At 37.3% G+C, this 68,002-nt stretch overlaps 3 protein-coding genes and 1 long non-coding RNA gene across 16 annotated transcripts; 2 read left to right on the top strand and 2 right to left on the bottom strand.

Moving 5' to 3' along the window:
* Positions 1 to 3,463: 3,463 nt before the first annotated feature.
* On the bottom strand, positions 3,464 to 14,137 carry LOC131012298 (serine/threonine-protein kinase EDR1-like). Of its 5 annotated transcripts, none has more exons than XM_057940229.1 (17): positions 13,812 to 14,137; positions 11,738 to 12,131; positions 11,304 to 11,507; positions 10,391 to 10,582; positions 9,971 to 10,230; positions 9,650 to 9,766; positions 9,438 to 9,527; positions 8,956 to 9,051; positions 8,475 to 8,561; positions 7,974 to 8,067; positions 7,022 to 7,313; positions 6,550 to 6,673; positions 6,436 to 6,455; positions 5,020 to 5,176; positions 4,116 to 4,404; positions 3,957 to 4,029; positions 3,464 to 3,889 (listed from the first exon to the last, which is right to left on the bottom strand). In XM_057940229.1, the coding sequence occupies exons 2-17, from the start codon at positions 11,990 to 11,992 to the stop codon at positions 3,807 to 3,809; spliced, it is 2,433 nt and encodes an 810-aa protein (XP_057796212.1). In that variant the 5' UTR covers positions 11,993 to 12,131; positions 13,812 to 14,137; the 3' UTR covers positions 3,464 to 3,806. The 5 variants fall into 5 exon arrangements, with proteins under 5 accessions (XP_057796212.1, XP_057796216.1, XP_057796213.1 ...); XM_057940233.1 differs by having other exon boundaries at positions 7,022 to 7,244; XM_057940230.1 differs by having other exon boundaries at positions 13,405 to 14,129.
* Positions 14,138 to 42,458: 28,321 nt separating this feature from the next.
* Positions 42,459 to 46,343, top strand: LOC131012296 (uncharacterized). 7 transcript variants are annotated; one of them, XM_057940223.1, is made up of 6 exons: positions 42,487 to 42,642; positions 42,795 to 42,901; positions 43,760 to 43,937; positions 44,045 to 45,137; positions 45,218 to 45,961; positions 46,046 to 46,343. In XM_057940223.1, exons 4-6 carry the CDS (start codon positions 44,058 to 44,060, stop codon positions 46,073 to 46,075), a joined length of 1,854 nt encoding a protein of 617 aa, XP_057796206.1. In that variant the 5' UTR covers positions 42,487 to 42,642; positions 42,795 to 42,901; positions 43,760 to 43,937; positions 44,045 to 44,057; the 3' UTR covers positions 46,076 to 46,343. The 7 variants fall into 7 exon arrangements, with proteins under 7 accessions (XP_057796208.1, XP_057796203.1, XP_057796206.1 ...); XM_057940222.1 differs by having other exon boundaries at positions 44,030 to 45,137; XM_057940225.1 differs by lacking the exon at positions 43,760 to 43,937 and having other exon boundaries at positions 42,459 to 42,642.
* Positions 46,344 to 46,654: 311 nt separating this feature from the next.
* LOC131012297 (receptor homology region, transmembrane domain- and RING domain-containing protein 1) lies at positions 46,655 to 49,151 on the bottom strand. Of its 2 annotated transcripts, none has more exons than XM_057940228.1 (4): positions 48,941 to 49,151; positions 48,611 to 48,841; positions 47,207 to 47,593; positions 46,655 to 47,110 (listed from the first exon to the last, which is right to left on the bottom strand). In XM_057940228.1, exons 1-4 carry the CDS (start codon positions 49,053 to 49,055, stop codon positions 47,007 to 47,009), a joined length of 837 nt encoding a protein of 278 aa, XP_057796211.1. In that variant the 5' UTR covers positions 49,056 to 49,151; the 3' UTR covers positions 46,655 to 47,006. The 2 variants fall into 2 exon arrangements, with proteins under 2 accessions (XP_057796211.1, XP_057796210.1); XM_057940227.1 differs by having other exon boundaries at positions 46,655 to 47,122; positions 48,941 to 49,115.
* An 8,627-nt stretch (positions 49,152 to 57,778) lies between these two features.
* On the top strand, positions 57,779 to 60,199 carry LOC131012295 (uncharacterized). Of its 2 annotated transcripts, XR_009097271.1 has the most exons (3): positions 57,907 to 58,522; positions 59,444 to 59,715; positions 60,050 to 60,199. It is a non-coding gene; the product is annotated as an uncharacterized LOC131012295 (long non-coding RNA). The 2 variants fall into 2 exon arrangements; XR_009097270.1 differs by lacking the exon at positions 60,050 to 60,199 and having other exon boundaries at positions 57,779 to 58,522; positions 59,444 to 59,908.
* The last annotated feature ends 7,803 nt before the right edge of the window (positions 60,200 to 68,002 follow it).

Genomic DNA, 68,002 nt, shown 5'->3' with positions numbered 1-68,002 from the left:
ACACGCAAACTATGATACCTGTTGACTTGAAAAGAGTTTTGACCGAACAGGGTTGACGACTGATACTGAAAACTCTTCAGTAATGAGTTATCAGTTAAGTCACTGGAACTTAACTGATGCACGTAAGGGCTTCAGTCGAGTTTGCTAAAACGGAGATGATATAAGTCTTCCTGACTATCAGATGATAGATCAGTCAGACTGATATCACACGCAACGAAAATAAACTTATTTCGTAATAGCCTCGGTTGAGCACGTTGTTAGTCTTAGGTTTCTCTTTGCGGTTATTCAGTATTGAGTTTATCAACAGTAAGAACACAGAAAGATTGAAAGCTGTAAATATCACAGAGAGTTTTACGTGGTTCGGAAAACCGTTTCCTACATCTACGGTCGGTTGATCAGACCAACAATTCACTCCGCAAGTGCTAAACTGGTGCACTGCAAACCAAACTGTGTGCTTACCGGGTGCACACAATCGTTTCACTGAAGAGACCTTACTTCAGTACCCACGCTTCACTCGCGTCGGATTTCTCACTCCTAGCACGACCTTGCACTAGGATCTCACGGAGTCAGAGTACCTTCCTGAACTCCTTTTCACTCAAACACTCGGTTTCTTTCTCACGAAAAGAGGTTTGAAAAACTTGCCAACTAGACTTCAAAGAACAAGTTCTTTGGAGCAAGTTTTGACCTGGGCTTCTGGGTAAACAGATATATGCCTAAGGTCTAAGAGAATGTGTGTAATCAGTAGGGATTGATTTTGGCTTTGGAATTCTCTTCTTCGATTCAAGCTTTGGGGAGTTTAAGATTTAGGCTGAGTAGCAATTTCGGCAGAGCTTCAGCTTAGGTCGTTGAATCGGTGAAGATTGAAGTTGATCCTCGAGCGCTATTTATTGGAGAGGTCTTGAATAGATCCGTTGGCGGAGAACGTCTTCAAGATTTCTTCTGTTGGAGAGCATTTCGAATTTGGGCTGAGGCTTCAATCTTCGAGGTTCCTTGTTTGGTGGAAACGGCTATCTTGAAAGACAGGAGATGTGACGTCTCTGATAAAGTAGCCACCAAATAGGAATGACCTCTGCAGAGAGGGATGATCCTGAGATCTCTGCATTTAATGCGGCTATACTGTATAAGCACGTGACTTTCTTTGAACGTTGGAAGTTCAGTCCGGGGAAGAATGTTTAACTGATACTTGACTTTAGTATCAGTCTGCTGAGTCCTCGAAGCACGCATTAAGTAATCAGTTCTGAACTGATTCTTCAACTGATACTTCAGTTGGTATCTTCAGTCTTCAGTCCTTCAGTCTTCAGTCTTCAGAACTGCTAACTAAACTAGAAACGAACTCTAACACTTGAGTTCAAAACTGTCCTAGTCTATTACAAATTAAACCTAAGGATTTTGGTATCATCAAAATAAAACCTGATATTCCATGGGGTTCCCAACATGCTGGGTCAGGGGTTGCTTTCATTTCAAGGGAGGGATATGTTATGCTTTTGAGGCTGAGCTTCTCGCCATTATCGTAGCTATTCAAATTGCACATGCTCGTGGTTGGCTTCACTTGTGGGTTGAGTCCGACTCGATCTATATTGTCCGACTTTTGGAATGTAGGTCATCTTTAGTTCCTTGGCGCTTTATCACTTCTTGGAATAAAATTCTCATTCTTCTTCAGGATTTTCGTCTCCATGTCACTCATATATATCGTGAAGGTAATAAGGCGGCGAACATTATGGCAAATAACCACATGTCTGAAGGTTGTAGCCTTATGAGATTGATGCTATTAAGTAAGCGGTACGCATGGACATGTCCACTCACTGCCATCTTCGCATGATGGTCTATGTTTGGTTTGCATGGATCTGGTTAGTAACAGGTTCGGCTGCCACTCTTCGGATGGCTCCATTTTTTCCTACTTTATTTGTGGTGTTGGGTTTAGGAGCGTTCCCCGGTGCTTTTTTCAGTTTTATGGTGCACTAGAGGCTGGGCAACAACGGGTCGGGCTCCGATGGTGGCTCCGCGGCTAGGGAAGCTTTTGCCTCATCGAGGTTGGCGGTGTTGATGGCACTTTCGCAACCGGAGTTGCATTTTTATTGGTCGGATCTACTGGCGTTTGTGGCTCTGTCACCATTTTTGTTTTGCTATTTTCCGCGAGGCTTCTACTATTTCTTGGCCGAGCCTTTGGAGTTGGAGGGTTCTTCCTCTTTTGTGGCAGCGTGAATACGCGGCTGCGGATTTCCTTTGTTAGCTGTGTTGCTCCTGTTTGGCTCGATATCACCGTGGTCTTTGGTGAACGTTTTGTACACGTAATTCTACCATGGCTTCGGGCGGCACTGTAGTATGGCTACTTGGGAGGTGATGGTTAGTCTGAAGCTTCCAATGATCGTTGTTGGATTTGTTTCTGGGATAATAGTATTTACTGGATGATGGCTAGTCCGAAGCTCAGTATTGCTCTTATCCCCTCCGCCTCTGCTTTATTTTCTTATATTGTTCTCAGTTTACTTTTATTTTCTATTTGTAGATGGGCACTCTTTTTCATTCCTAAGGTTTTTCCCACTTGATTTTCTTTATGGAGGTTTTAATGAGGCATTTAGTCTGCTTCATCTGTGCTTTCAAGGGTTTTAATTTAGGCTTTTTCTCCTTTTTTTTCTTTTATTTATAAAATCGCAATTTAATAAGAATGCCTCAGAGATTCAGGTTTAATGGCCATAATTATTTCTACTTTTGGACTAGGTCGTTATTCGTGGAACAGACGAAAATAGAAAATATGTTATTTTTAATGAACGCAGAGAGTATTTGATAGTCTCAAAATAGATTTTTAAAAAATCCAATACTTCCATGAAATTTTAGATTCAAAATAATTCTCATCTTATATTAAAATAAATAAATCTAACATATAGATTAAATTACTAAATTATTTTTTATTGGAGATAGGTCTAATATTTAAGAACTGGACGTCGAGTACAAAAAAATAATGGAGTAATAAATTAATGTAGAATAATAAATAATTGGTAAGTAAATGTACGATGGTATAAGATTGAGAGAGAGAAGCTTGTCAGACAAACGGGTCCGTCCAATTAGTCACAGTGAAATCAAAATACAGCAAGAGGTAATGATCATCCTGACAAGTCCCGCTAGTCGAGTGAAGGAATTATTTCTCAAGAGTAAATAATGTGAGTGTGGAGGCAAAAAGATTGAACGCGGGAGTAGAGTGTGAAGAAAACGTGTCGCATTTATACGACGAGCATTTGATGAGTAAGGTTTTTTTTAACTTGGTTTTCCAGCTCCAATTTTCTACGAGCATATCCCCCATAACTATGCCGACGAACATGGACTTTTCACAACTTGATTATAAAGGCGCTTATTAATATAAAAATGGCCTCACCTGTATAATTGGGTGTATCCTTGAGCTGCTCAATTTAATTAATTAGGCTCATACGACCTTCAAATTTTTAAATATATATATATAGAGAGAGAGAGAGAGACTAAATTACTATATTGTCCTTAGAATTTAAAATAAAGATATACCAAAATTTTGTAGAAATAAACACTTCAATAATAGTAACAGATTTTGGGGCAACGCGAGTGGAAAAATTGACAATTCTTGTGTCTGCATCTGACTGCTTGGATTAGGGCCAACGCGAGTAGAAAAATTCATGATTCGATTGCGTAGACACAATGATCATGTTTCCATTAGAAAACCCAAGGCGAAACGCAAAGGCATTCTCATGAAAAAATCACAACAAAGTTAAAAAATTTGAGCCGGCGAATATGGAAAACCTCAGTAATGAAGGTTTCTCTTTCTGTACAAGAAGCGCGTTGAGTTAGCAAAGTGCTAACTCGCAATCGAGTAAGCGGTTGAGAATTTCCTCGCAACTCGGTCGCTCATGGGGTTCCGCCCAACAATCTGCAGTTAATGGAAATTGTAAGGCAAATGGTAACATGTTTAAAACGTCTCAACTGCATATCAATACCTGCAATCAAACTGCCCAGTGGCCCTTCGGGTATCTCCAAACGAGCTCCCTTGTTTGCAACGGTGTACACAACCTAAACAAGATAGGAATTAAGGAAGATGAATAAGCTGTAAACATTGAATTATAAATATAATAAGGAAACAGGATAGTTGGGCCTACCCGCTCAGGTGGAGTCCCCTCCCAGGGTTTATTTAGAGTGCAGAGCTCCCACATTATAACACCGAGGCTAAAAATGTCACATTTCTCTGAGAAGGGTTCGTTTCGAATGAGCTCAGGAGCCATCCATTCTGGTGTGCCGGCTGATGAGGAGTCCTTCACAGGTACATCAATATAGATTCTTGATAGTCCAAAGTCGCAGATCTTAACTGTCCAATGCTTGTTCACAAGGCAATTTGCACTTTTGATATCACGGTGGATAATCTTCATGCGGTGTAAGCACATCAGCCCTCTTGATAGCCAACACAGCAGGAGAAAAGTTAATCATTCCAGGAAAAGGAAGTGGTGCAAAACACAAATTTCTGAACAAACTAGCAACTTAATTGTTTCTCGGAAATTTGTCATGAGAATCACAGCATGCGCACTGCATGCATTGCATCGAGTGTAACATGAGGCTAGTAGAGTTAGTTAGACATTAGAGATGAGTGAATAGAAAGATGACATGTTCGCACAGAGTTGTTATAAGGTAGTGGATATTGAGCTAAACCCAGTATAATAGCTGAGAATGCAGTTGTAAGATGTTTGTGAAATCATATCTCAAGTTTGCAATACAAATCTTTCACTCACTTTCATTTGGCCACTGACAAAGTTGATATTATCAAAATTTCATCACTTCCATCAAATTAAAAAGTATTTAAGTAAAACATTTATCCAATTGAATTTTAAGAAATTAATTATTACTATCTCCTGTCTCCACTAGGAGTGTAAGATATAATGCTCATCAGTTGATTATAAGTAGTTGATTTTTAGTTTACAAATTCAAATAATAATACCAGTTACAATTTTGATTAATGAAAAAAAATTATGGCGTGAAGAAAAACTGAATCAGAAAAAAAGGTTTACTTACCTGCATATGTCGCGTAGCATCTTGATTCTCCTCCGCCAGCTAAGTTTCTTCTTCTGACCACTTAGATGAATCAAATAATACAATGACCCCATTTCCATGTACTCAGTAACCATTGATAACCGTGGAGGTCTCGTGCAGGCACCAAGAAATAGGATTACTGCAGGAAAAGCATGAAGTCAATGTTAGATCTCAATATATATAGCTACTCGTATTTCTCATTACTTATCCACATACTGATTTTGAATATTTGCTATATTCACATCAAGAGATCAATTCCCCTACCTTTCTCCCACAGCTGAACTTTTAAAATAATACATCACCATAGAGCACACTTTATATGTATGATATATGTTCCAATTCCAATATGAAAAAGTAAGAGGCTTGATCTTCCAATAAATTCTTCCTCAGTGGAAAACCACCGATGACTTAACAAAAATGAACTCATGAAAGTAAGATTTCAGGTTTGATACTAACTTGCAAAGGAATCTCAACACTTTAGTTAAACATGGATATGTCTGCTAGGGTATGTCTGCTAGGGGTGTGCATTCGGTTTTCTACTAAAACCAAAACCAAACCAAAATAACCCGAAAAAAACAAAAAACCGAAAGAAAAAAAAAATTGAAAAAAGAAAAGAAAAATAAAGGTGAAATTAAATTGTACTTCCTATGTCCCACTTATAATGACACGGGCATGGAGATTAAGAATAAAGTGTTAAGAGTGTAAAGTGGGTAGGGATCACTTATTTAATGTGTGTAGAATGGATAATGACCACATACTACTTTTAGAAAGTGTCATTATAAATGAGACAAACTAAAAAGGAAAGTGTACCATTATAAGTGGGACGGAGGGAGTATTTTTTATCATTATTCATACTTCATTTCAACGCGTATATAACAATTTAACAATTATGATCTTTATAAGTATTGAATCATTCATCACAATCAACCAAAATAAATATTAGAAATTTAATTTTAAAATTTTATATATATATTACACGGGATTGTGAAAATGATCTGAGACATTAAGGTTAGAAATTTAATATTAAAATTGTAATAGATGTATACATAAATATATATATATATATATTCATATATTTATATAAATATAATTTGTTTTCGGTTGTGTTTGGTTTTAAGAAAACTAAACCGAACTGAAAAACCATTCTTTCAAAAAAAAAAAAAACAAACCAAAAAACCAAATCATATTTTAATATTTCTGTATGGATCGGTTTCGGTTTCGGATATCTTGCTCAGCCCTAGATATGATTCTAATAAGTACTAACTTTTCACATGTAATACAGAAAATGTACTAACCATGTTTTCTCAATAGTCATGTCTAAAATTTGTGATGCATGTAGCTAGATGACATGAGTAAGCAAAAGTTCAGAAATTAATAAAAGCAGGTTAAGGAAAGTACCATTTGGGTGCCGAAGGCGACTGCAAGGAAAGAAAAAAAAAAGAGAGAGAAAAATTCGACATTAGAATGACATAACAGAAGAAAACCAGCCACTAGAGCTAAAAATGGCTGCACCTGAGAATGGATATCTCGTTGCAAAAATCCTCCATGTTTTCAGCAGTGAGATCTTGCTCTAAAAACACTTTGATAGCAACTTCAGTTCCATTCCAAACTCCACGAAAAACTTCCCCAAAGAACCCTGACCACATATAAGTACAAAATAAGGCATGTAAACATGGAACACTAGTTGTAAGCTATAATTGAGTTAGAGACGCCAACCGCAGTAACAAACGGAGTATAATAACTCACAAACATAGAAGAGCAGTTACAATATGGCCAAAATTTCTCCATTTTAATTTCAATATTATTCACATCTCACAAGGGACATTATTTATTTCATTTTCAAAAAATAGGACAACACTAGGCATCTTTCCATAAATTCCATTTCTCAAAATCCAGGAATGCCTTGACCACCTTGGCGCTTCACTCACTTCTCTCACTTACATATCTTTAGCTTTATCAATATAATTAAAGTAAAAGAGCTAACCAATCCCAACGCGAGTGCCAACAGTTAACTCTGAAAAGTCAATATTCCACTCATCATATGGCAGCAGAGGTTTATTCTGGAACATTGGTGAGTCCAGAATTCTGTTCCATGTTGAAACCATTTCCTCATTTACCCTGGGAATCCCACTGTGTTCTGGGGTCTGACTTCTAAACTCATGTGGAGATGAAGGTAATGACATTGCTTTCTGGGAACTGTGCTGCCTCTGAGGGGCATAAATAGTTGAATTGTCACCAGACAGTTTGGTACAATCATCAAGTTGAGTATCATTAACCTGAATACAGTACAAGCATTGCTAATTGTAGGTGAACCAAATAAACATAATAATTGGAAAATGAAGTGAAAAACCAACATATAATCTGAAACAATAAGAATAACTTTGCTTTTGATGATCTTTGACATTTTTAAGGAAACCAATAAATGCAGATTGCAGGATGCCTACCACTGGGACCAAATAAACTTATTGGCCATAACATATTAACATGTATAAAATTGTCCTTGGACAATAAAATGTAAAGGGCATAGTAACTATTTATTCATAGGAGCCGTTCTTGAATGATACTGAGTTTCCAAATGAGGTTAATCAACAATGATAAAGAGATAGATCAAGGTATTAAAAAGACTTGGAGAAAGGTACAGGAAGAAATAAGTGCAGCTAATAACTCCTATTTTCTTGATGATTCACTAAACTAAGTTCAAACTAGAAAAGTTCTGCAGAAATGTATAGAGAGATATAATAGATGCAGTCAACAATGAGAAAAAGTAGCAGGGCAGCAGCTAAAGATACCCATGGTGTATAAATGCATAAGAGCATAACAAAATCAAAAGCCTACTTTCGGAACATAATACATGTTAAAAACTTAAAACTAGTAGAAACTAGTGCAGAGAAGGAAACGGAAAGCAACGATGTTACCAAAGGTTAAAGGAAACATACGTCTTCTGGTTGACCTGAATTAGATGAGCCACTTTCGCCTTGTTCTCTTAAAAGACGATTCTGCTTTAGTGATTCATTCATTGCTCTCACAGCCCTTACATATAAACAAGAGTTAAGAAAGCTGAACCATTGCAAGTAAACAATTCCAAGAGCAGCAATCATGATACACCATATTTGAACGTGCTTTATAAGATCTACAAAAACAGCTGTAAGTTGATATTGACATGCAAATGTTGGATGGAAGTTACTCAAAGGCAACTGCACTAGTTATACGCTATTAATAACAAAAAAAATGCATCATAAAGGCGGGCAGGGGGCTTATTTAACAACTGAATGCTTCTCCTTTTCTTTTAAATATTTAGATCATAACTTTAAGAAGCCAATTTTTAAATCAAATTCCACTAAGAAAATACCATCCACTAGGGGCAAGTCAAAAACCAAATAATGAACTTGTGTGCTAAAATTATGCCAAATCTTAGCTGCAAGAAAGATGATATTAACCTTACGATGTCATCACCAATCTCTGGAGTCATGCTAATGCTTCTTCTTCTTAGCCGACGTGTTTCTGATGATGATGCCCCCTCTGACCTGCAGCAAACATTGATTTAGAGAACACAAGAAACCCAGACAAAAACTAGTAACACATAATCATGTTCAGATAATGAAAGAAGGTTCTACCAAGATTCTGTTTGATCTCAAATAACATCCGCGCAGAAAGGTTCAATGCATAACAATGGCATTTATTTATTTACTCTCAGGCTCTCAGCGTAAATTATTATTTATTTTTTTATGAATTCACAAAGGAAAAATCTAATGAAGTTGGGGATTTCCACATTAAAATGAACAATATTTTGGTAGCAAAAACGATTCATTTCCATATCAAAAACCAGAGTTGTCTTTAGCTAACTCGCTCTGGAGTTTGAGAAACAAACTGAAAGATTGAAATATGTACAAAGAAAAAACAGAAGGAACACTAATGTACCTGGATGTAGCATCATCAACAGAATACTCTCTGAAAGATTTGTTATCTCCACTAAGCATGGAACGACCACGTGCACGAAGTGAAGGGTGCTCTGGGCTGGAAAACTTTAGACATTAGGAAGCGCAAGAACAGTTCCAGGGAATGAGCATAAAGAAAGAAAGACAGAATTTGTCAATATGGCAACTTCTTAATTGGCTTTCAAGTAGTTACACTTTCCTGATTATGTTTATGGCTTTATCTACAGAAAAAACGGAAATGCTGCAATACAGACAATGCTCCAGTTTGATATTCACTTATAATAAATGTGATAGCCCATGTGATGGTAAGTGGTAACGATACCACTTCCACATGGAAAAACTGGATCTTATCTAGTTATAAATCACCTAAAATTGACAGGAGAGGGAGACACACGCACACTTAAAAGAGAAAAATTTTGTGCTCAACATAATTTATCAAACAGGAGGCCAGGGTTTAAAGTAAACCTTGAACTTGCAGTCCTTTGTTCAGCAATGACCTTTCTCCTGCTCCTTCGCCAAAATGTAGCGGCTATGTTAGGTTCACTGCGCGACAAGCTGAGACAATAACATGAACCCAGTAATAATAGTTATCCTGATTCGTGAAGGAAAATTAATATGAAAACAAAGTATGTTTCACGTCATCACGTGACAGAAAAAGGTTATGCCATATTCAGCACCTCAGTTTTCTATCAACTGAATTTGACCGCAGCATCATATTTCTTAATGAAGGTCCAGCTGCATTTGAATAAGCTTCCAGTCTTCGTTGATATAGCAAGCCGTCATCTTTCTCAGCACTGCATAGAATTCAAATTACTAAGTGTTCTTTTTCTTGACGAAAAGACTTAAACAACTATGTTTGAATTTACAAGAAAAATATATCATTTTGTAAGAGCAGATGAACATTCATCACCCCTCGTCAAAGAAAATACAAAATTCTGAAAAGTTTCATTACACATAGAATAGTTAGGTTAGCAAGTAAAAAGGTATTAGATGTTAACCTTTCAGGATCAATTCGCTCCGAAACTCCATACAGGGGGCTGTTTGGTTCCATTGGTGAATCACAAGAATCATTTTCTGCAGAATCGCTCTCCCCAGCAGCAGATATGTGAGACATAAAGATAGCCTTGGTTGACCGAGGTATCAGTTGGCCAGGAAACCGCATCAAATCAACCAGCAATTCTACAGAATTCAATACGACTGACACAGACATATGTTTGTGGGAGTCCACACACTCAGAAGTTCCTTCCGTAGGTAAACCCTGACAGGACAAACCCACATGGCACGAGATTAATTTTAGCATAAAACATAAAGAACTTTACAGAATTAATCCAGTAAGTCCCAGTCAAAGGTAATGCAACAAGAATGTTTTATCAAAATAAATAAGACAAGTAAAATATTCAGGTTAAAATGAAGCTTACCACCACCAGCCTCATCTCCAGTCCTACAGCATCGGCAAGAACTTTGAATAATATTGCTCGAGGTCTGCACGAAGCGTGCCGTATTTGACCCAGCAGTTGCACACCTCGACTTTCAGATAGATGTGAGGATTCTTCCTGAGCAGCTTTCTTAGGGCTTATTTCTGAATTTGGCCGCTTGTAGAAATCAGATACCTATAAAGGAAGTCTGAATGTCAGAACCACAAACCAAGATTGTCCAGAGAGACAGATGAACATTCACATGAAGTGGAAATTAGGAATCAACTGAACACAAACCATATAAAGCATGCAAAATATAACCCAGTCTATTTTCAAGAAAATTAGATAACACACTTCAAGGCCTACAGAAGTGAACTGTGTGCATCGTACAAGCAAGCACCAACAAATAATATACTCCCTCCCTACATAAGGTTGTAGGATAAAAGTGTGTAAAGATGTGTGGGGCCACATTGTTTATAGTGTAAAATCATTTCTAAAAATGGAAACAGGCCAATATTAATGGGACACCCCAGAAAGGAAAACAAGCCAACAATAATGGCACGAAGGGAGTAATACATACAAAATTCTGTATCATCTCCTCAAGATATAGATTGCAAAAGTTACATCAGGGACAGAATGTTGACAAACTTCAAATGGAGTAAAACGTTATCTCTGTCACGGTGTCATAGTTAAGTATAAGAAAGAAAAAGTATGATAGATACTGACACTTCGGGAAAGAACATGGTGCTAGACTAACTGGATTGAAGGTAAACCCTTTAATAGAAGTTCGTATATTTGGAAAAACTTATTATAACCATAACGTGAGTTAAAGAGGGAAGAGAAGACCATAAAGTAAAAAACTTGACAAAGTTGTAGAAGTGAAGATAATATTTTAATTTGACCAAAAAGTACCCACCAATCCAGCAATCTTCTTTATTACAGCTGCAGCATTTGAGTTAAGACCCTTAACCAGAGCTACAATCAATTGTTTTAGCATAGAAAGCTTCTTATCCTTCTCGGCATCTACAAGAATAACATCAGCCCTCAAACCCTCATGCTCCAAAGCATTAAGCTCCTCCAATGTAGGTATATCTTCATATAGTTCCTTGAGCTTTTTATCCTGACAGTGACAACATTGTTTGAACTTATCACTTAATATATATATATATATATATATATATATATATATATATAAAAATAAGACCTCTATCCCATCTGCATACTCAAAAGGTTAATTAGGACCTACTGATGGTGAATTAAACAGTATACTAATAACAGTTGAAAACCTCATTTTAGTCAGAAGTCAAAAAACATAAAACAGAAAATATTAGTTGAGGTTTTAAAGCTCACTGGAACAACAGAGTAGAAACCATTTGGAATTGGTTCAGAAAGCACTCCTGTGCTCCACAGGATTTGTGATGCTCTTTTATATGATAATCTGTCATACTTCTCTTTATTATTGTATTCTTTGGTCCTTAGATTCTCATTTCTAGATTCCAAGGATATAGATCCAAAACTCTCAGCAAAATCCGAAGGCCACCATGAACCACTTGGAGAATTCTGCTCTAAAGGTTGATTATCATCTCGCATATCCTCCATGTCCATAGTTTTTCAACTGCAATATCATCTCGGTACCACTTTTACCCCATAGAAACACAACTGCTTTGCGCAGTTACAGTAAAGACTGCAACTCATTGATTTATCAACTTCCTTTGCAAGTCCTACATTTTTAAGGCCATTCAACCTGAAAACAGATTGGAGTCATGACGAATTCCCTGAGATCAACATAAAAGGGATAAAAAGACCGAAGAAAGAAATCCATCAATGATCAAAACATCAACAAATTACACATACGAAATTAGGAAAGAATGTACGAAATAACCTAAAAAGAAAAATGAACAACCCAGAGTTATACTGAACTACTAAATGTACCCAAGAATAACTAGAAATTATAGATCAGAACACACAATAAAAAACAGATTAGATCCTCTTAAATATAATCTAGTCATATCATATACCATCTCTGCTAAGCACATCCACTTTAAAGAAACCTCATAAAAGACCATCTCTGCTAAGCACATCCACTTTAAAGAAACCTCATAAAAGACCATCTCTGGCAAATAATTGTATCTGCATAGAGGCGAAAATAACATAGGCAATACTGAGAAATATTATAATGCTTCAGTTTGATTGAAGCTAGTCTAGGTTTGGTAGTCTCAAGACAAGCCAATACTTGTACTTGATTTTTTGGCAAAAGATCTTGTGGTGAAAGCAAATAGTGATCCCAAGTACAGGAAGCTCCATAATATCTCTAATGTCATCAGACATTTAATACGGCTGCCGATGATGTAATGTAGTCATCCAAAAGAAAGTGAAAATTGCATAAGCACATTTCCATAGAAGCATATTACACCTATGATTTTTGCACCTTTGTAACTAATTCACTGAAGAATAAGCAAGAGATGAATGAATTATTATCATAATCTGTCTTATATCTAGTTTAAACTGTGTGCTTGAACAAAAATCACAAAACCACCAACAGACCACCGTGAAACTAAAACTTTATCATGTCTAATGAGAAGATTCCTTAATAAATTATGAGAACATCAACAGCTCATGCGAAACACTCTTTATCATAGCACCTGAAATTGTTCATAAGTAATTCATGAATTTTATAGTGTGGCCTAACTCACCTTAGGAAGGTGAAAGTGTTTAAGTTTAGCAAGAATACATTTCCAAGAGACTAGCAGAATTCATAAGGATCTTTAACTTATTGAGAGTGAGGGGATATATTAGTTTTACTCAATTCATCAGAGACACAGTTTCCTTCTTGTTCTCCAAATATACTCACAAGGCTACTGGCATTCACGTCTCTGACGCATCTATCAAGCTCATTATCAACGACCTACTGGCATTTCACGTTTAAACAGAAACATAATATATGCCGTCAATCACATTCAAAAAGCACATTCAGGACACTAAAACCGCCAATGCCTCAGTACATTGCTATTGCTCACCATCCAATTCATCTCCTATCAATCAAATTTCAAAGTGCAACAATCAAAACGAACAAATGCAACAACCAGGCATCGCAAAACTTGTAGGCCTCATCAGATTGTCGGACCAGGTACCATTTCAAAACTCAAGCCGCAAATGACAACACAATTTCTTTCTAGTCGAGCTTCTAGATCCTCAATCACACGCTCACCGCAGCTCCAATTCCAAAGCCAAAAAAAACACAATCGCTAACACCTCCTTCCTCCCCCGGCATTAAAAAATGCTTCGATCAGTCCACTTCAGTTCAAACCACACACAAATCCACCGACAACAACTCCAGAAATTCAAATAATAGGCAGACAAAAACTTCCAAATCCAAACAGAACACACGCCAACCACACGCGGAGCACGTGATCGAACAACTCACCGCCAGCAGATCTTAGCAACAGAAGCTCAGCACACATTTGAATCCACCAACTGTTCCGCGCGTGCCTACTTCCAAAAATTAAGGAAGGCGACAAAAATAAATAGAAATTTTCGAAATGAACCAACAATCAAATTTTGAATCGGAATCAATGAGCTGCAAAAACTAACACAGGTAAATTAATAGCTGCAGTGCTATGAACTTATATATTGTTGGGAGGCGGGCGTTTTATTGTACCCGAATAAAATCCGTACTGGTCTATTCGGGTCGGGTTTGGTATTCGGGTTTTCTTTTAGGAGGAAAAAGAGGAATTAATTGCCTGTATTATAGATTCATGGGAAAGTGATGGTGGCTGCCTTTTTATTCCCTTTTTGGGCCTGTGTGTTCATAAATTGAACTAAATGTACAACCTGTAATGCGCGAGGCACAATCTCTTAAGCTGTCTTTTTCACAGGCTGTTTTCTCTTTTATTTTAGCGTAGATGTTTGTTTGACCCAAAGTTCAATCTTGGTGTGACATGCTAATCAGACGGTAAACTTCTTGTTCAAAGTAAAAAAAAAAATCCATAAATTTACGCATTTGATGATGTCACATTCCATCCTCAAAAAATAGTCATGAAATTGAGTGGTAGGAATTTTTAATAAAAGTAATCTGATATATTGAGAATGGATAAATGGTATTATAAAAAAAATTGATATATTAATTATTAAGCGTAATATCTTCTATTCATAAATAGAATATGACTATTTTTTATGAATATCCTATAAAAAAATATGACTATTTTTTTAAGACGGAAGGATAATATTAAAATATGAATCTTCAATCATAAATATGACTATTTTTTCATTGTTTTTCCATAGTGGCTGATCTAGAACATATTTAGCTGATTATGAGTCAACTGGAATGATTTAGCTCAATTGATCGAAATGTAAGCTGATTGGTAATCCAAGTATGTCCATCTAAATGAGTGTCCACTGTCCAGTTAGCAATCGTATTGACTACTCGTAAGCTAATTAATTGGACTGATAACGTATGTGCAGAATGTGGTGGTTAAGTTACTCGCTTAGTTAAAATCTTCAAGTTAACTTTTCAGCTTAGTCTAATTTTAGTTTGATCAGCAACTTCGTTGATATTAAGTATGGCAAATAATTGTTTTCAGCTGATGCTGATTATATGTTGTGCTGATGGTTGATTGCAATTTAATAACAGTTAATGTAATACGAAAAAGTAAGCACAAAAAGTAAAATATATATCAAGTTTTATGTGGTTCGAAGAAACTCTCCTACGTCTAAAGTTCTAATTTATAAGAGAATCCACTGATTTGGGATTCTTTGTTTTAGAGCTGCAAGTCAACTAACCAGATAGTTTCCTTAGACTGATCCACGGGTTACGTAATCGTAACTGCTGAAGTAATTTCCTTGATTGCGTTTGAATACAATATTCAGTTTTCAGACTACTAACTCATAGCTTACTTGTTGACTTTCTTCTAACTAGGGGTGTGCAGGCATTGAATCATCACACCGCAAAAACCGACCGAACCGATAGATATTGGTGCGGTTCGGTTTTAAATTCATTGGTGTGATTTTCGGCTCGGTTTGAAAATTAGAGAATTGATTAAATTTTGATTCGATTTTGGTTCATCCAAACTCTGTCGGTTGGACACCGAACCGAACCTATATATATATATATATATATATATATATATATATATATATTAAATATTGATAAATTTATAATCTAAGAATTTGATTTTTTTTTTTAATGTATGTAATCTCTCCGTCCACAAAAAATCTATCACATGATGAATGACACGAATTTTAATAAAATATTAGTGGGGTTGTTAGGGGAGTAAAAGTTTCGTTTTAAATGTGAGTGGAGGTGTGTGAATCCTACTATTACAAACTGAAAAATGCAATTCTTTTGTGAACGGGCCAAAAAAAATTATAACAAATTTTTCGTAGATGGAGGAGAGTATTAAAGTTGTATATAAGTTGAATGGCCAAAACATATAAATTTTGCTATAAATTCTGGAATATTTATAATTTTTTTTGGAAATGGGATATTTATGATGTTATTATACATTCTACATGGTTACGAATATCCATTAGTATTTTTTTTTAATTGAACAATGCTTATATTTGAAACAAAAGAAAAAGAACAAAAAAAACATTGATTAATTATTCTTATGGTGATGTCCTTAAACCTCAAATCAATTGTTAATTAGTTATTTTGTAAACTTGCGAAAACACCGATTACTTTACTAATAAATATATAAATAAGTTTATAACTCTCTTCGAATCATGTAGAAAAATTAAATATGTAACTAATTTATAAGTACAATTTTATGTAATGTATAATTTGTTAACGGATAGTTAATTTAAACCAATGAGAAACAAAATACTAAAATAATTCAACGAAAAAATCAAACTAATAATAGATGAAAACATGTATTATAAAAAAAAATATAGAACCCTTATTTTTATGCAATATTTGCCACATAACTAAATTGACATTTCCTTATTATTCTAAAGACGATTATTTAAAGGTTAATGTGTAGATTCACCCCTGAAGTAGAGGTTCCTATAGCGTTTATCCCCTCATTCTCGATTTTGGTGCAAACACCCCCCTCCTTCCATAGTCCAAGAAAATGGTACAATTAAACCCAGACCTCTAACGCCGTTAAGCGTCCGTTAAACGTCTAGGTTAAATTGCATGCTCTACTTCAGGGGTGTATCTGTACCTTAACTCTTTTTTTGTTTCAATTTTGGCAACCTACCTTCGGCATCAGCTCAGCCGCCTCCGTACTCATCAGCTCCGACTTGCACCTTGTCAACTCGCACGCGCTCAATCTCTTGGTCGTCGACTGCCCACCGCCGACATGCAGCAGCGCCACCAGCTTTTTCACCGTCTCGTACAACAACATCTCCTCCAACACTTTAACCCTTGTTGGGTCCTGGAGGGTCACTGAACTGGTGTATGAGGGGGGAATACACCAGTAGGCTATTTTTACAAAAATCTTTTGAATGATTGAAGGTCAGTTGACTAATACTGAAGAATTTGAAAGAGGTTAACAGTCAAAGATGGTTTTCAGTTAACAAAGGGTTGTAGACTGATATTGGACTAACTTCAGTATTTTGATTTCAGTTAGGCTCAAAGCTTTAAGTGATAATCCACGTAAGGCTTCAGTCTAGATTTTGAAGACAGAGAAGTGTTATGAATCTTACTGATTATCCAAATATTTATCAGTTAGACTAATAACACAAACAGCGAAAAATAAACTTAAGAAATAGCCTTCGTGATTAACAAGTTGTCAGATTAAGGTTTCACTTTACAATTTATCAGTTTCAGTTTAATAAGAGGTTTGAACACAGATAAGAAAGATAAACAGGAAGCGAAAGACAACAAGGGATTTTTACGTGGTTCGGAACAAGTTCCTATGTCCACGGTCAGTTAAACACACTAACAATCACTCTGGGCTAGTGCTTGCGGGTGCACAGCAAACCTTCAACTGAAACAAAGTTTAAGTGCCAAAACACTAGATTGGACTTCTCGTCTCCTTCTCAGCTCGTAGTTGCAAGGACTACACTTGTCTTGCTTGCGGGGCCTAAGAACTCTTGAGTTCAGACCACTGTCTCGAACTCTCTCTCTCAAACTCTCTTTTCGCTCAATTGAAAAGGGGTTTGAAATACCAACTAGATTACAGAGAACAGGCTCCCGGTAATCGAGAACTTAAGCTTCAAATATTACAAAGGATTTGCTTAAGAAACTAAGGGAATGTAAGAAATCAGTGAACTGATTTAGGCTTCGAGTATTCTCTTATTCGATTCAAACTTTGAAGGCAGTGAAAAGTCTGAGTTGCTATTTTGGAAGAGGTTTAGCTTGAGCGTTTGAATCGGTGAAGATTGCAGATGTTCCTTGAGCTCTATTTATAGGTGAAGTCTTAAATAGATCCATTGGCAAGATGGTCTTCAATAATTCGTCCGTTGTGAGAAATATTTGAAATTGACTGAGGCTTCAATCTTTGAGGTTCCTAATTTGGTGAGGAACGGCGTCTCTAGGTGCAGCAGCATGGTGCCTTTGACAAGTTAGCACAAAAAAGGAATGCTCTGCAGAAAAGGACGATCTTCAATATTTCTGCATTTAATGCGGCTGTACTTTGAGTGTACGTGACTTCCTTTTAACTTAAAATCTCCAGTACGAGGAAGAATGTCAACTGATACATGACTTGAGTATCAGTCCGCTAATTCCACGTGGCCAACATTAGTTAATCAATCATAACTGATTCTTCAGTGAGATCTTCGTCCATTTAAAACACCAGTATTTGACTTTGGTCTTTCCACATGTTGTCTTCAGTCGAGTGATCTTCAGTCTTCAGTCCGCCGATCTTCAGTCTTCAGAACTTCAGCTTAACTATATAACTGAACTCTAACACTTGAGTTCGAAAAGTTTTAGACTAAAAAGAAAATCTAAGAGTTTTGGTATTATCAAAACTAAGGTTAGGATATTTCATTAATTTCCCAACAACCCTTTAGGCCTATCTTATGATATTAATTATATATATATATATATATATATATATCTATATATAATATATATTTAAATTTTATTCATTTATTATTATTATTATTATTATTATTATTATTATTATTATTATTTGTATTGATAATATTATTTTCCTTTTTTTTAATATAAAATAGAAGACACATTATTTCTCTGTTACTTAATATTGTGATGGAGTTAGAGATAAAATTTATTTTAATGATATGATAATTAATTTTCATCCATTTTGTACATATACAATTAAAATAAGTGTGTATATCATTATTCTACTATTAATATTAATATGTTATTTAGCGCTTGATTATTATATGCTTGCTTATTTTGAATTTTATAATATTTTTTATAGATTATGGTTTAATTTTTTATTTTTAAATAATTGTTAAAACTATAAATAATAATTATGATTTTATTTTTGGCTAATTTAATATTTCTAAATTTATTTTAAAAGAGAAAAAACGATGGATCCGAGCTAACAAGGTGCAATTCGGAGCCGATGAATACGAGGGCGGCTAAGCTGATGCTGGAGGTGGGTTGCCGAAATTGAGAAAAAAAAAAAAAGTTAAGATGCAGATCCACCTCTAAAGTAGAAGGTATAATTAAACTCAGACGTTTAGCGGAAACTTAACAGTGTTAGAGGTCTGGATTTAAATGCACCATTTTCTTGTACTATGGGGGGTGTTTGCGCCAAAGTCGAGAATGGGGGTAAACATTATACGGGTCTCTACTTCATGGGTGAATATGCACCTTAACCCTTATTTAAATACATGAAAATTGTATGCATATAAAAAAATTACATAATAAATTGAATTCATTTTGCTTTATATCAATTTAATTGGATTATAAAATAATAAACTTCTTTTTATGAAAGTATGTAGTGGAGGAAAAAAAATATAATTTTCTATGTTTATGACCAATGTTATATTAATATATAATATATATCGATATAGATATTCAATTTTTTTTTAATATTTGTGAGTAATTAGACAACAGTTAATGCACCTCAATCTTTTAACACAAACTTATCTTCGAAAGTGGAAATAACAATTTTATTTAAATATATCAAAACTTCATTCAAAAAAAGAAAAAAAATGTACAGCGCCAATGTCATCTATATATGGTCATGTGATATATGTGGAGCGATATGTTTTTTTATATTTGACTTCTAATGTATTATTCGAAATATATTTAATTAAATTGTATATTGTGTAAATTACAATAAATATTTTATTACTCTTAGCATGAACTTTCTTCAAAACATAAACTCAATCGTATACGTGTATTGGCTTAACAATTAGTGTCGGACCTATAATTTTTAATTTAGGCGTACGACAAATATATTTCCTTCATTACTTTTTGTTGAGTCATGCATCTATTATTTGTTGAACCATATATAATAGTTTCAACATTATATATTGTCATGAAATAATAATAATAATAATTTATGCAGAGTGGCTTGAGCCAAAAATCTCACAATTCAAAGGTTAAAAAACACATGAAAAACGAATCATTTACAGTTAGACTCAGGAACAATATTAAAAAAAATTAACAAAAAAATACAACCAATAAAAAACACCAATAAAACATTAAAAAAAATGTTATATTTTAGATCATATAAACACATCTAAAAACTTTATAAAGTGTGTGTCTATTTTTGGTAAGTTTTCCACTCATAATAAAGTGAGATCATTATTCCACCCATAACATATTCAAATATTTTATTAAAATTCGTGTCATTTAAGAATCGATACTTTTACAAGGACAAAGGGAGAGGAAGAGGAGTAATTTTAACAATAATGTAAATATTACACTTCTAATATACTCCATCCGTCCTTATATAAAATAACAATTTCTAAATGACACGAGTTTTAATAAAGTAGTTGAATGTGTTGTGAGTGGAGTTAGTGTCACACCTTAAAACTTACCAAAAATAGACTGAATACATTTTATAAAGACGGACGAAAATGACAAATTGAATACTCCATCTGTCCACGAAATGAGTATCTATATTTCCTTTTTAGTCCGTTCGTGAAATGAGTACTCATTTCCCTTTTTAGCAATGGAAAAGGTGCAGATTGGCCCCCGAAATAGTAGCCCATATAGCGTATAACCCCTCTTACTCACTGTGTGTGCAACTAAACCCCTGAACTCCGAGAAAAGGGTGCAAATTCCCCCATCTGACCTAACGCCGTTAAGTGTCCGTTAACGTTTGGGCTTAATTGCACCCTCTACTTCAGGGGTGGATCTGCACCTTTATTTATTTATTTATTTATTTTTATAATTTCAGCAACCCACCTCCGCCATCAACTTAACCGCCCCCGTACTCATCGATTATAACTTGCACCTTGTCAGCTCGCATGCGCCCAATCTCTTGGTTGTCGACTGCCCACCGCTTACATGCAGCAACGCCACCAGCTTCTTCACCTTCCAGCACAACAGCATCTCCTCCAACACCTTAACCTTTTAGACTTATCTTATGATATTAATTGTGTATATATTTATCTATATAATATATATTTAAATTTTATTTATTTATTTTTGAATAATTATTAAAACTCTAGATAATAATTATGATTTTATTTTTGGTTAATTTAATATTTGTAAATTTATTTTAAAAGAGAAAAAAGAATGGATCCGGGTCAGGACTCGAGAACCTGTGAATCTAATGGATCTGGACATTAATCTCATTTTTTTGGACCTAATGGATTTGGACCGAATCCTGACCTAAGTAAAAAAATACGGATATGGATTTGGACCAAGCAGGTTTCGATCCAGGTCCACATCTGGAGTTGGTGATGCTGCTGCATGTCGGCGGTAAGCAGTCGACGATCAAGAGATTGAGCGCGTGCGAGCTGACAAAGTGAAAGTTGGAGTCGATGAGTACGGGGGCGGTTAAGTTGATGCCGAAGGTGGGTTGCTGAAATTATTAAAAAAAAAAAATTAAGGTGCAGATCCACCCCTAAAGTAGAGGGTGCAATTAAACCCAAACGTTAACGGACACTTAACGGCGTTAGGTCAGAGGGGGGGGGGAATTTGCACCCTTTTCTCGGAGTTTAGGGGTTTAGTTGCACACACAGTGAGTAAGAGGGTTATACGCTATAGGGGCTACTACTTCGGGGGCCAATCTGCACCTTTTCCCTTTTAGCAATTATACTCCACATAACCTTTTAACTAATACTCTTAAAAAGTGGGATCCTTATTTCATTAACATCACACTAAAAAGGTGTTTGGCTAAGCTTATTTTAAAGAGCTTATAAGTTCTTAAACAGCTTATAAGCTATTTTGAGGAGCTTATAAGCTCAGTCAAACACCCTTTAAATATATTTTTTAAAATTCGTGTCGTCTACAACTGGGTACTCATTTCGTAGAAGGAGGGAGTATATTTTATGAGGATGGAATGAGTACTACATTCTGCGTCAAAATCCTTCAATCATATTCCGTCGAATTTTTCGCAGTCATGCCATGATGCCAATGAAATCACTACATTTGTCAACAATTACATTCTTGATTATAATTTTTTCATTAGAAAATGAATAAAAAAATAAGATTTTTTTATTCTTTTTTCTCATATTTTCTAGCTAGAGATAAAAAAGACTCCCAATTTTTTCTCCCTTAGAATATTGGAATATATTTTTATATCACTACCCAAAAATAATATTATTCATCATTTGAGATAATGAGTAAAAATGAGCCGTTCGAGAAAATGAGTTCAAAATTTTTGTAGGTCACTAAGTTAGAGCGCTTTGCAAAATTAGGTCATATTTTTTCGGGCTTGCAAATTTGGACCATTTATTATTAATTTCAGTGTCCGTGAGCACATTTGAGTCCGATCGTGCTATTTTTCATGTGAGACGTGTGTGACTTCACAGCTAGAACCTGAACGCTGATGTGAAATTTTATTTCATTCTTTTATTTGGCATATTTATACACATATAAAAATAAATCATAAAATAATACATAATTAAAAAACACATGTAAAAAATGAATTAAAAAAATATATGTGAGTGAAGATAAATAATACATAAATTGAAAACATATATGAATCTACCTCATGAACCCTATTTCCCCATATTCCCCAAATTATAACCGTCGATCTGAAGTCGATGTCATACGTGAGTGAAGATAAATCACATAAAACACATTTTATTTTTGCAGACCAATCCATGTCAATTCTGGGTTTGGTTCGACCCTTCGATGTGTCGTCGAGTAAAGGCAATTATTTGTGTATTTTTTAAATATTTTTTAATTTATTTTTTATTTGTGTTTTTTAATTATGTATTATTTTATGATTTATTTATGGTTAATGGTAGAGAATACCCATTCTCAAAGATAAAGACAAAAAAAATACCCACACAAACTAAAACATATAAATAATACCCATTTTTTGAAAAACTTGACACTTATACCCTTAAGAAAAATAAAATCTCAAATAAGCCCCTTTTCCCCCCAATCGCAGACACAGTCCTAGCCTCTTATCTTTCTCTTTTTTTTTTTTTTTCTCTCTCTCTCTCTCCATCGAGCCTTCGCGTCTTTGCCTCTGGCGCCTCCGCTCCTCCGCCGCGGCCTCCCACCTCAGCCGCCCAACCTCTCCTTCGCCCAGCCGCACCGCCCTCTTTTCTCTCTCTTTCCACCGCTTTCCCCCTTCTCCCAGATCTACCTTTGCAGCGACGACTCGCTGCGGCGCTCCTCCTCATCCGTCGACGGCACCGGCGATAGAGACACCCAATCCACCTACAAAATCAAGCTCAAGCCCTAGTATTTCTGGCGGAAGCACGACTCCAAACGTTTTGCCGTCGACGACCTTACTTCCGGGACCTCAAAATCGCCAGATTCAATGGAAAAATCGAGCCAATTTTGGATTAATACGTCACCGTCATTTTTTACGGTGAAGTTGTTTTGCTGCTCAAAAATTTGAGGAAGGAGGCGTTTAGGAAGACCGCCGCGGCCGCCCGCCTCTGCCTAGCCGTCCAGCCGCACGCTCCTCTTCTCTCTCTCTCCACCGCCTCCCAGATCTGCCTCCGCCACACCTTTTTTTCTTTCTATCCAGATCCGCCGTGGCGCACCTCCGCGCCACCGTGCCTCGCCTCATCGCAGCGCTCTCTCTAGATCTACTGCAACGACACTCCTCCGCCGCGCCACGTCGCTCCTCCGCCTCGTTGGTTCAGTGCTCGACAATTCAATGCTCGACAGTTCAGTGTTCGACGCTTGACACCTCCGCCTTGCTCGATAGTTCAGTGCTCGACGCTCGACACCTCTGCCTCGCTCGACAGTTCAGTGCTCGAAGCTCAGTTGCTCGACACACGATGCTCGACACATCGATGCTCGACACTCGACACTTGAGTGCTCGACGCTTCAGTGTCGAGCAATGCGCGAATGATACATAAGGGTAAAAATGTCCTAAGTGGGTATAATTTGTTATTTTGTAAATAGTGGGTATTTTTTATGTTTTGTCTTTCAAAAAGGGTATATCTCATTTTGCCCCATTTATTTTTACATGTGTATAAATATGCCAAATAAAAGAATGAAATAAAATTCCACAACAACGTGTGGGCTCTAGCTGTGAAGTCACAGACGTCTCACGTGCAAAATAGTCCGATCGGGCCCAGTGTGGCTCACTTACGTCGAAATTAATAATAAATGTTCCAAATTTACACGCCCGAAAAAATGTTGCCTAATTTTGCAAAAAAAAAAAACGTCCTAAGTTAATGGCCTACAAAAATTTCGACCTCCGATAAAATATTTCATCTAGTCAAAAGAAAATTAATTTTCTGTCATAATAAACATATAAAAATGATGAAAATATATATATTTTATCATTTCAATGAAAATAAACGGAGCCTTATAAAAAATATTTCTCAACTAATGAAAAAAATTGACCGCGATCTCATGGAGATGGAAAAGAAACGGATGAAATGAGAAAGACCAATTATTATTATTATTATTATTATTATTATTATTATTATAGCAAAGACCATAAGTGCAACTTGCTCAAAAGTAGGGCTGTAAATCATACTACATGAAATGAATAGTAGAGAAAGATAAAGTTGAAAAACATTAACCTTTCTTATTTTTCTCGTGTTTTGGAAAATTTCTGAAGTTAGATCGTAAGGTCATTTTAACCTTTATACTGTGGTCTGTGTGAAACTATAATACTTAATCCTATTTCTATCGCACATTCAACAATGGACTCTCTTTTTTCAATTCAACAATTGACTTCTTAATGCAAGCAAAGCAAGATACATACTACCAGTAGCAGTAGCACTACAGTACCGATACAATAATAAATTTTGCGGCGTGCATGCTGCTGAGGTTTTATTATTCCCAAACCAATTATTCAAACATGATGATAATAAAAAAATAAAAGATTCGTACTCAATTAACAAAGATATTAAAATTGATGAATTTTAGGAGGATTGACTAAAAAGAGCAATTTGTTTTATTTGGTCAAAAATACATCTTTATTTATTTTTATTGTTTTGTTTTTTGTTGGGGGCAGGATGGCCGAGGGAGTAGTTGATCTCCGTAGAGAGCGCCAAGTTTGGATGAGATGTCCAACAGCCAGCTGGCAGAGAGGGGGTGGCTTCCCAACAGCCACAGCTTTTCACGCTCGTGAATTCCGAGGTGTGGTCTTTATTATAAATAAATACCCTTTTCCCTTTTTCTTTCTTTATCTTTTTTCAAAAAAAAAAAAATAGATAGTAGGAGTATATGATATAGGCTTGCCACGGTTAGCCCGGAACCGGCGGGCCAACCCTGAACCGGCCCAAAAGTCAACGATCCAGGCCTAAACCGTTGATCACAGGTTGATTCCCGGATCGGTCCGCCTAGACGCACGGTCAAGTTCAGGTTCGGTAGATGAGAAGACCGCAGCCCACCGGGCCGGGCCAAAATCATCGGGTCCAACCAAATTTTTAATTTTTTTTTAATTTTATATTCAAATCCTACATATTTTAATGTAGGATAATTTTAACTAAATGTAGCTTCACTATTTATAGTGTACTACACATGGTAGAGAATCCTACATTTTTCAATATGGGATAATGTAGTTTCACTATTTATATTGTACTACACATGGTAGATAATCCTACATTTTTCAATGTGAGATAATTTCAACTTAATGTAGCTTCATTATCTATAGTGTACTACACATTGTAAAGAATCCTACATTTTTCTGAATCACCATTTGGAGGAAAATATAAACCATATTATTATTATTTTTATTAAAAAACACATAAAAGTACATACTTTTGAGTAAAGATACACATACAAGTTTTATAATTATATATCAAAGAAGAAGGGATCTCCCATGCAACCATCTAGGGATATCAATTTAGCCCGAAATATGTGGACTTGTCCGATTGGCCCGTCAATCTGAGAGGGTTGGGTTGAAAAGTTTCAACCCAATAAAATTACCGTCCGAATAGCCCGACACTTGATAGAGTTGGTTCGAAAATAACTCGAAAATAATGTGTTCGCCTGATTATATGAGATTTTTCTCATTATTTGATTTTTAATTTTATTACTTTGCTTCTGAAAATTAGTATGATAAGGTATTTTTTTCAAAAGTTTGTGAAACGTATTTTGATTCAATATTAAAAAAAAGTTATACTCTTTATTTCACTTCTATGTATTTTTAATCCAATACATAACATACAACATTTAGATGTAAAATAAAAATAAAAATGATAGTAATTATTTAACAAGTATTGCATCTTTACATCTGTAAGAGTTGCATATTAGATTATTAGTTATGATGTAAGTCGATGTTGAAATGTCATTGTCGAGATAAATATATTAATTATTTAAAAAAAAATCGAGCCCGACTAGCTCGATGGGTTAGCTCGAAATCCGAACGTTTTGAGTTAGGGTTAAAATTTAATCTAAATTTTTTTCAACTTGATGATTCGATAGGGCTAGCCCGAAATTCTATGGGTTGACCCGATCGACATTCCTACTAATATTCATACGGTGTGAACTACAAATATTTTAATAAAATATTTTGTTACTTATAAATTTTTATAAGACATTTATAAGTGTTTTATTAAAATATGTGAGTGGATCATGAGCCGCTGACAATCAACATGTCTTACATTATAACCAATTTGGAATAGATTATAATCCACATCCACACACCATGTAAGACATTTATAACCATTTGTGTGTATCAAATGTAACCAATTTGGAGTTAATGGAATAGATTATAATCCACATCCACACACCATGACCATGTCTGAGATGGGACGGGAGTTGTATTATTGGACGGAAGCAAGTTGGTTGGAAACTTGGAAGTAATCAACAACGAAATCGTAGATGATAAAATTGCGTTACAAAATGATGGTTTAAGTTGACCGCGTGGTCAGCAACTTGTTGACTAAGGGAAGACTTGCTTCAAACAAACTACAACTGCTCATCTTAATTTCGCACTTTATTTAATTACTACATCACGAATTTTAATGGTATTTTAAATTTTTAATTTCGCACTTGTTTTAATGTATATGATTGTGGCACCATGCTAATATGCTATACATGATGGATCTAAGAAATCGCAATAGTCAATACCATACATTTTCACATTAATTCTGATTAATTTGTCTTTCCATCTACTAAATTTCAAAACTAAGACGAGATTAACGCCTTTTTCAAATATAGTCTTGAGTCACACAAGTAGTGTGAACTTTGGGGGCTCGATGTGTCCAATTTTGCCTCCCATCACTAATAAAAATTAAAATTTAATCTTAGTCATTAGATGATATTGATGCCTATATATTTGACAACTATACAGTACTTAAGTAAATAATCCAAAAGGGGTTTAAAAGGGGAGAGGAGGAAGAAAAAATAACAACACAATAGACCTAAAACCTCTAAAAAAATGAACATGGGCATTGGACATGGACCAAAACTATGTCACCCTTTAAGCCCACTAATCAAATTGGACTGATAACTATAATACTACATGCCATAAATATGCCTATTTTTGAATGTTAAAATAAACTTATAGGCATGCCGACTTCAAAATACATAGTCGGTGAGCACATTTCAAGAGCCGATATGCAAATTTCTATATATATAAAAACAAAATAGTCTGACAATACAATCACTTAAAAAGACAAAATTGGAAGTTTATAAATATACAAGCGAAGCGAGTAATCCATTGAATTTTGACGAAAAAATCAATTTTACGTTATAAATTGTAAATGTGATTTTAAATAATAAATTAAGATTTTGTTTAATATGATAACGTTCAATAACTCATTGAAAAAATTACAAAAATAGGTTAAAGAGAATTTTTCTTTGATTTTTTAATTTAATTATTTAAAAAGTATCTATATTATCGTATCCGTAACAAATTCGATTAAAAATTTATTTTATAACGCGTTAATGTTCTTAGATCTGAGTTTGCATTTCATAACTCGTGAATATCGAAGGGAAGTATATATGGAGAAGAAGATGATGACGGCGACATGCATGTGAAACCGGAGACAGATATAGAGAAAGAGAGCATCTTGACAGCGCGATGGAGGAAGTAAGGTTTCAGATAGAGAAGAATAGAGCAAGTGAGGAAAAGATGAGGAGTCCGTGTTTTTTGTAGAGTAATGTGGGGGTAACTTCATCCGAAACAATTAAAATTGGCTAAATATTATTAAAATAATGTTGAGTGAACAACTTTTTTTTTTTAGAATTACAAGAAGCATCTTTGAGTGAACAATTATGAATTTTCACTATCTTAAATGAATATTTTGCACCACTAACACTATATATCATTCCATGAAACTATATATTATATTAATAAATTAATTAAATAACAATTAAACTAGACCAAATATTCATATAAACAAAACTATAATTCATATGATATCGATGGGACTTGATCAATAACATTTTAAAAAAGGCTTAATATTTTAATTTTATTGCTTGAATGATGGTTTTCTCAACAAGATATATTTATTTCATGGGAGACACGTAAAGCTCAAAATGGCAAACAAAGAAGGGGTATTAGCATGTAAATACACAAGCTTTTTATATTTTCTGAAATTTAACATGATTTTTATTTTCTGTCCACAAATACATGAACTTGACATTTTTTCTGACTTTTGACACCAACAAGGAAAAACTCTAATTTACTATTAACGTGAAGGCCGGAATACCATGTCATTCACTCTTCAATCAAAATAATGAATAAAATGACTCTATTCAAGTGCATATTTCGTAGTACACGTCATATATTCCGACCTCCACGTCAACAATAAATAGAGTTTTTTTATGTTTGTATCAAAAATCAGAAACAATGCTAAGTTCATGTATTTGTGGATAGAAAATAAAAATCATATTAAATATGTAAAGGGTTCGTATATTTACATGCTAATAACCCAAAGTATAATAGTAATACAATAAAGGGAACCAGGGGGCTTAGCCCACTGGCCACCGGGTCCTCACTTAACTGAAGTGACCCGGGTTCGATCCCTCTTGGGAGCGAATTGGAGATTGGAGTATAAGGTGGCTCTTGGTGAATAGAGGTTCGATCCCTCTTGGGAGCGAATTGGAGATTGGAGATATAAGGTGGATCTTGGTGAATGGAGAGATAAGGTGGTTCTTGAAGTGGATGGGGAACTAATTACTAACATCTAACATGACTTTGCCCGATAAAAAAAAAAAAAAAAGTAATACAATAAAGGGCAGCCCTTTACCCACCAATGACAACCCCAAAAAAAGAAACAGAGAGTTAGGTGAGTTTTGGGATGCATAATGGCAAACAAATTAAGCTCTGATGGTCCTGCAAGTGCAACCCAAATTAAAGGCTCAAAAAGTGGACTTTTTTGTGAGTTTTTTTATTGTGAACCCACCATCATTTATAGTATCACATGATAAAGCAATTCACCCATAAAGAATCAAATAATTAACTCGCTTTATAATAATCGAAGATAAAGACGTCAATGCTTCATTTGATGGGTCTATTATTTTTTAATCATCAGATAACAGATAAGTAAATCTACATTTCAATTCCTCTATGCCACAACTACGGTGTACTTCACATCCTAATACAGATAAATCTATATATAATTAAAAAAAATTAAGTTTTTTTACCTCTAATTTTTCTCTCTTCTCATAATTTTTTCCTTCAAATCTTTTATCTGGGTTTTTTTTAATTCTTTCAAAAAATTATTAATTTCGATTCATGAAAAAAAATACTCAATATAGATATTAAATTAAAAATTATGATAAGATCTTTAATTTGATGAAAAAATTATAAGAAAATAATTTTAAAATGAATAAGTTATGATTATTTAAAGTGTCAAAATTAATTTTTGTTTGCTCTCATTATCTCTAATATTCAACATCATACTTTTTTTTTCATTTTGTTTCCGTTTATTGATGGAAAAATAAGTAGATGTCATTTTTTCCTTTCAAAAAAGTTACATGATTGTTTAATTATAATTATTTCAAATTTAATTTATTTTTAAATTACAGTAGTTTTAATGCAATTAACGAGAAGGAAATTTGTATTAATTTTAATATGAAATAGCACACAAAAAATTAGTTATATATATATATATATATATATATATTAAATTTATAATTTAAAATACTATATAGATTTATTTAGTTATGTGTACAGTTTATTTATTTATTTATATTAACATATTTGTTGTTATATTTTCTTTTTTATATTATTCGTATTTTTCTAATCTTTTAATTAATTTTGGGCTATTCAAAATAAAAACTTTTTTATAATCAAAATACATTGTGGACTTTTAAGAGCTCAAAATTTTTAAATTAAATGACCACTATTAATTTTGTTATATCCATGGTTTAGAGCTTAATCAATGAGATTGACTTAAATTATTTGCTTTACAATCTATAAATTTAATTATTATTTTCATGTATTCAATTAGTATACAATAGCCATTGAATTTAATATTATATTCATTAAGTTGATAACATTGTTATTATACACTAGTTAAATCAAATACCAATATTTAAATTAACATAATTTTTTTTATTATCAATTAATTTAACTCATAAATAATGACATTTTGACATAGTTTAAAATTTTAAAAATAAATAAATATATTGTGGCCCGTGCATCACACGGGAAGACATACTAGTAAAATATTAAATCGAAGTGTAAAGTTCGAAAGAGAATTCAACGTGAATATACCAAAGTTTATAACAAAATTACCCGGCGACCACAAGATATTTGAGATATATGAAGTGTTTATTTGAACTAGCACACCTCCCATGAGATGCACGAGGAATATTATATGTCTAATAAATTTAATATTTTATTAATAATTATAAAGATTTTTAAATTTATTATTTTTATGAAGTAATAATGAATTGTAAATTTAGACAAATATTACATGAAATCCCACACTGAGTATACTTTGCAGTGTCATTTCATATTTAATATTTTTAAGTTTTTGAGATTAGAGGCTTGTGAAATGAATGACGGATCAAATATTTGTGTTTAGTTTTACTTAAAATATTATCTTTAGTAAAGTATTTTAAATAAAAAAAATAGTTCATAATTTTTGCATTAAAATATTTTTTTCATATTTATGTAAATACTTGATTTTTTCATATAAATATTTATTTAAATTTAATTAGATCAGGGTGTTACATGTTTCATTTAAATGTGACAATTGAGAAAAATTAAGTTTCATACTTTATTAATTACTAATATATTAAAGAAACAATGGTGTCAAATGGCCACATTGAAGATGCAAACACAATATTTGGCCACTAATTGAAAAAACACAAATTATGACCATTAATTAGGCAATATACCTAATATACCCCTAAATCAAAAAAAAAAAATATTTTTTTATTTTTTTAATTCTCTATGCTATATCTACCCCTTGACCCCACCCACCCCCAAGTCAATTTTTTTTTACTCCCCTGCCCCCAGACGCCCCGACCCGACCCATCCCCAAGCCAAAAAAAAAAAATTTACTTCCCCTGCCTTGTCTACCCCCCAGACCCCCCGACCCCACCCACCCCCAAGCCAATTTTTTTTTTTTTTTTACTTTCCCTGCCTTTTCTACCCCCCAGACCCCACCCACCCTCTTTTTTACTTCCCCTGCCTTGTCTACCCCCCAGACCCCTGACCCCACCCACCCTCCACCCACCCCCAAGTAAAAAAAAAAAAAATTACTTCCCTTGCCTTGTCTACCCCCCCCCCCCGAACCCCCGACCCCCCCACCCCCCACCCACCCCCAAGCAATTTTTTTTACTCCCCCTAGATAAAAATAAATCAAATTTTACTTTTGGTATTTTATTTTATGGCACTTAATTAAGTGCCAAAATGACCTTTTTAAACACTTTCCCTAGGGTTTAGATATTCCATTTATGGTTTAGATTATCCATTTAGGGTTTAGATGTTCCATTTAGAGTTTAGATTATCCATTTAGGGTTTGAATGTTCCATTTAAGGTTTAGATGATGCTGTTGTTTCTATATTTGTTCTGCATGTTTGGCACTTATGGCACTAATAGTGCCATAAGTGCTAAAAAGACCATTTTATTTTATTTTATTTTGGATTTTCGTTGGCACTTATGGCACTATGGCACTAATAGTGCCATAAAATAAAATAACAAAAGTAAAATTTGATTTATTTTTATCTAGGGGGAGTAAAAAAATATTTTTTTTTGGCTTGGGGGTGGGTGGGGGAGAGGGGTGGGGTCGGGGGTCTGGGGGGGGGGGGGTAGACAGGGTAGGGGGAGTAAAAAAAAATTTCGTTGGCACTTATGGCACTATAAGTGTCTAACCCGACCCGCGCTCCTGACCCTACCCAGTCCGCCCAATTAAGGGCAAAAATGTCCCAAAGCTATAAAAATGGTCAAAATTTATGGTTTTTCAATGAGTGGCCATAATTTGTGTTTTAAACATGTTGGAATTAAGGATGGAGAAATGAAGTTTGCTGTGCAGCCCCGCCGAGCACAATGAGTTGCCTATGTTGGAATGCAAGGGGGTTGGAAAGTCCCCAACCCCCGTGCATTCCATGAACTCTGGTGTCATATCACCGAGACTTCCCGTTGCTTGTCTTCCTCTGTGAGACAAGGCTAGTAAATTCAAGATGCGGACTTTGGCGTAGTTTGTTGGGGTTTGATGACTTGTTTGTGGTTGATGCGGTTGGAAAAAGTGGAGGACTTATTTTGATGTGGAAATAGCCCCTGGATGTGAGTATTCTCTCTTACTCTGTGGGCACGTTGATTGCATTGTATGTGTGGACGATAAAAGGTTTCGCTTTACGGGTTTCTATGGGAATCCATAAACAGACCAACGGAGATTATCCTGGGACCTCCTTCATCGTCTCAGTGATTTAGGAGTGGCGAATGATTTACCATGGCTTGTTGGCAGCGATTTTAATGAGATCGTCGCGCTATCGGAACAGATGGGCTGGTTTTCGTATACTTTACTGTACTGTGGGCTCCAAGAGCTGCCCCGGGCTGATCGGAGTCTCACATGGCGGGTGCAAAGAGATGGTATCACCATCATGGAGCGACTTGATCGCTTTGTGTGTAATCGTGAGTGGGGACAGGTTTTCTCAAACTCAATAGTTGTAACTAGTGACTTTTATGGTTCGGACCATAGAGCTATTGTGTGTACTTTTGATGATGGGAAACGACAGGTGGAAAGCCGGGGTAAAGGAAGGTTGCACTTTGAGGAAAATTGGTTCATAGAAAAGGAGTTTGTTCCAGATTTCTTGTGTGAATGGACGGCGTTACAAGGGGTGGATGAGCTTCATGCTAAGCTTAAGCGGTGTGAGATTTTCTTAACAAAATGAGCGAGAAATAAGTTTAATCGGCTGCCTAAAGATCTAAAAAAGCTCCGTAAAAAATGCACAAAATTGAAGTAGAATGTCGACAATAAAACTCGTGATGAGTGTCACTGGAAGCAACGTGCAAGAGTCAATTGGCTTGCTAATGGTGATAGAAACACACGGGCCTTCCATATCAGAGCTTCTAAGCGAAAGAAAAGAAACACAATAAAAATGCTTGAGGATAACACGGGAGTGAGCTATGAAAAGCATGATAAAGCTCAAAATATCATGGATTACTTCCAGCAGTTGTTCATGACTGCCAGACCGTTTCCACAAGATATTGTCGTGGTTTGTTCGACGATTGAGGAGCGTTTTTCGCGGGATGACTATGATATGATGTCCCGACGGTATGAAGTGGAGGAGGTGCGTCGAGTTGTGTTTGATATGCACCCTACAAAAGCTCCGGGGCCTAACGGTTTTTGTGCCCGTCTTTATCAAAGATTTTGGCCGACTTAGGGCTGTGTATCACGCAGGAAGTGCTTGCTATTCTTAATAATGGGGCTGATATGAGGCAATGGAATGACACTATTATTGCCCTTATTCCTAAGTGACTCGACCAAAGAGGGTGTTTGAGTTCCGGCCTATTAGCATGTGCAACACCACTTATAAAATTGTATCGAAAGTTATTGTTAATAGGCTGCGTTTGGTCCTGGATAGGCTTACGATCAAGCACATAGTGCCTTTATTAAAGGACGGCAAATCACTGATAATATTCTTACTTTGGCTAGATCGTCTATGCTTATTAGTGTTAGTCACATATATAAAGAGGCGAATAATGTAACTCATAGCCTCGCGCAATTTGCGCGCTCTTGTCACCAACCTATCTGTTAGGTTGCGGGGTTTCCGTGTTGGCTCTGTGAGTTGACTTCGGAGGACATTACTTAATATATTTATGATCTTGGCATGTCTGTTATTGGCATGCCTTCCTCTTCAAAAAAAATCCAACGAAGAGAAGTAGAAAATATATTTAAAATTGTAAGCTAAACTTTTAATAAGAACTAGTATTTGCACTCGTGCAACGCAAGAAAAATATTTTTATATTTTATTATATATAAAATTGATTATCATTTGATTGTTATATATAAATTCTAAATATAATTAAAAATACTATAATTTAAGATAAATATATTTTAGTTTAATATAAAAATAATAGAGAATAATTCATATTAATAAAAAATGATATTTTGAAAAAAGAAAACAATATAAGTTAAAAGATAATTGAAAAAAATAGATTTATTCAAAAAAAAAGCGGAAAGAGGAGAGAGAATTTTCTTAAGTCTTAATCTTTAAATAAATATAATTTTTATATTTTAAATTCAATATTTACGTAACATATATCAAATTAAAGCTCTTGTCACGATCTTTAATTTGATATGCATATCAAATATTTTATAATTACTCGAATTTCACAATTTTAAAACATAAATAAAATAGAAAAATAAGAAGTTAAAGAAAAAGAAAAAAAAATATGTATAGCTTATAAATAAACCTTCAATTTTATTCTAACTACAAAATTGCCACTCAATTTTGAAATTGATTTGAAATTGAAAACTCCCTTTTTAATATAGTATAGATTAGATTAATTCCTATATATACATATAGAATTTTTTTCTCCAGCCGCTAGGGTTCTCTAGGGTTTCTCTAGGGTTGAGAGAATTGCTTTTCGCTTTTAGCGCTGTTTTTCCCTCATTTCGTAGGGATTGCTGTTTGGTCAGCGGGGTGTCTTTTGGATCATGGATCCAGAGGAGATTCAACGTCTAGTGGAACAACTTCAGTTATCAGAGGAGGTTGAGGCAAATACTGTTAATCTTTCTCAAGAACTCACGGAAGATCTTTTGGTTACTTCGAAGTATCGGCTTGCGGGGAAAGTTTTTGCGAGTAGACAGATTAACAGAGATCTTTTGCTAACTCAATTGCCTAATATTCTTCAGGCAAAATGCCGGATTGATGCAGAGATTATTGGACCGAATATATTTGTTATCCACTTTGCTTCGGTGGACGATAAAAAACAAGCCTTGTTAGGGGGGCCTTGGCACTTCTTTCAGGATTTATTATTATTTGCTGAGATAGAGGGCTTCCAAAATCCTTCAGAGGTGAAGTTTGAGGAGTTTACGGGATGGATACAATGTCATAATCTACCTGTGGCGTGCATGCATCCGGAGGTGATAAGGAAGATTGGGGAGGGCATCGGGCGTGTGGAGGAGGTTGATATGAATGCAGGAGGACGATGCATTGGCCGCTTTGCTAGGGTAAGGGTCTCATGGGCATTAGATAAACCCATGCAGAGATGCGTGAAACTTCTACCTAATGGAGAGAGGGAGGGTGCTATTATATTACTTTTATATGAGAAGTTACCAAATTTTTGCTTTAAATGTGGGAAAATTGGCCATTTATTAAGGTTTTGTGATTCTCCGTTGACGGTAACGGGGCAATTGAAGTATGGCACGTGGTTAATGGCTCCAAAAACCAATGAGATACGGAGAAAGCAGACCAATGGCAATAAAGTTAATGTTGACTTGGGTGATTCGCATCGGTTGGCGGTGAATAAAGGATTAGTTGTGAAACCATCACAACAGACTGAGGGGTCTTGTTCCAAGGAGAGTTCGCCGTTGGGGGTCGAAGATGAGATACCTATCAAAGATGCTGATCCCAATACTACTATTTTGGGAGAGGATAGAGATAGTGTGATGGATGGGGTTCTGATGAAAGCTGTGACGGGAGGAGAAGAGAGGAGAGACGAGCAGATGGAGGAGGAGTAGGTTAGGAAAGACTCTAGCTCCAATCTGAAAGTGGGTTCGTGGAAGAGGAGAGCTCGTGTTTCGGGGTGGGGGTCGGAGGGGAGGGGTCGTAGGGGAGGGAGAGTTGGTAGAGGAAGATCTGGAGAGGACGGGAGAAAAAAGGACGGGGGAATTTCTTATGGGAACGAGGGAGTTAGGAGTCGGGAAGAGTGAGAGAGGGGGACTGCAGGTGGAGGTTTAGATGAAGAGGAAGTTTCAAGCCTCTCTAAGAAACGACCGGAGAGTGCCGTGAGTGAGGCGGGCTCGGACTCCCCAAAACGAAAGAATCCGCGTCATAATATGGAGAACACTTTAGAGCTGGCAATAACGGCGGAGGCTGCCTCGCAGCCCCGCCGAGCCCAATGAATGCGGTAATCTGGAATGCTCGAGGCCTGGGCACACCTCGCGCATTCCATAATCTTCGCCAGTTGGTATCTGGCGGGTCTCCAAGCATACTTTTCATATCTGAGGCAAAAGTATGTGCGGCCAAATGTGTTAATTGGAAGGTGATTTTAGGGTTTGAGGGACATTTTGTGGTAAACCCCGTTGGAGCGAGCCGGGGTCTTATGTTGTTTTGGAAGAAGGAGTGTGATGTGAGTATCAGGAGTTTTTCAAAGGGCCACATTGATTGTTGGGTTAAGAGTGATAGTTTTGGTTTTCGGTTTACGGGTTTTTATGGAAATCCTGATGGGAATAAACGTCAACAGTCTTGGGAACTTATTAAAAGATTGGCGGAGAATGGAGATGTCTCTAACCCTTGGATCGTTGGAGGGGATTTTAATGAGATTTTGAAGCAGGAAGAGAAGGAAGGAGGGAAACGAAAAAAGTGGTCGTGTTTATCCACCTTCAGAGCTGCGATTGAGGCAAGCGGGTTAAAGGCTATTGTTAATGATGCTCGTTTCACCTGGTGTAATCAAAGAGAGGGGGAGGCAGCCATCTTTGAGTTGTTGGACAGGTTCTTTATAAATGAATCGGGTCTTTTGGAAGTGGGAAATGGTGAGGCACAAGTGCTGGACTCGTACGGCTCAGATCATAGAGCAGTGAGGGTGAGGTTGGAGAAGCAGGAGAAGAGTCAATCCACCGGGGGCTATAAAAGGTTCCATTTTGAGCAGAAATGGATGTTGGCGGAGAATTTTACTGCCGATATTCTTATGAACTGGAGGGGTTTTGGTAGTCATTCTTTGCCAAAGCGGCTTGCCTTATGCCAGCAATATCTCAAAAAATGGGTGGATTCTGAGTACAAAAATCCTTCGAAGACGCTTGAGGAGCTAAGGAAGAAGAGGATCAAGCTGTTGAATCAGTGCGGAGACAAAGATGTGGGGAAGGAGCTACATGAGATTAATGTGAAAATTGAGAGGATTTTGGAGGCGGAGGAAATACATTGGAAGCAAAGGTCAAGAGCGAATTGGCTGGGATTGGGGGACAGGAACACGAAGTATTTTCATAACTTCGCCTCAGAAAGAAAGAGGAAAAATAGAATTGAAGGCTTGTTTGATTCGAGGGGCATTTTGCAGACTAAGGATGAGAACAAGGCAAGTATTATTCAGCAGTATTTCAAGGAACTCTTTCGGTCAGATAAGCCTAGGGTTGAGGATATTTCGGCGATCACTAGCTGTGTTAAAAGTAGATTTCAACAGGCAGATGTTGCTGTTCTTCAAGAACCTTTTACTAAAGAGGAAGTAAGGAAAGCAATCTTTCAGATGAATCTGAATAAAGCCCCGGGACCTGACGGGTTTCCACCTATTTTTTTCCAGAAGTATTGGGGAGAGATTGGAGGTTCCATTACTAAAGAGATTCTGGGTATTCTTAATGGTGATGATAGTGTTAGAGAGTGGAACAAAAGTTTGATAGTCCTTATTCCGAAAGTTAAAAAGCCTAAGCATGTTTGTGATTTTCGGCCTATTAGTTTATGTAATACCACTTATAAGATTGTGACTAAAGTGGTGGCTAATCGGTTGAGAAGAGTGTTGGGAAAGGTTATTGATGATAACCAGAGTGCTTTCGTACCCAAGCGGTTGATCACAGACAATATCTTAGTGGGCTACGAATGTATGCATTGGCTTAAAAATCAAAAGAATGGGAAACATGGCTTTGCGGCAGCAAAACTGGATATGAGGAAAGCTTATGACAGAGTGGAGTGGGGCTTTATAAAGGCTATGATGCAGGTGATGGGGTTTCCTAGTAGATTGATGCGGGTGGTGATGGATTGTATAACCTCGGTGGATTTTGCTTTTGTGGTGAATGGAAATGTGTATGGTTCTTTGATCCCTACGAGGGGTATTCGCCAAGGATGCCCGTTGTCTCCTTTCTTATTTGTTATCTGCGCGCAACTGCGCAAGGGTTGTCCTCGATTCTCCACGAATATGCGAGAAGGAAAGAGTTCGAAGGGTTACGGGTTGCTAAGGCTAGTCCGGCAATAAGTCATCTTTTCTTTGCGGATGATAGCCTTCTCTTTTTTAGAGCTAATGCTAAGGGGGTGGATGCTATCAGAGATGCTATCGATCTGTATTCTGTGGCTTCGGGGCAACAGATTAATAAGGATAAATCTGCTGTGACTTTTAGCCCGTGTACTCTGGAGAGTGATAGGGAGGTGGTGGCGAAAACTTTGGGTATAGGTCAGACCAAAGGACATTCTGTTTATTTAGGTCTTCCTACGATCGTGATGAAGCAGAAGAGGATTCAATTTGATTACCTACGTGAAAGGGTCTGTAAGAAGCTTGGATCGTGGAAAAATAAGCATTTTTCAATGGGTGGTAGAGAAGTCCTCCTTAAATCAATTATACAGGCGATTCCTACTTACGCCATGAATTGTTTTAAGGTTCCTGTTGCTGTTTGCAGAGATATGGAGAAGGCTAGTGCTAATTTTTGGTGGGGAATGACTGAAAAAGGTCCGAATATGCATTGGGCAAAATGGCAGTCGCTCTGCTCTCTGAAGTCGAAAGGTGGGATGGGTTTTAGAGATTTGGTTGCTTTTAACAAGGCTCTTCTCGCTAAACAGGCGTGGCAATTGATCAAGTTCCCTAACTCGCTGGTGGCTAGGGTGCTTAAAGGACGCTATTATAAGGATGGGGACGTGTTGAATGCTACTTGCCCTTCGACGGCTTCCTATTCTTGGCGATCGATTTTGTGGGGAGGTGATCTGGTGAGACGTGGAGTGAGGTGGAAGATTGGTAATGGAAAAAGTGTGAGTGCTTTTAAGGATGCTTAGATTCCTAATGGGGGAGATGGTTTAGCTGCTGGAGGGATGGTGAAGGATGAAAGTATTTTGGTTGTTGAGTTCATTGATGACAACAAACGTTGGAAGGAGGAGCTTTTGAAGGAAAATTTTCTCTCTTATGAGGTACAAAGTATTATGTCCATGGATTTAACAAGAATCGAGAAAGATGACAGATTTTGGATACATGATGAGAAAGGAAGATATACTGTAAAATCTGGATATCTACTTGAGAAGGAATGTTTCTTGCCGAATGCTAACACGACTTCAGCAGTTGTTGAAGATTGGTGGAAGTTTGTTTGGAAACTTTTTATTCCACCGAAGGTCAGGGTTTTTGCATGGAGATTTATGAAGAATATGTTGCCTACTGCTATTAACTTGAAGAATCATCATATTCCCATTAATGGTATATGCTCCTGGTGCAATCGGGAGTGGGGCTCGACGACTCATTCAATCATTTTCTGCGAGTCAGTGCGAGGGGAATGGAAGAAGACCAAATGGTGGTCGTGGCTGAGAGGTAGAGAATTTCTTGATAGTGAGTCGCTTTGTAGGGATTTTTTTGCAGTTTTTGGAGTTGAGGATCTGGAGCAGTTCGTTACTTTTCTTTGGTGGAGTTGGAAGAATCAATGTGATGTAAAACATGGCAATAAGGCTGCTGGAATGATGGAGCTTTCCGAAAGTGGCGAGGTTTTTCTGAGTATGTTCCAGGAGGCAACTTGCAAGACGAGAATGCAGCAGTCGATTCTGCCGAAGGAAGGAGATAAGTGCTGGCATCCACCGTGCTGTGGTTCATTTCGGTTGGATGTGGATGTATCTATCCATGCTAATGGAAATGAGGTTGGAGTGGGTTTTCTGGTTCGGGATCACACAGGCAAGGTGTTAGCGGCGGCTGCGAGACGCATTGGAAGAACGGAAACCATTCTTATGGGCGAATTGCACTCGATCTTGTTGGGTGTGGGTTTTTGCATGGAGCATGATTTTTGCCCTCTTGAGGTTTTTACGGATTCACTCTTGGCGGTGCACGTTTTGAGTGAGAAAACGAGGGGGATGGACTCGCTTTGTGATGATCTTTATGATGCTTTTATTTATATCAAGGAGAAGATAGTGCTTGATTTTAGACATGTTCGTAGGGAAGCTAATAGAGCGGCCCATTTCTTGGCTAACTTAGCCGTTTGTATTCCTGATGCAATGATCTGGAGATCCAACTTTCCGTCGGGTCTTTTAGATATTGTTCATCGTGATTTGAATTAATATATGGGTATTGGTGTTTTCTCAAAAAAAAAAAAAAATAGTATAGATTAAGGATAGTTTAGGCAAAGCGAATTTATATTTTTGTTAATATCACTAAAATGCTCCTATTGATCTGGATCAAATTGATCCGTTTAGTGTTATTATTTCAAATTATTAATCTCAATTACTGTACATCAGATGTATAGTTATCATCACTGGTATGATTTTTATCTCAATAATGATTTCCATATCTAAAAAAGAAACACTTTATGCAAGTAAAATTGAAGGACAGTTGGCATGAAGTCTAAGCTAAGGATAAAAAAAAGTATCCAAATGTTCCAATCAAATTGATGAAAGTAAATCTTAATGCCATCAAAGCAAAGCATTCAAGTTTTGAGTGTACACAATGAAAGGGATCGATAATAAATTCAAAGTCATCATATATCATAATCATGATTTTTTTTATTTTTTTTTTAAGTTTGAAAAAAGAAAAAAGAACGTGAAAGAATAACAACGTCCATATAAGTCGAAGAAGACTAATTAATTCAATATGTTCTAAAGAGTATTAATGGACGTGATGCAAAAAAAAAAAGGCTAATAATTCAAGCATTTGAGTGGACACACGAAAGAGATATGACAAAGGCAATCTACCTAAATTATTATGCAACGAAGTATACATTATTTTTATTTTATTTTTTTGAAACGTACAATAGTATACATTATTAAACAAGAACCCCACCGCCACCTCAGATTCGCATTTACGTATATACTTATCAAACTAAATTTGTCTATCGAGTAGAAAAAGAATTATACAAACCCTTCATTCCTATTGGAGATTCTTTATTTAATTCAAAGTGTATGCTGTTTATGTTACTCATCATTAATCAACGTATATTTATTATACATTGTTGAAATAAATTAAATTGGTCCACCATGTCATTTAGACACTCAATCGATTCAATACTTGCGAGATTAAAACTTTTAATTGGAGAAATGATTTATTGAAAACCATCAATTTATCATTCAGAACCATGCATTTTAATTCCTTTTTATTTCATACCTTTTATATTATTTGTCAATAAAAACCACTCATTAAATATCTATTAAATTAAATAAAAAAACTAATAAGAGAGTATTAAAAATAATTTTTTTTTTAATTATCAGATTGCCAGTTTTAGTATTTTAGAATCTTAGATACTGTGTTGTTGCTAAGTGCTAATATATACTCTTTTCATCCCAATTAACTTGATCAATATTTTTTTTTTGGATCATTCCAACTAAGTTGATCAATTTCCTTATATAAAATAAATATAAGTAAATAAACATTTAATCGCTTATTCACTTTATTACCAAACACACTTAAAACACTAGTTTCTTAAATTTCGTATCAAAAAAAGTTGATTAACTTAGCTAGAACGGATGAAATATATTTTAGTTGTAAATAGATAAAATTTGTATTTTATTTTAGTCATGAGAAAAACCTATATACTATCCCTAAGCTTTTGTACTTAATAGACCGCAAACAATATATAGGAAATAAATTATTAAGATACTAAACAAATTTAGGATTGATATATAAGGTTAAACGTATCATGTTTGAATTTCAGTAACACCTTTATAGATTTGAATCAATCACGCATAATTTTTCACATGTAATTTAAAGATTGTTGCACAAAATGTAGTTTGTTCAGTACGTAGCGAAAATGAAAACTATAGATTTAATAAAATTGAAAAAATATTATACAAAAAATAGAATTAAATGAAATTATAATTGATGAGCTCCAAGCAGAAGCGGTCAATAACTACACACTACGCGCTTTATGTTAGTCTCATGCTGAGGTGGTGTTCAACTTTATTCCAAAATGGTGAAATTCCCAAATTAACATTTGACAATTGCAAGTTGGCCCAAAAATATATACTAATTTCGTACTCAATTTCCAAAGATTTGATATACTTGAATGAATGTTGAATGATGCATGTGTGTGACTACGACTTAGGGACCCCACCCCTCATAACCCCCACCACCCCACCTCCCAACTCATAATTAAATGTCATCACATGATCCAAAAAACACTACACCAAAAGGCAAAGTCCATCATTAATATACTAAGAAAATGTATGAATGCATTGATTCACTTAATCCCATAACAAAATTTTAAAATTTCACACACACACTAAAAGATGCCTGCAAAAAATAGTCTACTAGTATTACATGTTTCTCCTTCATTTACAGAAGGTAAGCCCTTCCTATTTGTCTCTTTAGATTTAAAAAAAATAAAAGATTTAAAAATCTTTGCATATCTAAGAAACTGAGTTGCTATCTCCCTGTCTCTCTCTCTCTCTCTCTCTCTTTGCCTGTCTGAAGTTATTACTGCCGGTGTTTTGCAGCTTCCATCAATAAATATATACCCAAATTGGTTCTAGTGTATTGCAGCAAGAATTCAGCCAAGAAAAACAGTCCATATTCAAGATTCTTCATTCTTCTTGGGAAAGAGGTACGAGTTTTCTCTAAAATCTTGTGGTTTTGCCGTTTCTCTTTGGCTCTTCCGTTGCTTCATTAGCTTGTATCGATCAAGTTATGATTTTTACCGTTGTTTTTTATTTGGTGGTGATTGTCATTTTCTACAAACTTGATCCCAGAATTTCGTTGATTTCCACTTGAATTTTTAATGATTTTATTTATGCTTCAAGTATTTGTGTTTGAATTTCTGTTTACCACATGGTTTCATTGACTGTGTCGAAAGGATTATGAGTTTTATAGTCGAATTGAAAAGTCAGAGATGTAGACATGCTTCGTGTTGTTATTTCTTGTTTGATCGAAATTTTATTTTTCTTGAAAATTATTGAAGTGTCCCACATTGGATTGGAGATAGTGGCATGAGCCACTTTATATGGTGAGGCAACCCTTTCTCTTACAAGGCCTTTTAAGGGAGGAATGACCCAATATCCATTTCCAACAAAAATTACAAGTGTAGTTGAAAAAAGGAGCTGCTGCTTTAATCCATCAATTTCTACCAAAATATATGTTCATCCATTGTCAAAATGTAAATGTTGCTGTTGCAATTGGAGTGTAGTTTTTGTGGCATCTAAAATCACTTATAGTATATCTTTTCATCTATTTTACCAAAATCATTTTAGTTGTTTGTGTTGATGACAAATTGTTTCATCAGAAACTAAAAGTAAATTTGTTGTGGGATATGGTGAGATGTGCTATGAAATTTGATCTATAGATATATGTTCTGTTACATTAAACATTGGATCATCCATACGTGGGTGGTTTTTAGTTGGAGTGAAAGCTTTTCGAGCAACATATGTAGCGATGACACCCTCAAAAATGTATGGAAACTGTATAGCTTAGAGTGCGCCGTATTTCTTTCTTCTTTTGGATGGAGCGTTGGTGAGTGGTGGTGGGAACGACGAACTTATGTGAGAATTTCATCAAAATCATGGAGAAGAAGTTTATGATCTTGGTGGCAACGCGTTTCTTGTTGAAAGCTTCAAGCATGAATGGACTTGAAACTCTTGAACTCTGTGTGTCCTCTCATCCAATGCTCTTCAACTGAAGTATCGTTTTGGAGCGTTAGGATTGCTTTGGTATGAATTAAGCACATTACTAATTGCAGGTGATCTGTATACAGATAGTAGAAGTTGATGCTGCTGAAGAATCTGATGGAGGACAAGCAGCTGAATTTCGACCAACCATTTTTATCCGTGAGGCGACACGCACCACCAACTGTGACCTCTCAGAAACGAGACAACAAGAGAATCGATAGCTATTCCTATCAAGTAAGACCTCAGCTTCCTACTTATAGATCAGAGCTGAAATCCGGTCCTATTAGGAATCCCGGAGCAGTGCCATTTCTATGGGAACATTCCCCAGGACAACCTAAGGAGGAGGCGAAACCACAAACTAGAAGCTCCGACAAACCTCCCATTGCCCCGATGCTTCCTCCTGGGAGGTACCCGAAGGCTAAACAGCATGATTCTCGTATTGTTTCTCGGAGAACTACTGGCATTAAGAGCCAAGCTGTTGATGCACCGTGTACTAGTGAAGATAAGAAACAAGATGTTCCCGTTTCTTGTGATTCTCGTACTGGTCTGTCTAATGATGAAGATGTGAAGAACGACGAGAGCAGGAAAGATACACCAAAGGAGGAGGAGGGTGGTTCCGATTCTGAGGATAGCAACGAAGCATATGTTGATGCTCGGGATACACTCTCGAGGACTGAATACTCTTTCTTGAATTGTAGCATGAGCGGCTTAAGTGGAGTGGAAGATTTAGACGTGAAGTCTTCTGAAAGATTCTCAACTGATCCACAAGCTCGCGAGTTTATGATGGATAGGTTCCTCCCTGCTGCCAAGGCTATGGCTTCGGAGACCCCTCATGCCCCCAAGAAGCAACCCATGCAAGTACAGCAGCAGCAGCAGCCGAAGAAAACGACAAATCAATGTACTAAGCCTTCACTTCGCTACGGGCCTAGTTTTGCGAAGAAGTATTCACATTACCACGAGAATGAGGAGGAGGAAGAAGAGAGTGATGATGAGTATGATCAGCAAGCAAATATGCGTTCGGTGTGTGGTTTGCTACCCCGTTTTTGCTTGAAGAGTTCGCTTGGCCTTTTAAGCCCTGTTCCTGGAATGAGCGTGAGGACACGAGTGCCAGCGTCTCCTGCTAATAGAGGACAGCCTAGATCTTCATCGTCTGGTTCTTACACTGAGATGGAGAATGAGGTAACACTTTGTTTTCTTCCTCACACAAGCCTCTTATTTTACCAATATTTGGATTCATATCTCTTTGTTTTGTCAAGCAGTCCATTTCTGGTAGAACAGAGACAAAATCAATCGACAAAATCCAAACGGCTGAACTCGATGAGGATAAGGCTACTTCAACATACAGTGATGCACCTCTGCCATTACATGAACAGAAAGAAGCTCCTTCTGTTCATGAAGGAATTACGCATGGTAAGGGCTTAAAAACCTTTGAGGAGTTCTTGCTTGATCATGGAAGCTCAGATCAGTCAAGTTCAGGAGATCCTGTCGTTGAGAAAACTGTCTATGTAGATACAGTACATAAGGCGGAATCACCAAATTTGAGGCCGTTTTCTCCCAAAACACCGGACTCTCAGATTGTTCCCAACTTGATAGAAGAAGATTCGCCTCACGAAGATTTGAAGAAGTTGCATACTGCAGATGGAGAGACGCAGTTTCTACCAAAAGCTGAGTCCATTGCAAACCAGGGAAAGGAGAAGCCTCCAGATTTTGGAGACAATCGAAATTTTAGTATAGATTCAACAAATAAAGATTACTTAGCAGTGACTTTGTATGGCTCTCAACAGAATCACTCCGGACTCCCTGCTCCACCACCTCTGCCTAAATCTCCTTCCGATTCCTGGCTGTGGCGCACGTTGCCTTCCATGAACACGAAGAACTCGCCTCTGCGCACGTATCTTGGTGCGGAAACAGCTCCTGAGAACAAGGCACCTGCAAGTGATATGAAGTGGGAAACTATTGTCAAGACCACAAAGGTGCAGCGTCGTCACATGCATTACTCTGAGGTTGGTTTTGCTTGTTGTTTACATGATTCTTCAAATGTTTCAACAACTGCACTCGTAGGTTTACGCTGTTATATGTTCTTTCAGGAGTCGTTGACAAGTATACCAGAGACTTGAGAAACGCCATTCTAGAAGCCAACGCGATAAGGGTACGGAATTGACACTGTATACTTCATTTCTCTGCTGTTCTTGAGGAGTTAAAATATTATTGATGGCAATGGGCTGGGAAGTGTAGCTTTGATCTCCCATTTTCTATCATGTAATTACAGTTTAAATAAAACATATTCTTGTGTTAGTTTTACTGGTATATATATAGATTAATAGATATGTGTACAAAGAAACTCGAGATTAGCCAAATAAATTATGAAAGCCTTTCCTATTTGCATTGCCCGAGTTGAATTTGTGTTGTTGTGTCGTGTTTAGTGTTTGATTTTGTTTAGATTTCAGGTTATGTTCGAAATGCAAAATGACTGAATATATTTTTTTTTCGATTTTGGGAGATGATGGCATCAGTTTGTCAAAAATTAGAAAAAACATGATATTATTAAAAAGCATATCAGATATTGTGATAAAACACGGAATAATTTCACAATAACAATAATTACATAAAATTTCCCCTTCCCTACTATTTCTATACACGAAGCAAGAATTTCTAATGCCTAGCATAATAAAACACATAACAAAAAGAGATACAAATTACGAAGAATGACTACTTAATAGAACACATATTTATACAGTCTTAAACATCCCATCAATACCATTGAAAGAGAAGAAAAAGAAAATGCAAAACATTAATAGTTGTTTACTTGTTTCCAACACACATTCCCACTGCTCGCAGCAATCGGCATTTGCTGCTTTCTGCAATTGTCGTATCAATCTTCTAGTATATGCAGGCGTCAAGTTTTCTCATGATGATCTCGACTCGAGGGGAAAACCAGCACGTCCTTTGGAAAGGGTTAGCTGGGGCGAGAGCCGCACTTTGTGTACTTTCAAGACCGTTGTTGGCATGCCAAGAACGACAACTAAGCAGATCGGAGTAGGTCTCCGATCACTTGACTGATGAAGCCATTCTAGCCCTTACATCATGCTTGCAAACTGGACAGAACGTGGCACCCTTCGTCAACCATGAATTCACACAGCTCGAGTGGAAACCTGTAAATACAACTTAAAACCATTAATACAGCCATGAGATGCACGAACCAAGGTAGGAGAAAGATACTATCCAACTTCTAATAAGCAAGAACCTACCATGTCGGCAAGGAAGAACTTTCAGGCTTTCCCCATGTTTGTAGTCCTCAAGACAGATTATACACGTCTCTCCTATGGGGTCGATTAGATTCACGGCGCCGAATGTTATTCTAGGGAGCATATCCACGACTTTATCATCGACAGCAGTGGTCCTCGTCTCTTGACAATTCCTCCACTGATTGACCGTGAAGCAGATTGAAACCAGGAGACAGATTACAGCAAGGACCGAAATAAACGATATAACCAGCACCGTCCAGGCAGTTTCATCAACAAGTGAGATGATGCAGCATTCACCTCCGACTCCCCGAGCATTCTCTCTCATGGTCTCCCCCGCCGTGTTCGACACAAATACAGCATATATCCACAGTCCTTCAGGGTTTCCCATCACTATTTCATCAAGAGGAACAAAACTAGAATGAGCTCGAAATGGAGAAAAGACGCCTTTGCCCTTGCAAAGCAGGGTCAGTTGTAAAGAAAAGACAACCAACCATGGAATAAATCACAAAGAAACAACAGCTGACAGAGAAAGGGAAATCGTTCAACTTACAACTACTGCATGCACGAACCACCACAAATCGTGGCAAGGCAAAATTTAGGAGCAATGCGAATATTTTCTCTGAAGTTTCTGGTTTAGCATTATCAGCAAAGTACTAAAACGCTAGCTTGTATGTGAGAGGTGACTGCAACGTAGACTACATTGTTTACTTCAGAGGAAAATGGAACATTCATCCAACACTAATACGTTTTATCCGAACTTATCAAACTAACATCGCTTTAAATATAAGAAAGGACGCACTACACCTACAATCAAGTGAAAGTTATACAACTTATACTTGTTCTATGAAGCTAAATAACAATGCTATAAGCTTTTTATCCACAAACAAGGAGAACCAATGACTAACGAGCCAGTCCAACCTTCTTTCGTCTCACGTGTAGATGGCTACTTTGTATTGAAGAGGATTTTTTATTTAACATGGCTCAATGATCATTGAATGGTCTGTAGGGAATTTAATTTTTGAAGGTTGATAATATACATGGTGGAGAATTTTTATCTTGATCATTGGGAATTTTCAATCCCACCCTTTCCAATAGGGTATGAATCAAGCAAGTTAGCTCAAATTATAGAAATTATCAAGGGCTTTAGGATATCCCAAAGTTCTAATCCATCTTAGTAAACAATGGATTAGCCTATATATACTAATTCTTAATAGTAAACACCCCCTCTATTGAATAACCTTCTCGTCTAAAAGTTTAACAGTGTAGGCTGTTATAGATATGAATCACTTTAAATTTCATACACTATCTTCCATTATTCCAATTTCATATGGGTAAACTTCTGCATCATGAAAATTCTGAAAAAAATAGTACTAATAACAAAGCAATTTGTTTCGCCAACCAACTCACTTGAAATGAGGTTGTGGTCGAGCTGATCGTCGTATACGATGGCGGCGCGAAACCCAGCTTCCTGCGCATTTCTGATCTTCTCCTCAAACGCGCAGTTCCCCCTCATAATCAGAACAATATTCGCACTCTCATCACCGCCGTCTTCGACTTCATCGAGCAGCGGGGAGCAGGCGTCGAGCGGCTCAGCTACCCACAAATCGCCGCAAATTACGCTGCCGTTCAGCCCTTTAGCTGCAGTCACAAATTCGAATTGGAAAAAAAATATATGTAAAATTCAATTACAACAAGGGAAAATTAGAGAATCAATCAATTCTGAAGCAGAGTAGCTACTGAATCTGGCGGGAGTGTCCGGGAACGAAGAGGAGATGGAACTGAGCTGGACGATTGAGAGGATTGGATCGGTTAAGAAGCAGAGAAGAAGTGTAAAGATCAAGAATTTGTTCATTTCGTCATCGAATTTTGAGGGATTGTGTCGTTGATTTTGTGCGCCTGTTTTTATTCATGCAGAAAGGGGCCGCAATTGACAAATCTTTGAAATTATCGTACTGGCCTCATATCTTCCAAGTTATTACACATACTACCCTCTTCGTTCAAATTCGGTTAAATTTAGTCCCACCTTAATTATTTTCTGATGAACCAAAATACTTATTAAATGACAATTTTATATAAAAAAGAAAAGAAAAAACCTAAAAAAACCCTTGAAAGCACAGAAAGAGCAGACTAAGGGCCGAGTCTCATTAAAACCTTTTCACGGAAAACCCAGTGGTAAAAACCGTGAATAGGAAAAAGAGTACTCGTCTAGACACAAGACGAAAGTAGGGAATAGCTAAAGGAGATACAACTCCGAGATTCAGAATAACAACGAAAAAACAACCACCCATCAGTCCCAACTATCGTTTCTTACGCAAATGGCTATGCGAAGCCATGTCAAGGCGAACTGCAGCCCTAATCTCCTCAATCTCGTGCGGCCACCACCCTTCTGAACGTTGTTGGTTAGCCATAATATCTGCCGCCTTGTTTCCTTCTCTAAAGATGTGAGAAACCTGCAGCGAGAAAGCATCTAACATCTTTAAAATCCTATTCCACGCTGCCTTAAAACGCCAAGGCACATTCAAAGAACGGGTATTAAGAATTGATATCACGTAGGTGGAATCGGCTTCAATCCAAAGCTTGTGCCAACCACGATTGTGAGCAATTTGAATCGCCGAGATAACAGCCAGGAGTTCCGCTTCAAAGGCAAAACCCGAGCCACCTTTGAAGTGAAAACAACCACGCACTACATTCCAGTTATCTCTAAACACCCCACCTGCAGCAATAGTTCCCGGAGCTCCCGTCGCTGAGCCATCAGTATTTACTTTGATCCACGGCGCCACCGGTGGCCACCAATGCACCTCAACAAATTCCGGAGGAGGAGCACTCCTGGTAGTAACACCCACTGCCCGGAGAATCAGATAATCTGACCAAGAATTCGACATGTAACCTAATTTAGGAAAGTTATCATCAATCTCTTTGAAAGCAACTTTCACAGTGTGGATGACACGACTTGCTTCGAACTTTTGATTATCAAAGATACAATTGTTTCTCTGCATCCAGATGGCCCAGATGACCGTGATGATACCAGCTTTCCAGAAATTACCGGTGAGGGGACTAAGTTTATACTGCCAAGCTGCCACCAAAAAACTATGAATATCATTCTCTTGCAACCCTTGCGTGAAATTGAACCACCCAAGAAACGTAGCCCAAATATTCTGCACACGCTCACAATTCCAGAAAAGGTGATCCTGAGACTCACTTCCTTTTAAGCAAAGCAAACAGACGTTTGGCGTGATCATACCGTAGCGGATAAGGCGATCATAAGTCGGTACTCTATTATGAAGAAGACGCCAACAGATCAAAGAACGTCGAATCGGAATAAAAGATTCCCAAAGCCAAGAGCCCCAAGACGCCTTCGGAAAATGATGACAATGCTTGTTGAATGCCAGCGCAGTAGTGACATTCCCGTGCAACGAGGGTTTCCAGAAACGCACATCTCCCTCAGTACCAAGAGGAGTGAGTAAAATATCACACACTATCTCAGGAAAAGCATTAACAAAGGCTTGCGTGAAATGCCAGAGCCCATCGTAGAAATAATCAGCCACCGATTGAGTAAGAAACGGAAGCATGAAATGCGGAATACCGCATTTATTCATAAGATTATACCCAAGCCAGTCGTCATACCAGAATGAAGTAGAAGCGCCGTCATAAATATACGAGTACGAATCCGCCACCAAACCATCAATTTCCTCACGTAAGCTCATCCAAACAGAAGAAGCAGCCACCAGAGATTTACAACGCCCAAAGCGATCGAGATATCTATCTCTAATCAAATCATATCCGAACTCACGCCCACCAACCACCTTCCACGCCATTTTCATTAGATAGCTCTTATTCATGAGCTCGAACGACCTAACCCCGAGACCTCCCTCCTCCTTAATCGAGCAGACCCTCTTCCAACTCACGGAACATGATGGCGTCTGCTTGATGTTGCCAGTCCAAAGGAAATTACGGCAGCACGCATCGAGCTCCTTAATAAGAGCAGTCGGCCATCTATAAACCATCATGGAGTGCGTCAGGGAGCTTTGGATAACCGACCTGATCAGGCAAATCCTCCCAGCCATCGACAAGTGTAATCCCTTCCATCTCGCGAACTTGTTGATCACACGATCATGTATCGGTCGAAGATAGGAGGCATGCACACGACCCTTAAAGATAGGAACCCCAAGGTAAGTAATCGGAAAGTTGCCCTGAGAAAATCTCAATATGCTCCGAATAGCCCTACAGGTCTGAGAAGGAACTTTGCTAGTAAAAAAAATTTGCGACTTATCCGGGCTCACAATTTGATCAGAGATTTGACCATAATATTCCATAATTTTCTGAATGGTATTAGCGTTCGTGACCGTGGCATGACAGAAAACCAGAATATCATCCGCATATAAAAGATGAGTTGGAAAATTAATTCCCTGTCTCATTTGCATCGGTGTAAGTGTGCCCGCGCTAACACAATTTGCAAATAGCCTACCAAGAACATCCTCGGCGATTCCAAAAAGAATCGGAGAAAGAGGATCGCCCTGACGAACACCCCTTGAACACGCAAAATAACCTTTAAGCTGACCATTGTACAGAATAGAAATCCTAGCCGAGTGAAGCAGAATCTCAATCCAACTAATGAACTTTGAATCATAGCCAGCAACACGAAGAACGTTAAGCAGGAAATCCCAGCTAAGAGTATCAAAAGCTTTTTTGATGTCAATCTTGCAAGCCATGTTTTGACCACGACTCGTACGATGCATACAGTTCACGCCTTCGGACCCAATCAGAATACAATCGTGAATGGAACGACCGCTAATAAAACCAAACTGATGACGGGAAACATAAACAGCAGCAACCTGGCTCAGTCTAGACGCCAACACCTTAGTAATAATCTTGTAAAGAAAGTTGGACAAAACAATCGGTCTCAGATCCGAGACCGAATTGACGACATCTTTCTTAGGTATCAACACCAAGGTATTAGAATTGCAGCCTTGAGGAAGATAAGAATTCCGGAAAAAAGCTTGAACAGCACACCAAATATCCACTTTAATAATCGACCAACAATGCTGATAGAACTTACCCGAGAAACCATCAGGCCCAGGCGAGCTGTTCGGCTCCATCTGAAAAACCGCAGCAGAAATTTCCTCTTCATCCGGCAAACGAATGAGCAAATTATTATAACGATCTTCGACCATCTCCTCAATAACCGCCTTAACCGCCGTAATATCAGTATTAGTATGACTGCTAGTCGAAAACAAAGAAGAGAAGAAATCCACGATATGATCCCCAATAACCTTCTGGTCGTAATTCATATCTCCATTGATCTCCATGTGAGAAACGATGTTAGGTTTTCGACGAAACCTAAGCATCGCATGAAAGAACTTCGTGTTCCTGTCTCCATCTTGAAGCCAAGACACCCGGCTTTTTTGCTGTAAAAGCGAGCTCTGCCTGGAAAGCGCAACGTTGATCTTTGCTTGGGCTTCCACTTCTTTATCAAAGAGATCCTCCGTGTAACCATCCCTGACAATCTGATCTTGAATCTCCAAAAGCTCTTGTTGAGTATTCATGATACAAGAATCAACATTTCCAAAAACATTCCGATTCCACGCGCGAAGAACCTGCCGAAGACGCTTTAATTTATGCATAACTTTAAAAATCGGGCAGCCAATCTCGGTATCCATCTGCCAGGACCCTTCCACCGTATGGAGAAAATCCGGATGTAAGATCCACATGTTAAGGAACTTAAAGAAATGATGGCGAGGAGGAGCATCCACCATGCAATGAAGAACAAGCGGGGAATGATCCGAGGTAATACGTGGAAGAGCTTGGACAAAAACCGAACTCCAGAGATTTGCAAAAGAGTCAGCAAAAATCGCTTTATCCAGACGAGACTCCACATGGGTAGGCATAAATCTACGACCAGACCACGTGTAATGCAGACCAACCGTAGGCGCCTCAATGAAACCGGTGGCTTCAATGAATTCACAGAACTCCGCACAAGCAGTAGAGTTAGGCATACAGTCACTACTTCTTTCATGGGCGCCTTTCACCGCATTAAAATCGCCAATAAAGACAACATTACCATCAATATGATCCAGAAGATCCAACCACAAACGCCGTCTGCCAGCATACGTGTTAACGCCATGCACCACCGCGATTTTGAAATTCCACGTCGACCATCTGCAGTTCATGATAACCACCTGCTCCGAGGAGAAAATCACATCATGAGTAACAGAAGGATGAGAAAAAACCCAAATATTCGAACTCATGTTGTCTCTTGAATTTTGAAAACAAGGAATAAGATTCAGAGAACGCCAAAATCTAGAAAAAGTCTTCTTGAGATTCGTCTTAGGCTCAATAATCCCAACAATAACAGGGGAGAAGGAGTCGCAATGCTCCTTTAAAACTCGTTTGGACTCGTCCGTAAGGCCCCGGACATTCCATACGAGGACATTCATCAAAAAGACTGAGAATTCGTGTTCGGGTTTTCACCCGATTCCACTTCAGCTGCCCAACTCTTGGCCGCCACATTATTTAGGGCTCTATCATTCTTCGAGCTCCCAGATGTAATAATGAAATCTCTAGGTTTATCTCCTGCTTCCCAAGCTTTGTAAAGTTTATTTTTGATGAAATCTTCAGCCTGTTGATTGGGTTGTTGGTTAGGTTTGCTGCTCCACTGACTTCCGTAGACGACTCTTGATACTATCTTCCTCAAGAATCCTCGGTTTCCTTATTGCCAAATCTTTCGGCGGTCTCCCCCTTTTTTTCACCTGCGCCTCCGCCTCACAATTCCTGAAAGTTTCCACTATCCGCTGAGCTTTGATAGCGCTGTCCATCATCTTTTCTTGTTTCTCACAATTTTTATCCCGATTGACCGAACTTTCAAAAATGACGATCTGTTGTGAATCTTCTTCAGCCACTGTCTTGCCACCATCCGACTGCCCATCAGATTCATCTCCTGAATCTATCTCTTCCGTAGCCGGCACAGTGATCGCCTGTAAGATATCCGGACCTGACATCAATCTATCTCCATTGGCATCCTCAAAATCAACATTCCGATCAGTTAAAGCCAACGACTGATTGTGGTTCTTTGTTCCCCGCGGTGTCAGAATCTGCTCTTCTTCAACAACAACCTGTTCCAAAACCCCCAACTGATTTAGAATCTGCTCTTCTTCGACAGCCACCTGTTGAAAAACCCCAAATTGATTTTCAGTGATAATCTGCGGTCTGTGAGCTTGGTCAGTCCTATTCTGGTCCCAAGATTTTGGTTTCCAGTTAGGTGCCCTAACCTCCTTGGCAGCTCCCTTATTAATTATTTCCTTGTCTTTCACCAGCGACATATCTTTGGCCTTCACATTCCTGCTGTCCTCCTTGGATTTTTTCTTCATTTTATTGCAGTTATCAATAGAATGTCCAGTGATCTTACACTTAGAGCAGAAGGCCGGTAGTTGTTCGAATTCAAATTCGACGTGAAAGGAACGTTCTTCCCCGTCAACCAGCAAAGCCTCCGGAAGAGGACGCGAGAGATCAATTTCCAACAAAATTCGAGCATAATGTCCAGCAGCACCACGTGCAGAAGCCCCATCAACTTTAATAGGCGATCCCATCGCCCTTCCAATACCCGTAATGACATCCAGAGTCCAAAATTCTAAGGGCAAATAATAAATGCGCATCCAAACTTCACAAAGTGATGAAATTTCTTTATAGGGGTCGAAGAATCTCACCCATTCGCGTAACCGCATGGTTCCGAAAGGTAACTCCCAAGAAGTGCTTTTCTGAACTAGCGTCTTGTCTTCAGCGGTATTAAATTTAATAGTGTAGAAGCTCTTTCCCATGGGGATGATTTGCCAATCATTGTCAATATTCCAAGCCACCTGAAGATCACGTTTAAGATCCGTGAGAAGACGCGGCTTCTCTCCTTTCCTAAGAAGAAGACGACCAATTAAAGCATGCTCAAATTGATTTATTTTGGGCAGCAGATGCTCTTTTGGCACCCTAAGCGTGGGTATTTCACCAGAGAAGTCCGGTTGCAGCGAAGTGAATCGATGAACAAGCACATCCGGCGTACGTTCAATTTGTCGGGGTCTCCTCAGAAGCGAAGCAAAAGAAGTGGTGCTCGGCCGGTGAAGCTCTGTCGCCGAGGCCTTCTTAGAATTGTCTCCCTTGATCAAATCCTGAACCTTAGTATTGGATGTAGTGAATTTATGAACCTGTGAATGTCCAGAAGGTCTATCAGCAAAGGACGTTGTCGTAGATTCCTCAGCCAAACCCTTTGAATATTCAACAGCAGATTTCTCTTTGTCGTGACATTCTCCATGGCTATGACGTTGAGTAGAGAAATTATTGGAAACTTGAGGCAGATTCAGCCCTGCCTTATCAACCATAATCGGGAACTGTTGTTGGTTGATTTGCATCGTAGGCGTAGGTGGTTTGCTCGGCGACATTGGCGGCGGCGTGCCGGCGATCTCAGCAAAGGACTGCATGGGCGGCGACTTGGCCGGTGAGCAGATCTCTTCTTCAGCGGCAGAGAGGTTCGGCAGCAGCTGCGGAGCTTCATCAGCGGCTGCGGCGGGAGCGGACCTTCGCCAGTTGCTGCGTGGAGACGTCGGAGGCGGAAGGGCGGAACGCTGGGTGGCTATGGGAACAGCCCGGTCGCCGGTGATTGGGAGATCCATTTCTCTCTCAGATCGCCTTAGGAACAGCGGTGCAGACTGTAGCGGAGACGGGAAAGGATTCGGTGGGGAATCGCGTTCTGCCGGAGCTGTTGACTGCGATTGCTGCAGACGAGCGGCGTTCGTCTTCGTGAGACTGGAGCAGCGACTGGAGGAGCGATCGAAGCTTGCCGTTGCGAACTCGGTCAGCTGGAGCGAGTTGACTGCGCTTGCTGCGGAGGCGCGAGCGGCGGTGGTGGCCAGTGTCCGGCCAGCCAGCAGCGGCGAGCGGAGCCAGGGTCCGGCCAGCCAGCAACGGCGAGCGGCCCGGCAGCGTCGAACGGTCTGGCGTGCTCAGTCAAACACGCGGGCCGATGGAATGGGGCAGCGCCGCAACTGTAAGCGAAGAGCGGCGCCTCGGCGAGGCAACACACAGGCACCACGGACTGCGGAGGAGGCGAAGAAGGCGGAGGAGGCGGACAGCGGTCCTCCTTAACTCAGCGATTTCCGGCGCCCAGATCTGGTGTGAATGGACTCCAGGCGTGAAGGCGCAGATTCCCGCAGCTGGGTTTTTTCCTGTCTGCTACAGTAGCATTTTGCTTTTGCTACAGTTGCATTTTGCTTTCTCTCCTTACATCCACTCTCATTTCCTGTTGAACCAAAATACTACCAAACTTTAAATACATTTTCTATTGTCTTGAATCAATGCAAGAAATAAGATGTGCGGTGGAAATGAGAAGAGATGACAAATTAAGCGTCTTTCTCATTTATTTATTTACAATATATATATGTACATGAGAATTTATAAGATTACAAGACATGAGAATATTATAATATAAACTAGTATTATACCCGTGCTTCGCACGGTCCAATTATTCATACGTGTTTGTAATATACATAATAAGAGTACTATAAAGTTTTATAAATGTATTTAAGTGATACAAAAAAAAATGAATATAGAGTAATCAAATCAAATTGAAAATTTAGGTTACATACTACAAAAAAAACAGGAATTGAAAAAACAAAAGAGCTTTACATCATACAATTTATATTATAATACAGTAAGACACAAACATTTCATACAATCAACGTATAAAAATCAATCTAAGATCTCACCATCTATAAGGAATCTCATTGGAATGCTCTCCTATATATATATAATGATTTATTTTTCAAAAAGAGAATTAATAATAAAACAATATATATATATATATATATATATATATATATATACAGTAGTTTATTTTCTAGAATTAGAATTAATAATAAAACAATTTAAGTCCACCTATAAGTGTACATAATTATCAAATTATCTTAGGACATAAAATTAAAAAGTAATGCTCGGTATTTAATAAAAATATTGCATGTTTATATCTCTAAGACTTGCATAATAGTTATTATGTAAGTTGATAAATGTTACTTATTTATGCTTGTATTTATTTATTATAAATATAATATTATCAAGATAAATATATTAATTATTTATTAAAATAAATTTTTGAACTCGATTAGCCCGATAGGCTAGCCCGAAACCAAAACATTTAGGGTTAGGGTTAGAAATTGTGAACCCGAAAAAATTTTCAACCCGATTAGCCCGCACTCGAATAACCCGTAACTCGATAGGGCTTGCCCAAAACTTCGTGGATTGACCCGATTGACATCCCTATTTATGTTATGCATATTCTTTTTTAACTAAATGCATAGTACTATGTGACACTGTCAAGTGACTCTTGTCATTGGTCATTTGACGAATCATACTTTCACAGAGGGGTCACATAGTGATATTTATTTAAAAAATAAATATTTGTCACGGGTATAATAATAAATATTGACGAATAAGGGGTGCAATTGATTTTGTTAATTAGTATTCTAAATTACCTAATTTTTGTCAAAATGAAATACTACATAACAAAAACAGCCAATTACTATTACATTGATATAAGCCCATACTGCTGAACACACCAAAATACATCAAAATTTAGGCTAGCAAAATGAAATACTCCTATATAACAAAACATAGCCAAAGTACCATTACATGAAGATGGTGTATCCCCAAAGGCTGAATATACCAAAAATACTTAAATATTAAGGCAAACAACGTTACCCAAAACATCATTTCTGTCCGTTAATCTTTTTCTCTCTCATATACAATCGGTCTCATCTCTCTCTTTCAATCTCACCGCACACATCCCCCACCGCTTCCTGCTCCGGCGAAGGGGCCGCCCTCGACCACCGCCACCACAGGCATCTCCCCCCTCTCGCCTCTCGCTCCCTATCTACCCCTTTCTATCACTCAGCGCGCACGGCCAGGCCAGGCTGCACATGCAACGCCGCCTCCGTCGCTACGCCGCAGTCACCATCTCCACGCCTTCCACCTGTAATTTTCGGCCTTGCTACCTCTCGTTTTGGTACCCAAGATTTGCTATCTCAATTTTATTCAATTACAATGCTAATTAAAAAAAAAACCTAAAACTTGAAATCCTTAACACCCAAAATCGTGACCCCCTTCACTTCCTAATTGATTGCCGCTGCAGCCTCGACGCGCTCGTCTGCCGCCTACGCGCAACCCTCGAGGACAATGGCGGCAGGCACGACACCATCTCGCCGCTGCGACCCGAAAGCCTGCGACGCCGCCCCTGGCTTCTTTGATAACTCTAGCTATTCGAATTTCTGTTGTCGTCTGATTTTGAAGGTATGCAAGCAAATCTCCTAATGTTTCATCTTGTAATTTCTACCTTTCGCATGATTTTGTGATTTTGAAGATTTTCTTGGATTGAGAAATTTAGTACTATAATTTTCTAGCTAATTTTCATTTCAATAGTCATTTGATAATAACTCGTAATTACTCTGTGTAATTAGCCAAGTAATTGCTCATTTGCTTGTATTGTTTTGGGTTGTGATTAGGTCCCAAAATATTATTTAATTTCAAATAGGTATTACAATTAGTGAATTAATTCATTTGAGTATTAATTTAACCCAATAAAGCTTTTATACAAAAATTGTTGTATATTTTTAGTATTAAAATTTAATGCGAAACATAAGTGTATTAATCACTTTAAACTTCAAATATAATAAAACGACATGCCGTGTGGGTATATATATATATATAATTATGTAGTAGTAATTATTAATCGTAAATATTTCCTCTATAATTTCTCATAGGTATAACTATATATAATGATGGCTATAAAAAAACTATATATAAATATAATGATGGTAGTTAATAAACTTTTATTTTGGACTTCATTTAAATTATAAATAAATTATTGCAAGACCAATAATACTGCACTACTTAACAGTCTCAAGCCCACTAATTAAAAACAATATAAAAAAGTTAACGTGAGCAAACTAATGGCTCAAACTAATAATGGGCCAAACTAAATAATACTCTGAATTGAGTCTCTTAAACAAAAGCAATATAAAAAGAAAAATAAATAAGAGAAACCCTAGACTTGCTCAGATCCATTCCATTAGCGCCGCAGATTTTTTTTCTTCTTTTCTTCTTCTTCTGCGGTTCAGTTTTTAGCTTCTTTCTTCTTCTTCTTCTTCAGTTCTCATAGATTCTTCTTCTTCTTCACTTCTCATAGCTTTACTCTCTACTTGTAACGCGTAGTTTACATCATTCGGAGAATTTGACCGTGTAATCGTACCGGCCGAGTCTCTTCGTCAAGCTATGCGAGAAGAAGAATGTTGAGGATTTCATCGTGAACATTGGATCCGGTGGTGGCGGTGTCGCCGTTGTAGTTGCTGCTCTCGTCTCAGTTGCGCTCCTACCGGCGGTGCTGCAGGCGCCGCTGCAACTGCCCCTGACCCTGCTGTCGAAGAAAGGAAGGTGCGCCACTGTTGTCGAAGAAAAGAAGAAACCTGTTGTCGGAAGAAAAGAAGGTGGGTGGAGGAGTTCTCTTTTCGAAATTCTCCTACTAATTGCATATTTTGTTTCTATTTTCTGCATTTTTTTTTTTGCTTTTATTTCAAGATTTTAGGTTTCTAATTTATGTTCTTTCCCATTTGCAATATTTTTTTGTGCAAATGATTTACAGAATCAGTTAAATACAAAAACAACACAAATACAGAATCAGTTGATAAATACTGCAAAAGTACAAAAATACAGAATCTTTGATGCCAACTTATATTACAAAAATACATCTACAGTCTTCCTATAAATCATGAATATATATCTTGAGTGATTCATTCATGCTCTTTTTTGTGGCTATTGCAGATCTCAGAAATTCACGCTCCATTGAAAGATTTAAATGATTCAAATCTCATCTGGAGATGAAGTTTAGACTCCCAACAACAATGTAAAAATAGACTTTTGAAAGAATATATTTTGAAAAGAACAAAGCTTTCTTCAACAAAGAAAACAAAAGATTTTTCGAAAAATTATGATAGAAGAATATTACAAATCTGAAAGAAGAGGAAGGAGAGTAAAAATTTAGTAGCTAAGTATCAACTATTTATAGATTGTAAAAATTGAGTTAACAGATTTAAAATTCAAATTTGGGCTCCAAACTTGGAGCCAAAAATGCATAACTTTGCAAGGTCCAGCAGATATAACAGATAATATTATTCACTGGATAAAAAGAAGTGTGCATTGGCGGGAAAAAATGGTGTGCCAAAACTGTGCATTAATATGCAGTATATATATATATATATATATATATATATATATATATATATATAGGGAGAGGTTCAAGAAAGAACCATAAATAAAAAAAGAACGAAGAACCATTTTCAGCCATTCGATTATCAAGATCTACGGTGGATGCATCATCTTGTTGGATGAATGCAGATCCTAGGTTCGAATCCTGAATAGAGCAATTTTATTTTTTATTTTTTTGAGTGCATTAATTTTAACAGCGAATACATTAATTTTTTACAGTGAATGCATTAGATTTGATGGTTCTCACAAATAATGTAATTCTCTCTGGAACCACACCCTATATATATATATATATATATATAAAGTAATAAAACAGTAACATATATTGATCAACTATTAACAAAGAGAAAATTCATAAAATACTATTATTAAAATTACTCATTAGTAATTTTCTTCTCATTTAGCTATCTCGTTGGATTCTCATTTATTTACATGTTAATTATAAAACGTAAACAATGTCGTTTTAATATGCCCAAATTAACGTCATTTAAGTAATCAACGAATTTGAATACGTAGGATTTTATACAGTCACTTAACACTAAGTTTGATCGAAAAACACGAGATAGCAAATTATTTAAAAATAATAATTAAGTAATTTTAAAGTTTATTTGTAAAATGAGAATTTGTTGAAAGTTCAATAATGTATATGTAATTTCTTTACACTCATCTTTGTCTTTCACCCCTGTTAAGTTATAGAATGTGAATGTTTAGTTTTCTATCTATTATTAGTTGTTAGTTATTTTTCTTGTTTAACTTTTACCCTTTTTGTCGGGCATTTACATTTTGTTTGTATTTCCATATAACTTTTCACAATATAATCTATAAGTACTACTCCCTTAGTCCCACCTTTTAGTAACCATCTTTCCTTTTTGGTTGTCTCATATTTTAGTATCTATTTCTATTTGGGCAAATAACGTCAAAATTTCGATAGTTTCGCCCGTTTCGCATTTTATCCATGACCTAAAAAATTTTCGTTAAAATCCTTGACCGTTGATCCCGATTCTTAATTTTCCCTTAATGATGTTTTCCGGCCATTAATTACATGACGTGTCACCTATGTGGCAGAGCTTTTGCTGAGTCATTAAATGAAGTCCAAAACGACGTTTTAACACTCACATAAAATGTGGGACACTTATTCCACTCACAAAACACTCAACTACTTTATTAAAACCTGTGTCATTTTCAACTGGATACTAAAAGCCGGGACAGAGGGAGTAATATTTAAACATATGTGACGTTTTCTTTTTTTGTCTTTGCGTCAACACTCACTCTCTTTAAATCTTTATAAAACCAACAATATCTCAACCTCTCCCTATATAATTCATCCGTATCTTCTCAAATTCTTTTGTTGAAACTCACCAATCCACTTTCACTATCGCCAACTCAGACTCATTTTTCCCTTATTCAAATGTCACAAACTCATATGAAATTCGAATAATGATGAATTCTATAAAAAAAAAATCGTTCCTATGATATTCTAACCCAAGACCTAATTCATTTAACAAAGTGAAAAATCAATCGTGTGGATCTCATAATCTAAGAAATGATATGATTCCTAATTTTATATTTTAAAATAAATTTTTACTTTAGCCTTACCAATACACAATTATATATAAAAAGTTACTCCAATAAATTAATAATTCAATACTTCAAATAGTTTTTATATACATTTAAATAACACCAATACATGTAAATCTCTATTATGGGCAATGATTTAATCAAAATAGCATAACTATTGTGTCACGACCGCACTTGCTAAGGATAGCAAATTCGGGAAAACCGCGACTAGGGGAGGGGATTTAGGAGCGGGAGTTAGAAAGGGCATATTCGTTTTCTTGATGACTCGACTTGTATAAAGAAATCAATCGAAATATCTAGATATCAATGAAGGAAGGGACCGTACATAATAATATCCCAAAACGGGGTACTCAATGGGTTTTAGTACATTATTAAATAATACATATTGTTTGACAAATGACATAATATCTTAACGTAATCAGTGTTTGCAGCGGAATAACAATAACTTGAGTATATGTATGAAGACATATACTCCACTCTGAGGTTCTCGTCCTAAATTGACAAAAGCTCCGCTTGCACACTACATCCTCGATCACAGCTCAACCTGCACATTTAAAAATACATGCAGGGCTAAGTACAAAAGTACTTAGTGGACACTTGCCGAAATTTACATACATGCATAATATTTTATTGTCAAGCCTTTCAACAGTAGTAAGATACGAGGGTTTTCCTTTAAAGACTCGTATTTACCAAACATAATATCATTTCTTTCATCAATAACCCGCGCAGGTATTTTATATTATTAATCACCATATCAGTAACTCGTGCCGAGAGGGAGGCCTCCCTCTACGGACACTATGATCGGCCAACCCGCTAGATGACTCACGATCACAAGGTGTACACTAATTCCGAAGGGATTTGCGGTCCCATCCAGAATCCGAATTCGATTAACATCAGATAGGCAATTAATAATAAAACATAAAGCATTTAGGCATTGACAATATCATTTAAATTCATAAGCATAAAGTCTTAACAATTCTAATATATAATTTTAGTTTATACGTAGAAAGCCTACCTGAATAGCAGACTCACGGTTTAGCTCTAACTCTGGTGCTTGACCTTTAATCCGAGAAAATAAAATAAGATTCTAATTCTCGAAAAATCTCAATAAATGAGGATGCGTGAAATGATTATGCATGACTCATATTCCTTTAATTAAATTATGAGATGCTAATCCTATTTAAGGAATTAAAGCTCGTCTTATGAGGTCGGATTATTAATCTTTAATAATCTACTCATCTTAAAATAATCTAATTCACTTACTAATTAATAATTAGTAAGTCTTAAAATCTTCTCTAATTAAATTTAATAGAATAATTATGAAGACCCAATTAAAATAAAATAATCAAGGCCCAAAAGGAATTTAATTCGAGCCCAAAAGAATAAATTCGAAGCCCAGTGCATTAATAATATTAGGCCCAACATCAATTAATTTCTAGAGCCCAACAAATGAGGCCCAAGATAATAAATTCATGAAGCCCAATAAGTGAGCCCATCATCACCCTTAAAAATAATTAGTAAATTTAAATATTAATCACTAATTAAAATAATTAGGATTAATGAAGAGGCCTAAAATAATAATTCTTATTGGGTTAAATAAATAAATTTCATTGGACTTAATCAATTAAATCGTAGGAGCCCAAGTAATATAAATTCGAGACCCATTATTAATAAATAATAGGAGTCCAAGTAATAATTAATGTGGACTGGAAAGAATTAATCTTAGTCCAATAGACACTTTAATCGGCCCAAATGACGAATTAACAGCTGGGCTGAACTAAACAAATCTGAAACAGGCCCAATAGAATTAAATAAATTCCAGCCCAAGAACATTAAATAAATTCGGCCCAGATAGAAATAAAAAGATGGCTCAATGAATTAATCCTCGGCCCAACAAATAAAATGAACTAGGCCCAATAAAAGAGTCCAAAAATTTCGGCCCAAACCCGGCTCAAATCCGGCTCCCTTTTCTTTCAAAATCAATCACTAACACACTCTTTTTTAATTAATCAACAAATCCCCCCTTTTTTTTAAAGTTGTCGATTTTTTTTTCTCTATCTTTTTATTAAAACATAACACTTTTCCTATCTCTCACAAATCACCATCATCATCGGTTCTTCCCCTTTTTTTTTTAAAAGCAGAACCCACCATCTCTTAATTAAAGCAAAACATTCTTCTCTCTTAATTCAAAACTCACGCTGCATCTCTCCCCTTTTTTTTTTATTAAAAGCATACACTCCCTCTCTCTCAATTATTAAGAAAGAAACGCTGCACATCTCTTTCTCTTTCTCACAACACACTCACACACTGCTCATCATCTCTCTAAATTCTCAAGAATCGAACACTGCTCAACATCTCTCTCTCTCGCTCGATCCAGCCGCCCCCTCACGAGTTCCACCGCCAACGGTTCCGGCGAGGCTGAAATCATCGCCGCTCCGCCCTCTGGACGTTCCAGCCGTCGCCGAGGAATTCGCCGCCGTCTGCTGCTGTTCCCGGAGTCGCGGCCTGGAGTTGCAGAGCTCCGAAATCCGGCGAATCAGCCTCTATCGCGCCGAGGTCCGGCGCCTCCTTCTCTCTTCCTCAATCTTGCTCTAATCTCTCCTAAATCAAACGCTCCCTTCGGTTCTCTCTCGATCTGTATCCAGCCGAAGAATCCACGCCGCTGCAACTGGATTCCGGCGAGCGTCGCGTCGCCTAACGCCGCCGAGTCAGCCGTCTGGAACTGCTGCTGCTCGCCCGGAGTCCGCTGTCGCCGCCTGGAGCTGCGATCGACGGCCAGCAGCTCGCTGGAGGAGCGCCGCCGTCAGCCGCTGCCGTTGGCAGCAAGAATCCGGCAGCCGCCTCTCCTGGTGCCGCCGTCGCCATGGACAGCAGGGCTTCGACTTTCCACCGTCTTCCCTCTCATTTTATCACTCGATAGGTTCGTATATTAGAATTAGTTTTCAGAAAACTCAACTTTGTATAAAGACTTGATTTTGGAATGAAAACTTGGTTTTCTGTATTCTTATTTTAGTTATATAGAGGTTCTATTTCTGATTTCTTGCAAAGGTTTGATGCGTATGCAAATACTGTAAACTGTAAAATGATATATTGCTTACTAATGAATTCTATTGAACATAAACACTTGTATAAGGAATGAAGTTGAAGAACTTTGAGATTAATATATACCTTGTTCTGCTGAAGTTTGGAACTCAAAACGAACACTCTGTATTTTAGAATTAGCAATTGAAGGTTGTGGTTTTAAAACTGATTCGTTTGAGTTAATTTATAGGCGAATTGCTGCGACAATGAAATTTATGAATGTGGAATTTTTGTGAGTGAAAATCGGCTGCGCCTGAACAAATAAGATTTGCTGCGGTTGTATCTGTATCTTTGAAAAAAATGAGATTTGCTGTTGAAAACTGAGATTTTGGTTGAAGAATTAATGAGATTAAATTTGCTGTTTGACAAATTAGATTTGTCTGTTGAATACTTGAGATTTTGCTTGCAGCAATTTTGTTGACTACGTAAGAGTGAAATAAAAACTAAGCACGGGTGAGAATAGAGTGGCTGAGGGAGCATGGCGTGCTAGATTTAATATACGGAATAATATCTAAATTAATATCGTAGATTTAATTCTTCACAAGCCGGAATAAATTCACGACTCAAGAAATAAAAAAAATAGAAAATTAATTCTATTGTGATTAATAATTAACATGACTTTACTAAGTCAGTTATGAATCTGAAATAAATAATTATTGGCTTACTCAATAATTCTCATCGCGGTTTTATTTACGCGAAGCTACTGACTTGTAATAAAATAATAATCCTGCTTAATTGAATATAATCCAGTGTCATAAGCTGAATTTAAATCATAAATAATTACTGGGTTTGATTTACTGAAAGATGAAATAATAATTATCGTATTCCTGGATTTAAATATAATAAAAGAGCGGGTTGTTACATACTACCCCTCTTAACAAAAATTTCGTCCCGAAATTTGCATACCTATGTGAAAAGTTCTGGGTATTTTTCTTTCATCTGGTCCTCAAGTTCCCACGTTGCTTCTTCCGGTCCATGATGTCTCCACAGTATTTTGACTGACGCGATCGATTTATTCCTTAACTCTTGCACCTTTCGGTCCAAAATGGCTTCAGGTTTTTCCTCGTACGTCAAGTCTGGGTTAAGAATCATTTCATCTTGGTGAATCACGTGTTTGGGGTCAAACACGTACCGTCTCAGTTGTGACACGTGGAACACATTGTGGACGTTTCCAAAGCTAGGTGGCAGTGCCAACCTATACGCTACGGGACCTATTCTTTCAAGGATCTCATAAGGTCCTACAAAACGGGGTCTCAACTTACCCTTAACACCGAATCTAATGATCCCTTTCGAGGGTGATATTTTAAGGAAAACCTTGTCTCCAATCTGAAATTGTAGTTCAGTTCGTCGGGTATCAGCATAAGACTTCTGTCTGTCCTGAGCCTCTTTAATTCTTGCTCTAATTTGGCGGATGGTCTCAATCATCTCGCTTACTGCATCTGGCCCAAGGATTTTTCTTTCACCTACCTCATCCCAGTAAAGTGGTGATCTACACTTCCTTCCATACAGCGCCTCATAAGGTGCCATATCAATGGTTGCCTGGTAACTATTGTTGTAGGCGAATTCGATTAACGGCAGCACTGATTCCCAACTTCCTCCTCGGTCTAGCACCACTGTCCTCAACATATCTTCAAGGGTCTGAATTGTCCTTTCTGATTGTCCATCTGTTTGAGGGTGAAAGGCGGTACTAAAGTTTAATCTCGTTCCCAACTCTTTCTGTAAACTGATCCAAAATCTAGAAGTAAATTTTGAATCTCTATCTGAAGTAATGGATATTGGTATTCCATGTAGCCGTACAATCTCACGAATGTACAGTTGGGCTAGTTTCTCAGATCCATGGGTAATTGGAATCGGTATAAAATGAGCGCTCTTCGTGAGACGGTCTACTATTACCCAAATAGATGTGTTGCCCCTATTTGTCTTGGGTAGACCCGTCACGAAATCCATCGCTATGTGCTCCCACTTCCATTCTGGAATTTCCAATGGCTGTAATTTCCCATATGGTCGTTGATGTAAAGCTTTCACTTGCTGGCATGCAAGGCAACGCTCTACAAACGAGGCTATATCTCGTTTCATCCCGTCCCACCAAAATTTCTGTTTTAGATCTTGGTACATTTTGGTACTTCCGGGATGAGCGGTATAGGGCGTGTCATGAGCTTCACTCATGATCTCGTTTCTCAGTTCCTCGTTATGGGGAACACACAATCTTCCTTCAAAAAGAACTGCGTTATCCGTTGCCTCTTGGTAGCCTCCTGGCGTGCCTGTTCGGATCTTGAGACGAACTTTTTCCAAGCTCTCATCCGCTCTCTGGGCACTGACGATCCTTTCTCTGAGGTCTGGGACGGCTACCAGAGTTGCAATAATTGCTCTTGTCGTTGCCGGTGGCTGAACCACTTCTATCTTCAATTTGTCAAAATCCCTTACAAGCATGTCCTCTTGAGTGAGAAGAAGTCCTAACTCGGATTGAGGTTTACGACTTAAAGCATCAGCTACTACATTAGCTTTTCCCGGGTGGTAGTTGATACTGCAATCGTAATCCTTCACGAGCTCGAGCCATCTTCTCTGTCTCATGTTCAAGTCTTTCTGCTCGAAAAAATACTTAAGACTTTTGTGATCAGTGAAGATTTCACATCTAACTCCGTATAGATGGTGTCTCCAAATTTTCAAAGCGTGCACAATTGCTGCCAGTTCCAGATCATGAGTGGGGTAGTTCAATTCATGTGGCCTTAGTTGTCGCGAGGCGTAGGCAATGACCTTTCCTTCTTGCATCAACACACAACCTAGCCCATTTTTGGACGCGTCCGTGAAGATCACGTATTCTTTATCGGCTGCTGGAACTGCTAGCACTGG

This window comes from Salvia miltiorrhiza, chromosome 2 (assembly GCF_028751815.1).
Source record: "Salvia miltiorrhiza cultivar Shanhuang (shh) chromosome 2, IMPLAD_Smil_shh, whole genome shotgun sequence".
NCBI lineage: Eukaryota > Viridiplantae > Streptophyta > Magnoliopsida > Lamiales > Lamiaceae > Salvia > Salvia miltiorrhiza.
Note: the sequence above shows the minus strand (reverse complement) of the source record. Positions and strands in the feature narration are given on the sequence as shown.

What these genes read in the sequence shown, in the direction of transcription:
- LOC131012298 (XM_057940229.1), bottom strand. Translation starts at nt 11,992, where the DNA reads ATGGACATGGAGGATATGCGAGATGATAATCAACCTTTAGAGCAGAAT. An exon ending in TGGCACTCGCGTTGGGATTG is followed by an intron (nt 6,674 to 7,021) that starts GTTAGCTCTTTT and finishes ATATGTGGTCAG; the next exon opens with GGTTCTTTGGGGAAGTTTTT. An exon ending in AACGAGATATCCATTCTCAG is followed by an intron (nt 6,456 to 6,549) that starts GTGCAGCCATTT and finishes CTTTCCTTGCAG; the next exon opens with TCGCCTTCGGCACCCAAATG.
- LOC131012296 (XM_057940220.1), top strand. Translation starts at nt 44,058, where the DNA reads ATGCTGCTGAAGAATCTGATGGAGGACAAGCAGCTGAATTTCGACCAA. An exon ending in ACACTGAGATGGAGAATGAG is followed by an intron (nt 45,138 to 45,217) that starts GTAACACTTTGT and finishes TTTGTCAAGCAG; the next exon opens with TCCATTTCTGGTAGAACAGA.
- LOC131012297 (XM_057940227.1), bottom strand. Translation starts at nt 49,055, where the DNA reads ATGAACAAATTCTTGATCTTTACACTTCTTCTCTGCTTCTTAACCGAT. An exon ending in GGACACTCCCGCCAGATTCA is followed by an intron (nt 48,842 to 48,940) that starts GTAGCTACTCTG and finishes TTGTGACTGCAG; the next exon opens with CTAAAGGGCTGAACGGCAGC. An exon ending in AGTTCTTCCTTGCCGACATG is followed by an intron (nt 47,123 to 47,206) that starts GTAGGTTCTTGC and finishes AATGGTTTTAAG; the next exon opens with TTGTATTTACAGGTTTCCAC.